A 72,089-nucleotide genomic window follows, 5' to 3' on the forward strand; every position below is an offset into this window, starting at 1 on the left:
TTATTCCCACAGGTGTCATCAAAGGAAAGCTGTATCCCTGTTGCTAAGTGACAACTCACAATATTTAGCACTGGGACAGCTTGAAATGAGAACTGGAAACTCTTGCTAACATGATTTATTAGTTTCATAAATGATCGTTGATGTCCTAGACTGGAAATAAAATTAAGGAATAAAAATGCAAATATCTGTAAAGGAAGCCTGGATAGTTTCCAGAATACAAGCCAAGGAGTAACTAGAATTTCCTCCAGGTTTCTGGAAATCATGTCATGCAGTAGATCTGAGATTGCCTGATGGGTGAGTGTTCGCATCTTAATGTTGGAAGATGAGCGTTTTGATGTCATAACGTGGCCTGGATGGGGGCCAAAGGAGTGGCCTCTCAACTTGGAGCAGGTTTTCACCTTCTCAATCCTCTTTGATCATCGCTGTAGTTTTGCCAGACCCTGCAGCCCTCTGTCATTTCTCATTCAACTGAGTTCTCTTGAAACTTAATAGATTTCCCTGAACATAGTCCTATTTAATATTTACTCAGACAACATTCATATCTGAAGAGAACAGTGGAAAACAAATACTGGGTAATCTTTAGAACCAAGCAGCCGTTGGATGGGTGGACCCAAAACTGTTCTCACATTAGCCAAAGTCGGTGAAATGAATGCCGGTTCTCACTTTTATCTGCTTAAATTATGACCATTCATCTAAAGCAGATACAGTGACTGAAGGACCACTTAAAGCAAACAGAGTGACTGGTGGACCCTGGGACAATGCACACGTTTGCCAATGGTGCTTTATAATTCTAGAATGATTTCTAGAAGCTCTCAGAATTTCATGGGGATCCAAATTTTAGAACTCTAGAGTCAGTCATTCATATTCCTTTAAAGTCATGTCTAATTTTTCTGTTTGTTTCAGCCCATTGTGATCACTTTCCTTAGCAAACTGGATGTGAAGTAGCTTATAAAAATCAGTTTCACAAAGGATATTCCAAAGAATGAGCCAGTGGCATTTGGGCTACAGTAATGAATAGAAGACAGCAATTCAAATGGGAAAAAAAATACTAACCTATTCACAGTCCACCTGTTGGCCTATATTGACAGACTGCAGAGGACATTAATAAACAGAACATATAAAGGAAGAAATGCTGAGACGGACCCCAGCACCCCTGGCATAGGTGGCACAGTCCAGCAGATGCTCAGATGCCCTGCCGGCTCCAGACTCTACTCGCTCTCCCAGCTGCTGGCAGTGCTGGCAGCTAATGGCTCTCAGCTGAGCCCCCTCCAGAACTGCTCTTGGTGAGGAGACCCAAAGTCACAATCTCCAATGGCTGTGCGATGTTCCAGCCCTTGCCTCTGGGACAGACCACCTGAAGGGCCATCCCAGCGCCCTTAGGGATCCGCTGAGGTCTTTGCTGAAACTGAATGGAGGCCTGATTTCTCCTTTTGCCCACGTCTGATTCTTTTGCCTCCCCTCCTGAAGCACTGATCCCAAGAGCACCCCAATGAACTTCCTGCTCTCAAATCTCCTCCTTCTGAGTCTGTTTCCCAGAGAACCTGACCTACAACACACACACGCCTTAAGCTATTCAGAGATCATCCACCAACTTGCTTTAAGTCGGGAAAGTGTTTCTGAAGGCACTCTTTTGAAACAGAAACCTCATTTTGGCTTGTAATTTTGAGGCACATGTTAACAAAAAGATTACAGGACAGTTCACATCCTATGATTATAAAGTTTCAAAAATATAAAAATACATGCATTCATAATAATAATGATTTGAGAACATAGTCAATGAACCAATACTTTTTGAGGACTTACTTTTGGCCAGGCATTAAATTCAGCATTACACCAAAAACACGAAATCGGCGATTATCTCTGGGTAGTGGAATTAGAAGTGATTTTTATTCCGTCATCTTCTTTGTAGCATATTTCACAAGTTTTGTTTTGTAATTAGATACAAAGTTTTAAAAATTATCTTACATATCAACCTTACATAAATACATTTTCATTTCATCAAAGATTTCAATAAACGTTTGCTGTAATTTTTATATTACAAAGTAACCTCCAAATCTTCTTTCTACTCTCTGAAAAGCCCAAGACCTACAAAAATAAAATGTGTCAATCCAACAGAAATTGTATTAAATTTCAAAATTTGGGATATGCTGAGTTGTCATTAATTCTCTAGTACCGAGATAAATAGCCTGAGTGTTTTCTGAATCATCTGCATTTTGAAGCTGAGAAAAAGGGACTTTTAGGTACTTCCCTGATGACCTCAGATTACATGACAAAAGGAACGTAAAATTTTCCCAGCATTGAGTCTTTAATAAAGACACTATGATCATCAAGAAAGACAGAGCCTGGGCTTGAGAGTTTGGACCAAACCCTAAACACCCTGATATTCTTTATCAGTCCAATCTGTAATTTGCCATCCAAAGATTATATTCGTTATTTTTCTTTCACATGTTAATTTGGAATACGTTCTTAACTGACTACATTTGGTCTTCAACTCAGAAAATTCAGTATCATGTCACTCTAAGGCTAAACAAGTGAAGGTGATGTAAGGTAAATAAAATGTAGGCAAAATATTTTAGATATATATCATTAGTAACAGTTATATTAATAATTTATATATGATTGCTATAATACACAATACTCTAATATACATTATATATTATCTGAATAATGTTGTGTGTTATTAATAATAGAGAATGTATTACTAATTCCCCCCACATATATTTGTTTTGCTTTTTGGGGGGCTCAAATAAGTATATTTTATTACATCTCTCTGGCAAAACTTTTGACTGAATTCAAACAAGGGTACCTAAAGGTTAATTGAAATGCAGGCATATTTTTCTGTAACCTTTTCCAGTTGCTTCTGAGTTTCTGCCAAGCCAAAATAAAGAGTGAGATGTAAAGATAAGTCGACACCTTTCACATTATGTCTGGCCATTCCGGTGACTATGCCAAGTCACATTCAGAGTGTTACCATCTGATTTGTAGAACATTGTGTAACGAAGGAGATGGAAGCGGGAAGTCAGCAGAGTTGGTTCCCTTAAACAAGGTTTCTGATTTTCTCTGGTCTTGGAACAAACAAGAGTGTCGCAAGGACTTTGGGGAATTAGCAATGCTCCCCATCTTCAAGCACATCACTGAGTGTTCGTCAGAGAATTGCTAAAGCTAGGCTGCCCGTATTAGGGAGGGTGGGAATCTATGTAGCTTTGAAGAAGACTAATTCCCCATCCACTCTCAACTCACTTGAGATGCAAATAATTTAGGGACTAGGTGAAAATTAATGGGGAAAAGGATCCTTGAAAGTTTACTGGGTTTGCAGCCTCACAGCACCAAGCTTCCATATTCTACTGGTTTCCTAAGTTTCAAGGGCTGCAAGACATTTAAAGGGGGCAAAACCGTGAGCTGAGATGCAACAACCCAGAGAGGAAGAGAAAGGGGAGGACCTGCCTGCCCCCTGCCCCAGTGGCCCAAGATAAATGAATTCATTCTCCCATTTATCACCAACAATTACTAATTGAGCCCTGCTGTTGCCAGGAAGATGGAAATTAATGCGGACTATTTAAATGAAATAGTGACTGTTTACAAAGCGTTCACTCTGTGCTGGGTGTTCCACTGAGCACGTTCATTTCATGACCTCCTTTGACACCATGCTAAGTGTAGTAAATCCTATTTTTAGCACTATTTCACAGCTGAAGGCACTGAGCCTGGGACGGATCATATCCCGCAGTCAGAAACAGGGGTGGCTGGACTTTAAAGTCAGATGGTCCAAGTCGTGAGCCCACAATTTTTAGCTACTGTTCCTACCCTGAAGAGGGTAAGTGTGTAATAGAGGTACAGACATGTACGTAGATAGTTTCTATTTACTCCCTCATCCATGCAGACATTCAGTGAGCATTTATTGAACATCTACTGTATGCAGGCATTGTGCTAGGCTGCGGAGACAAAATCCAGGGAAGGGCTAGGACCCCAGAGTTGGAGGGACCGACAACCAAGTCTCTCCCCTCTGGGTCCCCACCCAGCTCCCTTCACAGCGCTGCACTTGCCTTATTCTCTAGCAGACCCACAGCAGCTTGAACCTCAGGACGTGTCTGTCTCATTTCTGTATCCACAGCCCCCAAGAACCGTGTCCCACATGCAGACATTGCCCAGTAAGCACTGAGGGATAGAATGTAGGAAGAACCTGAAAAAGACCCAAGTGTAGGAAAAAGACTCCCTGCTTCATTAAGCCACTGCCTTGCCTGACCCCAGGAAGGAGCCGGCCACATAGGGATGACTCTGTCCCCCCATAGAGTGCTTAGGGGGGTCCAAGTAGGAGCTCGGGGTTCTGCAGTCAGTTCCCTTGATGCTGGAATCTATCAAATGTAGACCTTACCTTTATCAAACAGTAGCATTAATGTCTAGAATCATGATAGAACGGGGTGAAGAGATCAATTTTGGAGTCAGACAGACCTGAGTTTGAATGCCAGCTCTGTCCCTAGTTGTGTTTTGTATAAATCATCAAACTTCCCAGAGCTTCAGCTTCCTCATCTGTAAAATGGGGACAGTAATCTACTTCATTGGATCATGGTGAAAATGAAATGATATGACAGCTAGTTTTATGCATCAACTTAGCTGGGCCACCACGTCCAGAGTTTTAGTCAGACATTCTTTTTTTTTAATTCTTATTTCTTATTAAAGTATAGTCAGTTTATAATGTTAGTTTTGTTTGCTCAGCAAAAAGATTCAGTTATACACATACATACATATATGTATTTTTTTCAGATTCTTTTCCATTACAGCTCATTACAAGAAATTGAATATAGTTCCCTGTGCTATACAATAGGTCCTCGTGTTTATCTGTTTTATATATAGTAATGTGTATCTATTAATCCCAAACTCCTAATCTATCCCCTCCCCGTCTTCTCCCCTGGTAACCACAGTTTGTTTTCTATGTCTGTGAGTCTATTTCCAGGGTCAAACACTATTCTTGATGGTTCTGAGAGGGTATTTGTGGGGTTTTGTTTTTTCTAGTAGATGAGATTAACTTTTAAATCAGTGGACTTTGAGGAAAGCAGATTACCCTTTATAATGTGGGTGAGCCTCATTGAATCAGTTGAAGGCCTGAGTGAAATGAAGACTGACCTCCCCTGAATGAGAAGGAATTCTGTCAGCAGATGACCTTCAAACTTAAACTGCACCATTAGCTGCCCTGGGTCTCCAGCCTGTTGTCCCACTCTGCAAATTCTGGACTTGCTAGCCTTCACAATCACATAAGCCAGTTCCTTAAAATAAATCTCAATCTTGCTCTCTCTCATTTGATATTCTTTCTCTCTCTCTCTTTGATATTCTCTTTCTCTGGGGAATCCCAGCTAATACAAATAGCATGATTCATGACAAGTCCCTGACATACAGCAGGTGTTCAATGGATATTAGCTTCATTCTCCCTTCCCCAGAGACCTTCAGCCTCTTCATTCTACAGGTAAGAAGATGGCAGCCCAAACAGGTCCACTTGTCCAGTAACCTAATGTAACCTCGGAAAGTTCTGAGAAGATGAACCAGGTAATCAGCTTTGAGCATCACCATTTAAGGCATGGACCAACTGCTCCACACCTGAAGGAAGTACTTTATTTTCTACGAAGAATCCCCTTGAAGGGACTTCAGAGTTCATCTGACCCCAAAAGTTACAAAATGTTGCCCTGAGGGCCGCATACTGGTTTGTTTGTTTTTCTCACGTAAGTTTTTATTATTATTATTATTATTATTATTATTATTATTATATAATTAAAGATTTGTAAAATATCACATAAGTCTGGATTCCTGGCTTCTGTTGAGAAGTTGGATAAGCAGGTGACCTCAAGCCTGCACTTCTGCCCCCCAACATGGGGCTGGAGGTGGGCAGTCACTGCCACCATAGATTGGACACAGGTCACAGGGGCATTTTACCATTTGTGTTACCTGTCAACCCCTGCAGACACTGGAGTCTGTGACTCCTTGTGTCCTCCAGCTCCTTCAGTTTAGAAAAGAGGAAACAGAGACCCAGAGAGGACTGGTGTACTTGCACAAAGTCATGTAACAGGGATTGGCAGAGCTGAGTCTAAAACCCTGAGTTCTTACCTCCCAGGCCCCTTAGAATATGCTTTATGGCAGATGAGCACAAATACTTTTGTTGACCAATTAGGTGATTCCAAATGTATTCCCCCATAAGGTTGATTTATTTCAGTGGTCAGATCAGGTTTAGTGTCACAAGTGAATGTAGTGCTTTAAGATGGGGCCAAAATAAACGTGTCTTACTTATCTCTGTGATTATAAGCATAATTTGTTGTCAGACCACACCTAACTCTACCATTACTTTGGGCAAGTTTCTCATCTTTTTAATAACAATTGGACATGTTGCAAAGTGCAATGTTGAGGATTAAATGAAATATGTCATATGAGGTGCTCAGTACAGGGTCTGGAATATAGTAAGCATTTAACAAGTGTTGAATTAGGACCTCAGAGAAATTAGAATAAATATGGCAAAATACAATACAAATACAATACAAAGTAACCAATACAAAGTACCAATACAGCTAAATGACTTTGGGCCTGCAAATATGTATGAGTTCACAGTGATCCCACCAATTGCAATCCAGCACCACAGTGTTTTTTTCTTCTACTTTATATCTTCATTCTTCGTACTCATTTGATTTAACTTACAAAACAGAAAATACGTCAATACAAACCTACTGACCAAAGTTCAAGATGTATTTGTGGCTTCTTTGCCCTCAGAATATACTCCAATAAAAGTGCACGTCCCGATACTACATTCAGACAAGACTGAAGTTAATTCCTTGTGTTTGAGTGGTTGAGTTGTCAAGAAGATACACAGTTGGGTTAATTTGCTGCTGTTTGTATTGATTATAGGATCTGCTTTACTTCGTTGTTTACGATCGAATTTTGTTTTTAAATATGCTACACTTAAATTTCAACCAATAGGCACAATGTTATTGGAATTAAAGTAAGGAAAGAGACGGAGTGTCTTGTCTTCTAAAAGCTTAGAGGTGGGAGAGGAAACAGACATGTGAACAGACCATTACCACAAACTGTGTTTTGAGGCTGTGGATGGAGAGCTGAGGGGAAGTAGGTGGGTTTTGGCGGCATGACTGATAGATGACAGTTACTTAAGAAAGCTTACGGAATGATGAATGAATGAAGGTGCCATTTTATTCGTTCCCTCTAGACGATGAGTAATCAAGGCGAGAACTCAACCTGATTGATCTCTGTATCCCAGGGAGGGCCAGCGTGGGGCCCCAGCTATGCTTTTCAACCATTCCAGGGCCCTGCATTCAGCCCTAATTAATTCCAAGATTCCAAACTTCCAAAATTAAGTTCAAGAACGCCACATGCTCCAGCTGTTGGAGCAGCTGTCTCAGTTCCCAGCCACGCTGTTCCAGCACTTCCCTGCTCTTTGTCAAACTCATCACTTGCTGTCACCCCCCATCCCCATTCTGTGGCCAGGAAACCATGTTCCCAATGTAAAGTGGGAGGTGGAGGTGAGGGTGGGAAAATACTATTTATTAAAAAAGAAGAGGAAGAAAATCATGGATACTTGACGACAGTCAGCAACCTCCACCCCTCCCGTTTGTGGGTTCTCAGGCTTTGCGATGTGAAAGGGAGACATGGAGTGAGGAAAGCCTTGACTCCTAAGCTGCTGCCGACAACTCAGCACCTGCCCTCTGTGACTCCCAGGAGAGGGACTCCATGTCATCACTTGTCACGTGAAGGAGATGAGTCTCTGCTCTGCAGCCAGAATGTTCAGCGATCCTTTCATGAACGTCTCTTCCATAATAATACATTATTACAGAAATGTCTGTCTTTTTAGCTTTACTGGGAACGTATTTGACATGTTAATGGTCACAGGTGACACTTCAAAAACAGCACGTCCTTATAATAACCCCATCTGCCAGCACGGATTTAACGACTCATGCACCTGTTCTAGACAGCTGACTCAGGACGGACGCCTAACAGACTTCTCAGAGCTTCCGTCCTCCCAGCTGTAGGCGACGCAGGCCGTCCCTGGAGAATCTTGTGGTTTCTATGGTCTCGGGGACCAGACAAAGTCAGAGGCTCCCAGCAACTAAGAGGGACCTGAGAGCTCCAAAGGAGCTCTTCTCCTGTGATCAACGTGGATCTGATTATTCCGGCCTTTCTGGGAAACTCCCTGGAAGGCGACTCCATGGGACTGAGCTGGGGGATTTCACAAAGGGAGATTTGTTCTTGCTCTGAAGGCTCCAGTTAACTTCAAGAACCCTGTTTCTTCCCAGTCTTGCCCTTTTCCCATGTTCTTTCCATTCCCTGATTACCCTGGGAGGGAACTTGTCCTTCCAGCACTTTTGTCTTCTGCTTTTATCCCACCGGGGAGAGCTGCCCACCCTTCCTGCCAGCAGAGTAGGGGGTGGTCAGGAGAGCAGGGCTTGGACTGGCAGCAGCAGCAGAAGTTGTTGAACCCGGGGTGGCCCTGAAAAGTGAAAACTACACATGTTGATTTGTAGATTGGGCGGCAGTGGTTCTGTTGGTCCCACTTGTCGAGATCCAGGTCCAGGTGGGAGCCAGCTCTTAGGGGAGAGTCTGAGGAGGATCCCTGGCCCAGTCCTCTCAGGTGGCCTGTGCCACCCATCTAGACCATTCAAGGTTCATCTAGGATGAGAGAGAGTGTGGCGGACCCGCTGGTTGCACGAAGGCCACTCCCTAGCCTCTTCTCATTGGCCCCAGTGTCTCAGGTCTCAGCTTCTAAACCAGGTAGATTTGTCAAGCAATTTCCTCCAGAATAAAAACAGGTTCCAACATTTTTTTTTAATTTAAAAAACTAACCTTGATAGTGCTGTACGTGTTAGACACCGCTCTGAGAATTGTACCTCTGTCATTTTGCTTAATTCTCAACCAACCAAAGAGGTGAGCTCAGCCACCACCTCCGTTTTACAGGAAGAGAAACTGAGCTCTGTTCAAAGCATTTTACAGAATGAGGTCCTGGACATCAGATGGAGCTGTGAGATCATGAATGTGAGGCTGGGGGGACAAGGAGGCAGGTGCCTGGCTCCACGTGCCTCCACCATGTGCCATCCACTTTGGTTTTTCTACTCCCAGAAACAACAGTAGTCATGTTTGGGAGCGACAAAGTGACAGCTCAGTTTCCTTAGGGCAAGGATGGCTTCTCTACCTGACTGGTCTGTGGAGAGATTTAGGGTATTGTTCTTGATTAAATGGCTCCCAAATTGTTTTCCTGCCCCCCTCTCCCCAGAGAACCTAGAAGCCTCTGATTGATATTCCCTAGAAAATGTATTTCCAGCCAGAGTTGTATCAGCTGTTGCAGCTGAGATCACTGGCTGATACACATGTGACTGTTGTCAAGTACAACATGTGTTAGTTTCCTGCAGGTCTGCACAGTGCATCAAGATTTTAAGTGTTGTTTCACATTTATGTTTCTTATTAAGACTCACACATTTCACTATGTCATCACATAGACTCCTGGGAGGTCTCAAGTGAGTTTTCTTGACAGAACAAAGGTGTGTCATCATGTGTTTCTCAAAGCTGGGATTCTTCCTAGAAAGCAAACAGCGCTATTCCTTCTTTAACATCTCCAAGGACAAAGAGAAATGGGTGAGGGTTTTCAGGTCTTCAACAGACTGTGAGTTCAGACTCCTCTGGGCATCTATTTCCACCTCCCCCACCCACAAGTCACACCCAGGTTGATGACCCATCCTCTCTCTGCTGCCCAGCTCACTTGACCTTGGGGTGGGGTAGATGAGAAGACGTATTGCCTTTGGAAGTGCATCTCCAGGCTTGTTTAAGTCTTCCCCCAACCCCATAGATAACTGTTGAAGGTTCTGTGTTTTTTTTCCTCCAGCTTTACTGAGATATAATTGACAAATAAATATACACTTAACATGTACAATGTGATGTTTTGGTATATGTAAATATTGTGAAATTATTATCACCGTTACGTCCATTAGCACATTCATCATCTCACAGTTACCTTTGTGTGTGTGTGTCTGTGGTGAGGACACTTAAGATCTGCTATCTTAGCAGATTCCAAGTACACAATCCAGTATTATTAATTATACTCACTACACTGTACATTAGGTCCCCAGAACTTATCCATCTTATAACTAAGAGTTTACAACATCCTTTGACCAGTATCTCCCCATTCTCCCCACCCCCCAAGCCCTGGTAACCACCATTCTACTTTCTGTTACTATGAGTTTGACTCTTTCAGATTCTACACACAAGTGAGATCAAGCAACATTTGCAGGCACAATTGTTTTTAAAATAATGATTCCACAAAGTCTTTTATTAATCATTTATTATTTGTGTAATTCACTTATATCTGTTACAAATAGATTCCAAACTGAAGATTCACAGATGTTAATGAACCAGTTCACTGGATCACTTGTCTCTTAATCCCACAGTTTTCACTACCTTGTGCTGTTTGCACTTTGATCAGAGGATAAAGTGGCAAAGTGAACGTATGTGAATCAAGTTCAAGGAGAAATGCTCTGTCAGGGACCAGTTCAAGCCCTTCTATGCATTTACGTGTATGAGCTGAGGGCCAGCTAACCACTGCCTCTCGGGTAGCACCCAGCTACTGAGTCCCTGATAGACTGATAAAAATATGTATATTAAAATGATGACTAAGGTAATAAAAATAAATTAACTGCTTAAATATTTTTAAAACATGGTGGGAAAATGTTAGATTAACACTGCATTTATAAAATACCCTTTAAAGATGTATCATACTCTAGGCTGACTTTAACATTTTACTTCATACAATTTTAATTTGCCATACATAACTTTTAACCATGTATGTAACTACTTGCCTTTTAAAAACCCACAAAAACAGAGTCATTCTGTGCAGTGCAGCTTCTACCTGAGATACTCAAGTCACAGTCCTGGGAGCCAGTTTAAGGGGGAACGGGATTCCAGGAAGTGAATCAACGTGGCCCCAGCTGCAGCCCCTCTATTGGGGAATGTGTGGACGTGGGTGGAGCTCGTCTCCAACAAAGCTGTCACGCCGAAGAAAGAATGTGTTTTGCCAAAATATTTTGTATATTCTTGGCTTTGTCTGTCAGGCACATAAGAGACACTGATGTGGCACCAAACAGGTCAAACATGCAAACAGTGAGGCAGAGCTAAAGAAAGACCCATTGGGGATTAAAAGACTCCGCTTTTTATAACAAAAAGTATGTGTGGGGGGGTATGCGTGTGTTCTTTCAAGTATTCGGCCTGTGATTTCAAAACTGTATTTGAGTGTGTGCTTCACATATTATAAAGTCATGAACCATTGCAGAAGGAAAGTACTGAGCCGTGGGAGTTCAGAAAGGAAAGTCAGGCTCTGAGTCATTCCCGTGCCCTTTAGGTAAGTACGATGGTGAGGGAAAATTGGGATGGTAAGAGGATTTGTCTAGCCCAAACAAGAATGAAGTGGGGAGACTGACATCAGCAGATTTGCGAGTAAGATATGAGATTTATGAGCAACCAATAATTTAGTAGAGGTGTCACTTATGAGAGGATTGAGGAACATCCGTTTATGGATGCAGGCCAGGAAGTCCTTAGGGCTAGAGATGCATGGTCAATGGCAAAGGTACAAGATTGAACTACAGAGAGAGCGGAGGCAGGGATGAAGCATCACGGCAATGAGGGTACCAGGTGGTGCCAGGAGAAAACAGCACCTCAGGCCCTGGCCACCTCCAGGGCTGCCCACAGCTCTCTGCAGTGTGGGGTGAAAACCTGGGACCGACATCCTCTTTGGTCTCCATCAGCTGTAACCCCTAACTCTCAAATGAATCTTGCTGGGGGAAGAGTCTCACAAATTAATTTTAACTCTGTCCATTTCATCTTTGAAAGGGGACATAAAGAACAAAATTTTTCTGACCCGGGGAAGCCACTTCAAGGGGTGTCCTGGTGAACAAGGAAAGGACATTAGAGGGTCCAGAAATCAGCACGGGAGCCCAACAATGAGGCAGAGCCTTGAGAGGAAAACAGCCAGGCCACCCAGTGGATTAGCAGGGACCTGTTTCTGAAGACAATCTGCAGATGGAGTTTACTGAAATTTGGGGCAAGCCTGATACTTAATCAGAACTGGTCCCAAGCATCCATCCTCACGTCCAGACAAGACTGCATCCCATGAGGATGTGCCTAAGTGAAGAATCTGCAGATGGACTGCAGTGGCTGCAGCTGCAAGGGCCCCAGAAGGACACTGGATTGTCAGCCAGGGGCCGGCAGGAAGGTGGCAACACTGGTTGAGTGACTGCTTACATTTGAGACACTGTGCTAGACTGTCAGTTTCTGTCATCTTCTGTAGTTCTCACCACACTTTGATAAGGGTAAGTTCATAATCCATATTTAAGTGACAGAGAAGCTAAAGTTCAGAGAGGTTAGACATTTCATTCAGGATCACAGAGTGATGCCAAACTATGAATCTAGAAATGTCTAACTCCAAAATGTGTGCTGTTTTCAACAAACCTAGTGGGTTCCCTGAAGGAATCTCAAATTAGTTTATTAGTTCTTCATTCAATGCATCTATTTTTTGTTAAGACTAGAAAATCTCCAGATGCTTAAAAATTAAGCAACATTCCAAATAACCATTAAATTAGAAAACATTTTAACTAAATGATAATGAAAACAGGCATATCAAAATCTAAGAGGTGCAGCTAAAGTAGCACTCAGAGAAAAATTTACAGTACTAAAACATACGTATGAGAAAAGAAGATGAGCTGAAAATCAACGATCTAAGCTTCCACCTTAAGAAGCTGAATAAAAAAACCCAAAGAAATGAGAAGGAATCTCTAGATCTCTAAAAAGAGAGAAAAGCAAAACCCAAATAAACAGAAAATCAACAAAGCTACAGGTTGGTTTTTTGCATGAGTAAAAAAAGTGACCATCAAGACTAATCAAGAAAAATTCAAAGGCAGAAAGAGAAAGAAAAATACCATATGAGATCGCTCATATGTGGAATCTAAAAACAAAAACAAACAAACAAACAAAAACAAAGCATAAATACAGGACAGAAATAGACTCATGGACAGAGAATAAAGACTTGTGGTTACGGGTCGGGGGGTAGAGGGTGGGAAGGGATAGACTGGGATTTCAAAATTGTAGAATAGATAAACAAGATTACACTGTATAGCACAGGGAAATATACACAAAATGTTATGATAAATCACAGAGAAAAAAATGTGACAATGAGTGTGTATATGTCCATGAATGACTGAAAAATTGTGCTGAACACTGGAATTTGACACAACACTGTAAAATGATTATGAATCAATAAAAAATGTAAAAAAAAAAAAGAAAAATTCAAAGGAGAAACAAACAAATCCAAGGGAGAAACAAATTGCTAGTATCAGGAACGAATACGTATTTTAATTGCCTACCACGTATATAAGATGAGGAGAAGGAAGAGCAAGAGGAGGGAAAAATATATCGGTTTTGAAGCCATCCAAGGATAATCATATTTCAGATCCTATTGTATTTGATTAAATCCGACATGTATTTATTGGAAGAGAACATAAGGCACCATCAGTTTGGTGTTCTAGGTCTAGAAAGAGAGAGCACATGAATTTTGGAGTCGGATAAAGCTGAGTTCAAATTCATTCTCTACCTTGAACTAAATGTATGACTCCAGGGAAATTATTAACAAATGGGAGGTGAAAATGTCTACCTCATAGTGCTGTTGGAAAGGCTGGCATTAAAGCACCAAGTACATGGGTAGCTTATATCCCACAGAACACTTCTCCCAATGTGACCCATAACCATGGCATTCATAGTTTATCTGTAGGAAAGGTACAGAAATATATCCTGAGACAAGATCATTCATTTAGAAATGTAACCTTTTCTGAAAAGTCTAGGCATTTACTTTTCTTGACCTGCCAATAAGAGAGGTTCAGTGTGGTCATTCTTCAGTAGAATGGATGTTACCAACATATCAACAGCATGAAAGCATCATATGAAAACTAAAATAAAATAACTTACTATAAAATTTCCATTCTATTTTTTTAAAACAATTATTTTTTTCTTGACTATTAGGAGATCAAAATAAGAACTACACCAATTACGTAAGTTAGTTCACGACTTTGGAGGAAAAGGCTTCCATCTGCAGTGTAGATACTATGACAGAGGATCCTCCCCAATCCTCTGGTTTCCACCAGCGTGGCCCCTGAGTCACGCATGTTGACATCTACTGCCAGGGCTCCACCGTGTTCACTGGCTCACATCCTGAGTGAGCAAGATGAATCCTCAGGATTTCTCACACACTGAAGAAACTTGACAGGTCTACGATGAGAAAACAAAAAAGGAGATTAAGAGGCAATACAATACACCTATGGTCAATTCACCAAGGACAGATGCCCCTTCGTTAACAACAAAAGCATGCGTGAAGTGTTAGCATCCACACAAGTTTCTCTCCTGCAGTGACAACATCGCGGAGAAAGGTGAAGTCCAAGAGTGAATGACTGGGGGAGGAGAGTATAGCTCAAGTGGTAGAGCACATGCCTAGCATGTACAAGGTCCTGGGTTCAATCCCCAGCACCTCCTCTAAAAATAAGTAAACCTAATTACCTGTCTCCCCTCGTCAAAAAAAGAGTGAACGAAAGGATGGCCCAATTGAATTTCATTTCACTTGGGAAGCCAAAGAATTATCAGAGAAGGGATGCTTGAATACATGGAGATGAAAACAGATGTCTGGCTCAGACATCACAGATATGTGTTATTAATGTCAGCTGAGGGTCAAGAAACAGCAGGAGCAGCACCCTGAAATGAGGAAGTGTTAGGTCAAAGTGTTAGGTCAAAGGGTCTGGCAGCACAGGGGGGTTCATAGACCCCCTGGGGGAAGGGGTTATAGACCCACTGGGGGAACGCTGGCAGCTGGCAGCCATCAGCAAGGGGACCACACAACCTTTGCACAGAACAATTCCTAGACAAGAATTAGCAGGTGAATGACTCTCATTTTCATAAAAATTAAATAACAAAGCAGCACAGTCCAATGGCATATGGAAGAGGTGGGTGGAGAGTGGGGAAGTGGTTCCTTAAATTGCAGCTGAACCTGATTTTGCTAAATGTGAGTCAAGAAAGAGATCCATAGAAGGCAGCTACCAGACCCCCTGGGCTTCTGGGATCTAGCCAACTGCCATGACCAGCTGGTCACAGTGGCTCTAAGTATAGTCACTCCATCCTCACCAATATGGTAGCCTGGAGCTCCCACATGAATACATTGGGGAGGGGAGGGGGAGAAGGGTGGGTAGTATCTGCTTTCTTAAGGAAATAATGCTATGAAAAAGGAATTTTTGTAAGGTTATTTAGGATTTTTGAAGCCACCTTTACTTTATAGTAAATGAAGAGAATATGAATATGTTTCTTGATTTGTCACTTATTGGGAATTCAATTTCAGAAAAGAGGCAGCAATTATGCTGTTAAAAGAATCTCTCTCCATTAATATGTAAATATTCACATTCAGTGTTTCAATAAAATGGACACACTTTTGATATGCTGGATAACACACTGATGGATAGAGACAGTGTATTTTTTTAAATTAACTTTATACTTTTAATCAAGCTTTTGGGTATGATTCCCAGTAAACAAATACAAAAATTGCATGTACAGTTACTAATTTACAGAAATAATGAATTTAAAACCAAGGTAGTTCACAATGAAAATTTTAAATACGACTTAAAATACTGAGTTTTTAGCCACTGCCCTAATGATGCTTCCTACGGCTTACATCCTCTTTACTACAACTTTTAAAAAATGCTGTTACCATTATTCATCGATATACCATCGGGTAGGAATAACAATTGAAGGTGTTAAACACACCTTGAATGGAATGACTCTAAAATTCCAAGGGAGATTTTTCTTTGCAAACTTTGACCTTTAATTATGTAGTACTTTGCTTAAAGCAGTCTATTTTATGCTATTACAATTTGTATTTAAATTATATATGAAATAAGAGACCTGTATTTTGAAGTAACATAAAAGGAGAAATGCATCCTCTAGGGTTTTTTTTAATATGCCACTAGGGGGCACTAGCCAGAAAGCATTCTGACCATTTGCTATTTTTAAAGTAACCCCCCCAAAAAATGCTGTGCTGTTCTGTTCACTCCACTGATTAAAACACGTGTTAAGAAATTCTGTGTACATTTTACAAGACTGATGTATGAAAAAGAAAGACTTTAAAGGTGTACACCCAAATGTTAATCGTGTTTGTCTCCGAGTGGCAGGACTTACTAAAGGGGAAGAGCTGAATCAGTAGATGGTCTAATCCATATAAACGTAATCACACTTCTGTTTGCTTATTAAACAACCATAGCGAAACAGCTGGACGAAAATTGGCTAAACTGGAAGGTATGTCTGGGATGGATTTATTTAAATTACAGTCTATGTCTGTATCTGTGACATTCACTCTGGGCTCCCCTGGACACAAGCAGCTTCTAGCAAAGCCACGAAACTCTTAGATGCAACAAGGGACTCTGTGGGCCTGGCAATTCAAAGAGGCATGCTAAATATATTATGGCCTCATGGTTGTGGAAGACCAACGGTGATTGCAGATATGATCCCCAAGTTTAAGGTCGCATGAGCTGATGCTCTGAATGACAGGCGCTGCCTTACAAATCATTTCCTTCCTAGATGGGCCAGTCCGCAAGTCCAGGTGGTAGGGATGTGTAATTATCCCTCCCAGGTGGAGACTTGAGGGAGTTTACCAGGACCGTGCAGTTTGGGGCCATTTGTGAAAAAATAAAGGGGGGAATGTTTAATGTAAGAAAAAAGATCAAAGAGTCTTGGAGATAAGACTCATCTCCATCCCCCAGTCTTCTCCTAGGTTTTAGTATTCTGTTTTTCCCAACACAAAATGTCTCTAAATAACTTAGACTGGTCAGCTGTCTGCCATGTTTCTTTTATAGTCGTTCCTTTGTTCTGTCTGTTTTCCCACTGAACCGCTGTAGAAGGCTTGTGTTATTTTCTGGCAGTTTCCAGAGAGAAGCCAGCTGACTGACGGGGAATTCAGGTCATTCGGGAGACAAAGCCCTCAGTGACTATTCCTTGAATCTGTCCTTCTGTCGTTCTGACATGGTCAGTGGGAAAGGCTGGTGACAGAAAGGAGGTGGGAAGAGGGTCCTAGCGTTCCAGCTTCTAGATTCTTTGCAACACTTTTTCTCTCTGCGTCTGTCTTGTAGCTATCCTATATGGGAGAATTTCCAAAGATGCTTTTAGCAAGGAGCCCTGCCTATATTAAGTAATTGGCCACAACTATAAAAATAGTGGAGGGAGGTCCCAGTTTTGATAACAGAGTTGCAGGTGACTTTAAAAATATATACCTATCTGTAATGTAAACTTTGCTCTAATAAACATGTATTACTGATAAAACCTTTTAAAAGATTTTATAGATTTTAATTTTTTAAAGATAAAGCTTAGTTAACTGCCATTTGGCAACTTACCAAGTGCTAGGTATCTACCCTGAGACCCAACTAAGGAAACTTCACATGCAAAATTATGCCAGGTCACAAGGATTTTATAAATCCTTTGCATTTGGCAAAATCAGCTTCTGCTCCCCTGAAAGCTAGGATCCCAGCTCAGGCCTCTCACATGGGAAACTGGGAAAGATGCCTCCAAGCCTGGGTCAGCTTTAGAGGCAAATCACTGCTTGAGTGGTGTGGGGCAGGAAGAGGAAAGAGGGTGGAGAAAGGTGGCCAACTGAAGGCCACTGGCTGGAAACGCCTTCTGGGCAGGGCTGGGCTGGGGAGGAACAGAGGTCACCATGGCTCACCATCCCAGGTCACCATCAGGGTGCCTGCGGGTGGCAAGGTGGTCATTTATTCTTCAAGGAGTAGTTAATTACCTGTAGTTATCCTGGCAGGTGAATTTTATATTTCTTTTACTCATAATCGATTTCAGGTCCATTATGGAGGAACCCGAGCATGAGTCACTGGGAAAGAAAGAAGAAGTGTTAAAATAACAAGATCTCACAAACATTCCCTGTCTCTTAGTTTCTTCTAGGTAGCAGGCCCCGGGCAAGGTCGTGGAGTAAAGAGGTGAAGCAGAGGTAGCTTCTAAGAGCTCACAGGTCAGCAGGGGAGCAAAAGGTATAACTAGGTAGATGCCTACTATGGAGACAAAATTAAGAGACTGTTGCAATGGGGTGAGTGTAGAGTGAGGCCCCATTCATTTCCTGAGCCAGGCTTTTCTCAGTGAATTCCTGTGACTGGATTCTTTCATGGATTGATTCCTAAAACGACCTTGAGAATATATGGTACAATATATATGGTACAAGATAGTAATACACACCTGGGGCTTTTTCCAATGTCGTGCATCACCCAGGCCTGCAGTGTATGAACCTTCTCTGGATGCAAATTATGGACTTCCACGCTTCCAAACGTGCTAAGATAGAAGAGACCAAGAACACCATTAACCCTATTCAGGCATCCACAGCCTTCAATACGAAACTGTGCTAACCCTTGCAAATAGGATGCAAAGAAATAAGTACCTGTCTTTACTAAAGGCGTTACTGAGGGATCCATTGAGCACCACTTGGACCATACCACAGGCATTTTCTGCAAACTTAAAAAAAAAACAAAAACAAAAACACCATTCTTTAGCATGCAAACTTAATTGCCATGCACCGGGAGTTCCATTCAAAACAGCTCTTCGCATCGGCTAGCGGGTTAAGGAGGAACAGACCAGTCTGTGTGGTTCTAGCTCAGTCATGCCAGGTTTGTGTGATTTTCATCCCAAGCCATTGGAGGGATCATGCCTCCCAGAAGAGTTCTGGAAGCAGTTGCTCCAATCTGCGTCTGAACAATGAAGTTCAACGTCATGGTTGCCAAATTGGTGATTCAGAAGTCAGAAGTCCAGATCAGTAAGAGCAACATCACGGCTGGGGGAGGAGGATGAAAGCACTTTCTTGGTACCATGCACTGTAGACACTGCACATTTCACCCAGTGGGAGCAGAGTGGACACTTCAGGAGTAAAACAAATAGGACACCAAGAAAAAAGAAACTGGAGAGAAGATGACACTGAAAGCTACACTAGCATAAGGAGAGATGGAGAATGAATGAGTGAGTGAGTGAATATTTCTGAGCAGCGGTTTCATTTCTTCATGCAACAGACATTCAGCTGGAATCTTCACGAGTCACCAGGGAAAACAAAATGTGCAAAACTAAGCCATCTACGTGTTTCTTCCAGAGGCCCAGCCAGACGGCTGGGACTAGGTCAGATAGCCTTCTCACATCCGCCAGCTATATCGCATTGTGAAGACCAGCTTCACGAGGGCACTGAGAGCCCTGTGAGAGCTGTGAGCCTGGCTGTCCCACTGCCCACCCCAGCCCTGAGCCCCGTAGCCCGTACACAGCACAGCGTGGGAGCCCAGTGAAAACCTGTGGAGCGAGAAGAGGGAAGGAGGGAGGGAGGGAAAGAGGAAGTAGGAAGTCCAAATATGCTATGATGGAGATGGGGGAAGACCCAGAAAAGGCATCATGGAGGACCACGAAAGCCAAGTCCAGAAGGATGACCAGGATTCCACCTGGCAGAGGCTGAGGCAGCTGCAGACAGAAGGGCCTAGGAGCGTGAGAGAAGAGTGTCATCCTGGGGCAACGTTCAGTAGATGCTGGAGTTGGGTAGATACGTCAGTTCTTGGAGGGCCATGAATGCTTTGCCAAGGAATCTGGCCTTTCCTCTGCAGGAGATAAAGCACCACTGAACAATCTGAAAGAGAACTGTGACAATTCAATGAGGTGTCCGTCTTTCTACCAGGGGTGATGAGCAGAGGAGAGAGGTCCAATGATTATCCATCACAAGTGCTGAGTCAGCGGAGTGCCTAGCAAGTCCAAACACTGACCCTGCAGTACAGAATTCTCACCAGCCCCACACAGTAAGTATGGGGTCGATTTGCCCCAAAGTGTCGTCACCTGGAAGTGAGAAAGTGAGACGAGGATTCAAACCACCAAGCAGCACTGCCTGAAAAGAAAGGATCTAGCAGGACGAAAGAAGCCCACTTACGTACATCTATGAGCATCTGGTCAAGATAAAGGAGTGGTCCCAGGGGGCTCACAGAGGAAGGGCGCCTGCCATCCCCTTCGCTGGACTCCCAGCCCCAAGGACAGTGTGGAGAACACAAGTAGGTGCTTGACACGTGTAAAATGTGACTTGGCTTTAAAAGCTTTCAGCAACAGCACTGCCACAAAATGTATCAGAGAGGGATAACATAAATCAAAACTCTTCTCCAGCAAAGCCAGCAAAAAAAACAACAAATCTGGAGTGCCTCTAATTTTCACAGCACATAGTAGGTACTCAACAAATATTTGTTCACATAGCAGGTACTCCACAAATATTTGTTGAATGCATTCTGAGTTGGCTGATGGATGGCGGGATCTTGTTTAAGCTTTGCAGCAACCCTACAGGACAGGCATCATTTTTATCTCTATTTGACAGATAAGGAATCTGAAGGGCAGAAGAGTTAAAAGAATCTGTTCAAGTTTAAGCAGTTTCCTTCTTTCAAACCTCAGGCTATCTCCTTCTCTCAACCATCCCAGGGTTTGCTTGAATCTCCTTAAGGTAGCTTAGACTTTCAGCTCTGCTACTTACCAGTCCATTGACCTTGAATGAATCACTTAACCTCTTACCTGGAACAAGGGGATCTGTACCTTCTCACAGCATCAATGGTGAGGACTGAATGAGACGACACAGGTCAGGCACCTGGCCCAGGACTTTTCATAAATATGCACTTAACAAATGTGAGTCTTCACCCACCCTAGCTCCTCAGATGTCTAAATTTACTTTTGGAGAAATCTGAGTAGTATAGTTTTATTTTCTCCTCTTTTTTCTATTCATTTCTTTTTTTCTTTCTCTCCCCTTTTTTCCTAGTCTACTTGCAAGCAAGCAACTCAGAAGACAAATAAATGTGCACAGGGAGAAGGTATAGCTCAGTGGTACAGCGTGTGCTCAGCAGGCATGAGGTCCTGGGTTCAATCCTCAATTCCTCCATTAAAATAAATAGATAAATACGCACAAAGGCAGCTAGAATCAGAAGTAGATAGAGGGGAGGTCAGGGAGAATTTCCCAGCCTGGATTCTGGATCTGGAGTCGGACAGTTTGGGATAAGCACCCAGGTCTGCCCCTTACTGGGCACATTTAGTAGCATCCTTATTTACCTGCACCTCCACCTGTCATCTGTAAAATGGATGTGATGCTCATGGGACCTATGTCATAGGATTCTGGTGAGACTGAAGGATTTTAATCCACGTTAAAGACCTGAGGAATTGCACCTGGCACACAGTAAATGGTCTGCAAATGTAGATTATTAAGACTGCTCCAGGAATCTAAAGTCGGCCAATCCTCACAGCAGAGGATTAAACCAAGCCAGAGATGCCTGGCAGCCAACACCAAAAAATGGGTAAGAGCAGGAGTCTTTAATGGGAGCCCAGGGACCTTCAATAGATGCCCGAAATTTTTATGTGAAAATCTTCTGGCGTGTGCTTACGAACATTTTTCTCAGGAAAGAATTCTAAACTTTGTTTCTAAGAGGACCTGTGATCCCAAACGAATTAAAACCAATCACTGACTGGATGACCTCTTAAGCTCTTTGGTCTCCAGGATTCTAGAATTTCACTTGTGGTACTTACCGTTTTGGACAGCACCTTCCAGAATACAGACACAGAGTTGTTCTTGCAGTCTTTCCTCCAGTCTGGACAAGATTGATAGTTTATTTCTGAAAGACATAGTTACAGAGAAATAATTAAAGTGGAAAAGAAAGGGTCTAATTCATCTCTGTTCTTTCCCAGCTATTGGATCACAGTGGAGCCACTTTCCAATGGCAGCACTGCCAAGATGGAGGATGGAGAATGGACACATCTCAGCCCAATTTAACTAAGTGCCCCTGAATCCCTTCCAAGTCCTTACCTTACCCTCCAAATCCCAGACAGGAACACGGTGACCAATGTTGAGTCATCATTCTGGGAAACTGCAGCTAAAGCTCATCTGGCAGAGACGAGCCGCAACATTACTCCCTCTCCCAAGGAGCATTGGAGATAAAACTGGGCCCACAGGGGCCCCTCTTGTCAATCTCCCCTCTGCTCCCTGCCAACCCCCTCTTCTTGACAGCCTTCCTCCCACTTCCCTCAGTCCCCACACCCTTAGGCTCAGACGCCCTCAAAGTCTTTCTGCATTCTCTCCGTCCTGATAGGCCCAGCTGTCGGGGAGGAACCACACACACAAGGCGTGAATATATAGTGTCTGTGTTATTTCTCCCAAGGATTTCTGCCTTAGTGCACAGACATTTATTTTGATTTTTTTTGGTGTATAATTGAAAAATAAAATTGTAAGATATTTAAAGTGTACAATGTAATAATTTGATATCACACACCTTATGAAAAGATTCTCCCTGATCAGGTTAATGAACACATCCATCACCTCATATTCTTTTTTTTTTTTTTTTGGATGGTAACATTTAAGTCCTACTCTCATGGCAAATATCAGTTATGCAATACAGCGTCAGCAAATATAGTCACCAGGCTGTACATTAGATCCTTGGATCACATCCATCTTATAACTGAAAGTTGGAACCAACTTCTCCCTCCACCTTCCAGCCCCTGGAAACCACTTATGTCCTCTCTCGTTTCTGAGTTTGGCATTTTTTTTTCAGATTACACATATAAGTGACACCATGCAGTTAGGATGGGTGAGTCTCAATCCAGTAAGACTGATGTCCTTATAAGAAGGAGAAGATTGGTCACAGAGACAGACGTGCACAAAGAGAAAATGACAGAGACACACAGAAGGAAGACAGCCATGTGATGATGGAGGCAGAGGTTGGAGTGATGTATCCACAAGCCAACAGGCAAAGGCTTCTTTTCTAGAGCATTCAGAGACCATGGCCCAGACAACACCATGATCTATGACTTCCGGCCTCCAGAGCTGTGAGAAAATAAATTTCTATTGTTTTATGCTACCGAGTATGTGACACTTCATTACAGTAACCACAGGAAACCAGTATAACCACAGATGTGGGCTTGACGGCCAATGACAGGAAAGAAAGTTCTACATCAGAAACCCTTCCTGGGATGAGGAAGCAATTCTGGGAGTTTTAATAATAACTGAATGCTGTAAAACCAAAATTGCACAAATTTTTAAAATTTCCATGTACGGAGATAAATAATTACTGTGGAGTCCAAAGATAAATTTGAATCATCTCCCCACAGAGGCAAAAATGTTGACAATAATGAAATGAATACACATTTTGTAAGGAGTTACAAAGTGCTCCCGTTCATAGGTTTTCATGAACATAAAGCTTTTTCATCTTAACAGCCACATCCAGAGAGCAGTCTCTGAGTTTATCACCACCCCTCTCCCCAGAAGGGTGTCTGCCTTGCCACCTGCCCTATTCACACATACCATTAAATGAAATTTTAAAATCAGAGGGAAAAAGAAAAGGGGGGAAATTTTTCATTAAAGAAAGAGAAATTAAGTACATAAAAAAGCAGAGTAAGAAGTTTAAAAAGAGAGATTAGAAGGCTATAACAGAAATTAAGACTTTAGTAATAAAACAAAGAAACAAGGCAAAACTAAGGTAGAAAAAATTGACAGAAAACGTTTAAGCCAGACTATAGAACGGTTAAAACATGAAAATTAGGAACCTGAAAGACAGCGAATAAAATAAGGAGGTCAGTTTTTAACGATTTTTTTTAATCAGTAAAAACTGAGGCCAAAAAGGAAGTAGACAAAATGAAACAACCTATACAAAATTCAATTAAAAAGAAAGAAAAATAAAGAACTCTAAAAGATAAATAGATAACAAATAGATCTTTAAAAGTTTATATATCTCCATTTTATTCTAAGAAAGACTTGAGGTGAGAAACTGAAAAATAAAGCCAAAAGAGAAAATTTTACAGAAAACACATTTAAAAGCTAAAAGAATTAAATGAATGACCAAGAAAAGCTAACTTGTGAAAAGGGAAATTAAAAAAAGGAAAGTAAAAAATATGGCAAACAAAACTATAAAGTTTAACCAAGAAGAAAATGAATAAATGGAGAGATATATTCCTATACCATATGTCTGGGTGGAAAGAGTCCAGATTAAAGATTAAATGAAAAACTACAAAAATAAAAATGCTAGGTGAAAATACAGAAGACTTTTCAATCTTGAGTGAAGAAAATCTAAGCCAAATATGAAACCAGCAGCCAGACAGGAAGGGGTCAACAGATTAACTGCATTTCTGTGTGGCCAAAGACAGAATATAAACAGTATTAAAAAGAAAAATGGAAACTGAGAAAGATAGATTTGCCACCTCTGTGGCAGAAAACAGGCAGGATGGCATGTGGTTAAGAACACACGATCTCGAGCCAGTAATCCTGGGTTTGCAACCAGCTGTGTCACTTACTAGCTGGCAAGTTACATAACAGCCCTGTGCCTCAGACTTCTGGCCTGTAAAATGGGATTATCATAGGACCTCCTGGGGCTGTGAAGGGTTAAACAAGTGAAAATTCATACAGCATGTGCAGCAATGGCTGGGACTTCGTAAGTACCCAATAAGCATTAACTACTATTGTTACTTTATATAGAACTTCTATAAATAAGAAAACAACAGACAACCCAATAAAAAAGGATTAATACACAAACTGCCAGTTTACAATGGAAATAGAAATATCGATCATTAAATATACAAGTATGCTCACCTTACAATAAAAAAATGCATAATAAGCCAAAGTATTATTTCTTTCTCAGGTTGGCAAGACATTATAAAGTATTAATGGCCAGCGTTGGTGAGGGTGTGGGCAAATGAGATCATATATTTTGAGAGTATGAATTGTTACCACCTTTTGAATAACAACTTATCAGTTTCCACCATAATTTATTCCACACTGAAATTTCATCTGTAGACATTTATCTTTCAGACATACTTCCACAAGCTTGCGGGTGTATATGTGCACAGAAGCACTCCTTGTAACAGTGGTTGGAACAACCTAAATGTCCATCAGTAAGAGATTGGTCAAATAAATTATGATGTGTCCACAGAGGAAATACAATGAGGCTTTTTAAAAAAAAGGATGGCTGTATGAATACCTATTAAGTGAATAAGTCAAGTTGCAAAACAGTATGTGTACCTTTCAGACAGACTGTCCCCGACTTAAAGATGCTTCGACTTAGGATCTTTCAGCTTTACGATGGTGTGAAAGCGATACACGTTCAGTAAAAGTGGTGTTTAGAATTTTGAATTTTGATCTCTCCCTGGGCTAGTGATACGTGCTGTGACACCCTCTTACCACGCTAAGCAGCGGCAGGGAGTCACAGCTCCCGGTCAGACACGCCATCACCAAGGTAAATAACCCATACGCTTACAACCACTCGGTACCCAGACAACAATTCTGTTTTTCACTTTCAGTATAGTATTCCGTAAATTACATGAGATATTCAACATTTTATTATAAAATAGGCTTTGTGTTAGGTCATTTTGCGCAGCTGTAGGCTAATGCATGTGTTCTGAGTTTGAGGTGGGCTGGGCTAAGCTATGATGTTCAGTGGGTTAGGTTTATTAAATGCATTTTTGGCTTATAATATTTTCAACTTACAATGGGTTTATTGGGGCTTAACCCCCTCATAAATCGAGGAAGATCTGTACATGCTTATATGAGCAAGAGGAAATGTAAGATACGGATCAAATTGTTGACAACAGTCACCCTTTGGGAAGTAGCCTGGAAATTGAGGAGGGAGGGGAAAAGGCATTTTTTACGGTTCGCTTTTATGCATTTCTGTATATGCAAGTATTTTTCAACTGAGTGCATCATTTTTGTAATTGGAAATAATGCAAACCTGGGTCGAAGACACTACAACAATAAAATTTTAAATAAAGTCAAAAACAAAAATAAGAATAAAACAATGTAAAGTAAAAAGATCCACCATATAAATAAAAAGAGAAAGAAAAAAAAGAGTGAAATGAGCTCAATAGGGTTTTCTGAGTAGAAAACACCTTCCCAAGGTGAGGTGTTTTGGGTCTTTCTGGGCAAGGTAAGACCATCTTTGAACAAGAGCAAAGCCACACACTGGCTGAGACGCAGAGAGGCTCAGCGCGTGGCCGCTGCGTCTGTTCTGTGGAACGAGAACTTTGGCCTGATTTGCAGCCACATGAATGGACCTGGAGATCATCATTCTAAAGAAGTAAGCCAGAAAGAGAAAAAAAGATACCATATGATATCACTTATATGTGGAAGCTTAAAAAAAATGATACAAATGAACTTATTTGCAAAACAGAGACAGACTCACAGGCATAGAAAACAAACTTCCGGTTACCAGGGGAGAAAGAGGGTGAGGAGGGATAAATCGGGAGTTTGGGATTTGCAGATACTAACTACTATCTATAAAATGAACACCGTGGTCCTACTGTACAGCACAGGGAACTATAGTCTATATCTTGCAGGAACTTACGGTGAAAAAGAATATGAAAACGAATATATGCGTGCTCATGTAAGACTGAAGTATTACACTGTACACCAGAAATTGACACAACATTACAAACTGACTATATGTCAATAAAAATACATATATACTGAAAAAAAGAACTTTGGCCTTATTCCCTCCGAGGCCTCAACCTGCTCCAGAATTCCTTGGTCCTGGATGAGGTGCATATAGAAAGCAGAACCCCAACAGTTCAGATGCAGGCTGCTCCTGCACTCAGAAGGGAGGGGGCCAGGGAGCTTGGCACCCCCAAACCCTGGGGTCCATTTTTCTAGAAAACAGGAGTCAGTCTGAAAAGCGCTACTGTACATCAATAAGGATACAGGTGCCATCAGTTTGGGTACCTGCGGCTCCTTCCTCCGGATGGATCTTCTAGGATCCCTGGCAGAGCTCAGGGCCGCTGCGCCCTGCACGCCCCCTGCGCCCTGCACGCCCCTTGGCATCCCCAGAGGGCACGGATCCTCACCAGAAGAGCCTGAGTCCCCGCACCAGGTGAGGCCGTCGGCCACGTAACCCAGCAGCGTGTTCTCCAGCGTGAACATCTCCTGCCGGACCCATGTGTACTGATGCGCCAGCTCCTTTGTTCTGCTCCAAAAGACCGTCTGAGAGAGAATGAACACCATCTATTGTTGAGATCATCTGTCATCTAGTATCCATTTACTAAGTCAAAAAAAAATCAAATCCACATCTTTTTAAACAATGGAAAACGTAAGAGTAAATCACCTACAGTAAGGGTAAGTGTTGTTGAGTGAATTACTGCTTTGTGTGTGTGTGTGCGCGTGCACGCGTTCTCTAGGTCACAATGTAAAACGAATGTATTATTCAGGATGGCAGGGGAAAAAGTCTGAAAGCCCCTGATCAAAATCCTACAATAAATCTAAGCTCAAACACATCTAGGGGAGGCATTAGGAAGTTCCAAACTTCCTAAAGTTATCTGCCAAAGAATTTTGTCTATGTGCTACTTTCTGGGAAGTGCTTTTGATTCTTAAAGAGCTCCATAATCCCAGCTTTCCCCTCAAAACTCCCCCATCGCCATACAAAACAGGAATCGAACACATACAGTGAGTTTTTTCAGGGTCCCTTGTAACGGCATAGAAAGTCAAATTTCAGAACAATCTTCTGTCTCATGGATCTATTCACTCCTCATAGGAGGCAGTGGAGGCTACGGTTAAAAGCCTGGGTCCTGGAGTCACGCTGACTTAAGAAATGGCATCACTGCTTACTAGCCGTCTGACCTTGGGCAACCACAGAGTTGCTAAGCCTCACTTTCCCCATCTGTGAAATGGTATCGATAATCATTGCAAGGAACTCCTGAGATGCTGAGATGAAATGAGACAATGCAAATAAAGTGCATGTCTGTGTCACGGTCACTTATTCGACCAGTGTCCCTGGGTGATGCTTTGCCCAGCGGCTCCTCTGTGAGACCTTGTGCTCAGCGCACCAGCCACAGCTCCAGCTCAGTAGCTCCAGCTCTAACGACGGGAGGAGACGCTGTCATTTGTGGCTGGCCCAAGGGCTTCGTAAAGATGATTTGAGGCACATTGAATTTTCACCTCAAATGCTGACTTTAGAAAACATGTACTCTGTTACAGACCTTCTCCAGTATAACTAATGTATTAGAACCCAGGACTCTCTGGCTCTAAATCTTGAGCCATTTACATTTCAGCTGGTCACTTTCCAGACGATCAAACGTGAGAAATTGTGAAGGAAAAGCCCAGCTGGGCTAACAAGCTAAGTCACAAATCTAAGTGCAACAAGTGTCGGATTACTGATCTGAGTTCTGCTGGGCTAACTCATAAATCTGAAGTTTAGTGTCAGTCTATTGGGCTAACGAGCTAAGTCACAAATCTAAGTGTAATAAGTGTCGGTTTACTGATATAAGTTCTGCCAGGCTAATTTGTGAATCTAAAGTTATTGTCAGTTTACTGGGCTAACAAGCTAACTCATAAATCCAAGCTCAACAAGTGTCAGTAACGTGATCTGTTCCAAATTGATAAGCTCCAGTGTACTGATTCCTTGCTTTTTGTTGTTTGAACCTCATTGGCTAATAGCCCATACTTGTAATTAACCCTATAAAACCTCATGTGCACGTCTTGGAGGTGCTCAGAGCTTCGGAGCAGAAGCCCCTCTGAGCCCGCCTGCGTAATACATCTGAGTACTCCAACCCTCCGAGTGGTGCTTGTTCCTTGGCTGGCCTGTCATTTCCGTAACAAAATCACTGGTCACCTAAACTCTCCAAGCCTCGGTTTTTTCACTGGTGAAATGAGGATGCTGATAGCTGACCTGCCTGTTCCACGGGTTGACTGTGAAAACCTAACAGGAGAGTCCTTTGTAAGCAAAAAAGGCACTTAGCAAAGGCAAAATGGCATCGTTGTCACCATCACCATCATCATCACCACCAGAGACCAGGGAGGGTTTTGCAGTTATATAAGGTGGGTTATTTTTGTTTGGGTTGGATTGGGTTTTGTCTGATTTTTGGTCGACTCGCCTTCCCTCTTTCCATGTCCCCAATTCTCTCTCTTACCTCCCGTCTGCAGATGTCCTAAATCCTGATGACATCTGGTCTCCCCATGGCCTCAGCCTGACCTCGACTCCTGCCAACCATGCCTACATCCTAATACCCAAATTTTCCTCCTTCTTCATTCTGGTCAAAATTCAGTCCCATGACCTCTTCCCTCTGGCTTTTATCTTCAGTTTTAAATCCATAATTTGACCCAGTTACCTTGTCACAAGGCACAGTTTGACTCGTCAGCTCCATCAGTGGGTGGTAGTCTTCCTCTGTCACCTCGCAGGGGTCCTTAAAAATAAATGCATTCCTGAAGGTCTCCTCGATCTTTTTGCAATCTCTATCTCTGAGAGATAAAACATGGGAAGTAAAAATGAGTAATTTGGTTTCAAACGTATGTTTAGAACATAACTATCCAAAAAGAATCTCATTGAAGAAGCACCCACTGTGTGCCAAGTAGTTCATACACATCATCTCATCCAGTGCGTGCAGCATTTTTATGAGATGAGCATCACCCTCCCTGCCCTACAAGGTCCTTGCCCTCACGGGGCTCACACTCTGGTTAGAGAGGCAGACAGTATACAGACTAGCAAATACATTAACAAAGTAAGTACGGATTATGATGAGAATGCAGGAAATCAGTGGGGAATATTGAAGCAATGACCACTTTAGGGAGGCTGGTCAGGAGAGGGCTCCCGGAGACTAAACATTGACAGGGTGTGCTTTTCAGAGAGAGGGCTGCAAGTGCAAAGGCCCTGAGGCAGAAAAGAGCTTGCTGATTTTGAGGAAGTGAAAGAAGAACGGGGAGGGTGGGGGGTGGGCAGTGGTGAGAAATCAAGTCAGGAAAATAACTGATAGGCAGATCCCTCAGGTCTTTCAGACCAAGGAAACAATTTCAGATTTTGCCCTAATTACCATGGGAAACCAGTGGATGGTTTTAAGCATGAATGTGGCCTCAGCTTTTTTGTGGTTTTGAAGAATCACTCTGAAAAACTCTGTGCTAGCCCCAAAGATGGAGAAAAGTCTCTGAAGCAGAAATTTCAGATCTATGTCCCTTTCCAATAGCTCCTGGCAGTGAGAAGGCAGGCAGGCCAAGCAGAAGAGACTGAGGAGAGGGAGGGGAGCCAGGGCAGATTGCAGCCAGAACTTCCTTTGTGTTTGTGTTAACAAGTGCACATGAGCCCATCACTTCTAGGGGAAAGGAGGTGGGCTTCCACTGGGAGAGCTCAGGTAGCATCAATACCGGGACAAACTCCAGCCTTTGGACCCAGCACCCTAGGACAGCATCCTAAGGATGGGTCAGGCAGCCTGACTTGGGGGCGTGAACACAAGCCCCGAGTTTTCTATCCCTCTGAGCCCTACCCCAGCAGTGCACATGCAAAGCAGTTTTCCAGAGGGTCTTCTGGAAGCCCTCCTGACTCAGAAGGGCCAAGTCGAGTGGATTATTCCTCCTGATAAGCCAAGAAATCACAGACTATCAGTGAGGTCACAGGCCCTCACAAGGAAACCACCCTGTGCACCTGCTGTTTTTGGGACAGGAAACAAGGGAAAGCCATTTTGTTGAGGACAAGGAGGGAGGCCCTTGGGTTAGGCTGCCTATCTCAACACTGGCTCCGCCTCTTATACTGTGCATCCCTGAGAAAACCACTCAACCTCTCCCTGCCTCTCTTTCCTCATCCAGAAAGTATCTGCTGAACTCAGATGTCCTGGGATTAAATAAAGCACATGTTAAATGCTTTCAGAACAGTGCTCTGCACAGAATAAGGGTCCAGTCAATATCAGCATTATATTTCCTTCCTTTCTTTTTGTGCCCCTTGCTCAGACCTTCCTGGCTGTGAGCAGACATCCCCAGCCAGCAGAGGCAGTCGTGGCCTGTGGCTCATGGGTTAACCTTGAACATGGCTTATCCTCACAGGGTCCTGAAGGACACATATGGTCGATACATCCCACACCTGGGGTGGTGGGAACACACAGGTGCTCGGGGTCGGGTCTAGGGCACATACACAGGCTAGAGGATAGCAGCCCGCTTGTCCCCTTGTCCAAAAGCAACATGTGTTTCTCCTTGCTCTCAGTTTTGTATGGGCACCCATCCTCACTTTAGTAAAAATCAGCTTAGAAAATGTAACAGTTTCAATGTAAAACAGCCGCAGGACAAAATTCCAGACCAGTCACCCACTTGCTTGGTGAGCTGAAGTAATAACAGCAACAGTGACAGGCAGCATTTATCAAGGGCTGCGTATATGTGTCACGTACACATTTCATTTAACCTCATACAACTTCTATGAACAAGTATATCAGGATTTGATCTGAGTTAATAAGACCTATAACTGCAGATAGAATTTTATTTTTCTCTCACATATGAATCTAGAGGTCAGTACCTGGAACTGGCAAGACATTTCACATTGTTGGAGACCCATCTGCTCAGTCCAAAATAGCTGCTCCAGTTCCAGCCATCATGACTACATTCCAGCCAGTAGGAAAGGTTAGAGAAAAGAAAGGGGATGAGAAAGGAGAAGGAAGAGGAAGGAAAAGTAGCAGCAGCAGTGGACACCTGCCAGCTGCCTTGTAAGAACAGGTACTAGAAAATGTTTATTATTTGCTCTTGTCTTAATTGCCAAAATGTAGTCATAGGGGCACACTTCGCTACAGAGGAAGATGAGAAATGCAGCCTTTAATCTTGATGGCCATTCCACTTCTAAAAGCATGATTTTACTATAAGAAGATATTACCTCACACCTGTTGGAATGGCTATCAACAAAAAGAACACAAATAACAATGTGGGTGAAGATGTGGAGAAAAGGGAACCCTCATACACTGTTGGAGGGGATGTAAATTGGTGCAGCCACTGTGGAAAACAGTGTGGAGTTTTACTCAAAAAACTAAAACTAGAACTACCATATGACCCAGCAATTTCACTCCTGGTATATTTCCAAAAAAGGAAAAAACACAAAAATTCTAATTCGAAAAGATACATGCACCCTAATGTTCATAACAGCATTGCTTATAATTGCCAAGATATGGAAACAACTTAAGTGTTCATTGACTGATGAATGGATAAAGAAGATGTGGTATGTATATTCAATGGAATACTACTCAGCCATAAAAAAGAACAAAATTTGGCCATTTGCAGCAACATGGATGGACTTGGAGGGCATTGTGCTAAGTGAAATAAGTCAGAGAGAGAAAGACAAATACTGTATGATATCACTTATATGTGGAATCTAAAAAATACATCACATTAGTGAATGTAACAAAAAGAAGCAGACTCACAGATAAAGAGAACAAACTAGTGGTCCCAGTGGGGAAGTGGGGAAAGGGCAATACTGGGGTGAGGAAGGGGGAAGTGAAAACTATTGGGTGCAAGATAGGCTCAGGGATGTATTGTTCAGCACAGGGAATATAGCAAAAATTTTGTAATTACTGTAAATGGAAAGTAACCTTTAAAAATAGTATACTTTTTTTATTCGTTAAAAACAAAAAAATTCAAAAATAAAATAAAAGCACAGTTTTAATTCTAGAGACGGGGCCAGGCTGCAGGCTCTGTCAGAGGTAGATATCACCATTGCCCCATTTTAGCCACAAAGAGGAAACTTTAAGGCTGTGAATTTAACCAAGGTGCCTAAGGTCGCATGATGAGTAAGTGGTGAAGCGGGACTGGACCCCAGGTCGGTGACAGCCTGGTGGCCAGATGCTCACAGCACTGCTACACACCGCCCCATCCTCCTGTCTTCACCTGTAAGATGGAGATAGTAACACTTCATGCCCTGGCAGCTTTCCAGGATTAAATGAGATAACATGTGACATGCCCCTGGCCCCCGGGAGGGGAGGCCTCTTTCATGGAGGCCCCTCTGCTTCCCCAACCTGCACAGGACACTTCAACTGTATCCCAGCTCACCTGTAAAACTGGGCCGAGAAACCACTGTCCCCCTGGAGCCACCCATACATTACAGACTTAAGGGAAAACCGTCATTGCATTATGAGCTTCAAAACCCATCAACATTTATGGGCCACCGTTATGGGACATTTAGAAGAAAGGTGTTTATCGGCTATTTCACTTTAGGAGATCATGTAATTAAATTCCATTAATGTAATGCATTACTCAGGGCTTTCCTGTTGTCAGCCCACCTCCCTCGTGCAGTCTTAGGCCTCTGTCCTCAGCAGCAAAGGGTGGAGAAGGAGAGACGTCTTCCTGAGATGAAGGACAAGGGAATGCCCCACCACGAAAGATCTGGCTGTTAAGAGAAATAGCCATGCCGTATACCCACCACGTACCGGATGCTTTCATCACCAAAAACCAGAGTCTCGTGGAGAACTCACAAACCTCCAAAATTTTTTATGCTTTGTAGGTATGTGAAGGATAAATACTGCCAACCGTATCAGTAAACAAAGAATGCTAAAGCCATCAAGTCCTCAGCGGCTGCCGCCACCCCCTAGTGAGGACAAGCCTGCAGCCCAGCCTCTGCAGCCACTCACCATGGTGCCCTCTGAGGGGACTCAGAATAAGAAAGGACAGGACACTGGCCCTAGATAGCTGGGTGTTTGTCAAAGGAATGAATTCAGTGAGCCCAAATGTTTGCTCCCTCCCAGACATAGAAAAGCGCTAAATTCTCTAACTTGAGATGCCTGGCTCTCTTTAGTTAACAAGTAAGCTTTTAATGTTCCAACTACCTGGTCTCTGTTGTAAAGCTCCTATATATATCCTGGCTCCTCTTGGGAGCAGTCCCTCAGAGCCATCTGAGAGGCTGTCATCCCGGCTCGAGTCCTCCCGCCAAATAAAACATAACACTCGACTTTTAGGCTGCGCATTCATTTCAGTCAACAGGTATGCAGACCTCCTTCAAGAAACATTACCTTAAGGGTTCAAGAGATCCAGGTTAAAAATGTAACAGACTTCCTTGTTGAGGTGGAGCAGAGTTTAGAATGTCAGAGTTGAAACAGACTTTGGACGAGTTTATAACTCAACCATCTTCCTTTTCTCTTCAGAGACCAGAGCCCCACAAGCAAGAGGAAATGGAGAGAGGTGATGAGAAGGCTGGGACGGGCTTTAGGAAGCTACTTTTCATCCTTAAAATCAAAAGTGAACATTTCGCCCTGGATGTGCAAGGAAGCATTTTAAGGGTGCGTATATATATTTATATATATATAAAGAATTGGGGCCACGTGTACAGATACGTCTGCAGTACTTATTCACACACGTCCTGGCAGAAATGGGCCTCAAGTTCACCAGTGTGGCTCTAAAAAGGTGAGCCCTTAATTTAGTTATTTGCAAAAATCCACAAGCCTCATTATTGCCCCCGTGGATAGAGCACGGTTCCATCAACTCAAATGGTACCCGAGAAAAAGCCGTTTTGAGTAAGCTGGCTGGGCTCGAGGAAACAGAGGGCCTCGGGGATCCCTGCATCCAGCGGAGAAGGAAGCGAATCTCTCTGACTGAGAAGCAGTGAGGGACGGTAAGCGCCATTTCTGGGAGCTCAGGATCTTCTCTTCAACGGCTCCTCCGTTCCAGAGTCAGAGGGCTTAGCTGTGATGCCCCAGGGCACCTGCTGCTCAAGGTCATGCTGTGAAGGGGGTCCTTAGCCCAGAGGCTGCTCTGGGAGCTCAGTCCGTGCCTCTGGTCCCCGCTCAGGGCTGCTCACCCAGAAGGGCTGTCGGATGTCTCAGGTCCTGAGCTCCGGCCACACTCGAGGGTCACCTGCGGAGCTTGGGGAAATGCACAGAGCCAGGCTGCAGACCAACCAAGGCAGGGTGTGGGGAGGGGAAGAGCAGAACCTGAAGTTTTCCAAGGTCTCCCCCACTCTGTCCTCCCCCAGCCCCTGGAAACAGCCCTCTGTCTTCTGTCTCAATGAACCTGAAGCCGGTGCCACCTTCTGTAAGTGGACTCAGACAGGATTCTTCTTGCGTGACTGGCGTGTTTCAGTGAGCAGCGTCCTTCCAGCCGGTCCATGCTGTGACACGTGTCAGAATTCCTTTCTCAGGCTGAGTAACGTTTCACTGTCAGTTACTCACCACTCTTTGTTTTTCTGTTCACCCGTCTGGGACACTTGGCTCGCTTCTTCCACCCTTTCTTTCATTCTGCAAATACTTACCAGGGGCTAACAGCAAGCCCCACGCAGGCACGGGGCTGAAAAAGTTAACTCACACCGTGTCTATCCTCAGGGCACTCATGTTTTGGTAAAGGGTGGACAAAGACCAAAACAAATTACAATTAGAGCCCTGGTGACTGGCCCGAAGCACTCAAATTTGCAAACACAATCAAAAGGAGACGGTTTTCGAATTTTATACTCCAGAGGATAGAAACAGGACTTAAAATACGAAGAAGAAACTTGATTAAACGTGAATCAGCACCCTCACTTTGGGAACGATTTTTCTGTTTTCTGCCCCAGTTGTCATGACACACACCCAGTCAATCTATGTTTATAACCACCGTGGGTTTCTCATTGACCACCTTCTGCCCTCACTTCCTTTGGTGGGCTCCAGAGTGATTAGAGACGTGTAGCCAACAAAAAGGGATGTTTCTTAGGGCGTCTGGGCTCAGCAGAATATACAGCAGCCTTTGAACAAGGCTTTTATGTAGAGCTCGGAATAGCTTGGGGAGGGGGTTATTTTACGTTAAGTGAAAAAAAGTAGGCCTGAACTTAGAGAAATAGGAAAAGGACATGCATCAGACTTGACACTGGAATTGTCTCTGGGAAGAGAAATCAAGGGGAAGCTCCACTTCCACCCTGTATCTTCCTGTTGGTTTATGATAAGAATGGATGCCTGTGTTCTCCATTATCCAAACCTCTAGAAAAGGAGATGTTACATTTTTTAAATTGAAGCTACGGTATGAGCACAACCAATTTTTAAAAACAGAATAAAAATACCCACAGTAATCACACCATGTGTTAAAAATAGTTGTGCCTGGTTTGTGGGAGTAGAAAGGTTGCTCTGTGACCTTCTCTTTCTTATATTTTGAATTTTTCTATACTAAGCATATATTACCATGGGAGTCATGGCAGAATTTTCAGTTTCTTTTCAAGTTGCTTGAGCAATTAGACGAAGGGCTGAGACTCTGGGAAGGTCTTAAGACATGAGAAGAGCTCATGTCCAAACCCCCATGGTCGACACCTGTTATTTTTGTGCCCCATCCCCCCATCTCTGGGCTACAAAGTGTCATTTCTCATCCCTCATCCAGCTAAAGACGACACCTTGTAACCAGGCAAGACTTAGGGCTGGTGGCACAAACCCACGTCTCAAGGCCTAACGACATGAAATATGGGGTGGGGTGGGGGCTACGGCCAGGCACCTCTTCCAATGCATCTTGCTCTCCAGTTTAAAGACTGCCTTGCACCCTTAAGCAAAACTGGATTGTCAGATCACACCCTCACGTATCATAGATTGTACCCCGAATCAAACTTTGTGAACAGTGTCAAGGAGACAGGTAATTGAGAGACTCAGACAAAGCAAGGACCGGACACCACATCCTGTAACCCCCTGGGATCCAGCCTGTCTTCCTCCCTGGCCCAGAATAATAGATAAATGTACTGAGTGAGGTTTTGCGAGGTTCCTTATTCAGCCAGAAGGGATGAAGAGATGAAACATCTCCGTTTTTGCCTCCAGAGAGCTCTCCAGCCTACATGATCCCCCAGGGACCCGTGCCTCTCAGATTCTGAATGTATTTTCTATAAGGGATCCTTTATCCAAGGACATCCGACTGAGGGCGTTCAAGAGAGAAGGCTCTTCATTCTAGTAAGCATCACTAGGCTCTCTGCCTGGAGGCCCAGCTGACAAGGGGATTAGAACAGCTCACTCACTCGCCTTCCTTTCTTCCCCTCGGGAGCACCCCTCACCTCCAATTAAGTAAGGCCAGCTGCTCTAGCTGCCCCCTGCCTGGGACCCAGAGTGCGCAGGGTTGTATGCGGAGATGCTGGCGGTGAAAAGGAACATGGAGCCGGCCTGGCACTCACAGGAGGCCCTGTGTTCTCCTCTGGACCGCAAGTCCAGGGCACCAACATCAGATAAGGCCCCCAGGTGATCGTGATAGACTTCGATGTGAGCAGACAAAGGCAATGTCCAAACCACACACACACACACATACACACACACACATACATACACACATACAGACACACACACAGATACACACATACATACACATACACACATACACACACACACACACACACACATACACACATACATACACATACACACATACACACACACACACACATATACACACATACATACACACACACATACACACACACACACACACACACGGACCAAACATCCGTTTATAGCAGCTTATCTGAGGGACAGCTGCTTCTTTGTCAATTACGGCTTCAGCTTTGCTTTATTCTTCCAGCCTGATGGGGAAGATTTATGAAGATTCTTTATCACAAAATTACTCCCGTCCACTCTGCTTCCTGGCAGCATCCAGGCAAAGCCAGCCTCCTTGAATCGTGTCCAAAATCTTGTAAAACAAACCCAAATCCTACAAATCTTTTCTGACATCGTGGAACAGAGCCCCCCTTGCCCTCCTGGGTCCCTGTGAAGAGAGATCAGCCTTCTTGCAAACTGTGATAAATCCACCTTGTTCAACCAGAGCACTGGGTGGTCCTGGGGGACCAGGAGAGGGGTGGGGGGCCAGGGGTAAGTGACAGCAACCAGCAAGCTGAATCTGAACAATCAAGAGGCTTGTGAAAATCCTCATGCCTCCACTAGTGTTTATGGCTGACAAGCTTCCGCAAGACCTGACTTGTCAATGAGCAAGTGTCTGTGTTGAGCTGGAGTCTCAGTTGGCTAGCGGTTTCCTGTTTGCCTCTTTAATTAGTGACGGTGACCTGGGAGTTCAACGCACACAAGCCAGGCACAACTGTCAAGATTCAGGGTCAAAGGATGTCCACCCCCTTCCTACCACTCTGCTCCTTCCAACAGACCCATGACGCACCCCCACGGGTCACTCCCTCCTATTCACTTCTCATCCCTGCTCCCTACCTCCGACAGGCACAGGCAGGTGGTCCCCAGAACCCAGAGGCAGGAGGACATGCCAGGAGGAGGAAGGAGAGGGCACAGACAGCACAGGATACTCCCCACGGGCCAGGCCCCGTGCTAAGGGCTCATCTCGTGCCCACCCTGTTTAACTGTCACACCTGCCCCACGGGGAGGGCGCCACCACCGCCGTGCCTTAGAGCTGCCGGAGCTCAGAGCTTAGGAACGTGCCCAAAGCCAAACAATCAGCAAGTGGCAGAGCTGCCTATGGGCCCAGCCCTTCTCTTTTAGTTAGACGATGCTGCCTCCCACAGGAAATTTTAAATCATGGCCCTAACTACCCCCAGGACAAAGCTGGTCCTAAGAGAACGAGGGCCTGAGACCCCAGAGGAGTTGTTTCCCTGCAGGTCTCGCACGTAGTCGAAGACCAGATGTTGAAGGACTAGGAAGTGAGTGGAGTAAGAGGGAATGGGGCAGAAGGGGTTAAAGTTCTTGGTTAAAAAAAGTCTGATGCTATGTGAACAAAAAGAAAGGTATATTTGGTGGATAAATCGATTTTGTGTGTTGTCAGCCTACTTGAGGCTTCATAACTCTACCGTCACCTCTCTTGAAACCTACATCCTTCCTGCAAATGATTACATTTCAAAGTCCGCGTCAATAAAGCAACATTACTTTCATAACGCGTTGCTCCCCAGGGAAAGGGCTCACATCCCAAATCCTCTTCCCTGAAAGCACTTAAATCCCGAGGGGTAAATACACTCATTCTATGAATTTTCCTGCTGTCAAGTCCTGCAGGGCACCTCATTTTGGCCCCAAGAAAAACGTGGTGGTGAGCTCAGCTATGAATTCTCAAATTTGAAGCCGACAGAAGCCTGCATTGAAGGTGAAGACTGCCACCTAGTGGGAGAAGAGAGGATCGGCGCGATTCCCTGAGAGGAGAATTTTTCTAAGCGGGGTCCTAAAATCAGAAGACTCTTCAGGCTGAAGGTAAGTTCAGAAATCATTAGTTCATTAATCTAGCAAATATTTACTGAGCATCTACTATGTGCTCGGCACGTTTATGAACATGTAAGATACACCAGTGAACAAAATAGAAAAGAGAGAAGAACCGTTTTAGAAGAAGTCAGTGACCAACCAGTATCAGATGCTCTTCACGGGTCAAGGAATAAGAACTAACCATCTGAATTATCCCCAGGGAAGTCATGTCAAGAGCTGGTTTAACTTCCAAACACTATGGGGTCAGAGGGAGGGGTGTTTGCCTATGTTTTTGTTATTGATTCTTAGGGTTTGGTAATTTTTTTTTTTGGTCTTTATGTCAGATAATATGTTTTGTGAATTTATTTGGGGGGAAGATTTTGGGAAATAAACACTGTCTCTATTTAACTATAAGTGTGTCATTAAGAAAGTAGTTTCCCCAAATTTATCCTTCCATGCCCTCTCCTTTCATCCTCACTTCAAAACTAAGCATGCTTTCTCTTAGAATAGTAAGTCATTTCCTTACTAATTGTCTTTTGGGATGAAAGTTTTCCTGCAACTGCAAAGTAAAACACATAGCAAAATAAATTTAATATTGAAGTTTGACTCATTCTGCAGCAGTCATTTGTAATCCCTTAGATCAAATTCTTGTACTCATTAAAATCTGTTTATCATTATTATAATAACTACATGTTATAAATACAAATGTATAAAATATGTTTATATTAATAAAATACAACTTTACCTATTTTATATTTCCATTCTTTTGTTCAATAAATACAGAATGCTTGCTATGTGCCAGGCAGAGCTCCAGGTACGCTCTGAGGATTCAGCAGTTATCAAGACATACACACAGCCCCTGACCTCCAATGCTTTCAGTCTGAAGGGAATCATTGTTATTAAGTAAGAGATAGCAATAATGTGGATCGTGTGGTTGCTAAGGGAATGTAGCACATTGGGACTAACTCTCGCTTAATGTTGGATCTTTTTAAAATTCCACTTAAGTAAAAATGTTAAGTGACTTCATCTTGATGACTATGTGACCCCTGGCTACCTCTGACCTCAAATTGTTCTCCTTTGTCTGCTGGGACCCCAAACTGTCCTTCTTTCCTTTTCTCAAATGCATCAAGCTTATTTCTGTCTAAAGTTTGTAGATATAATACCAACATTCAAAACATAAAACATTCCTATACACTTGCCACACACAATTAGAAAACATTTAAAATATGTATGTATCCTACATACTCTATATTGTACTATATTCTATACATTAAATACTGCATATTATATACTGTGTATTGAAACTATATTATGCATTATGCATTGCATCAAAGTAGGATACATATAAATATCCTGCACATACATATGTATATATCCTACTTTGATATAATGGCAATAAAACTATAGGAATGCAAAAATAGGAAATATTGAGCTATAAATTTAACAAAATATAGGCAAGCCTTGTACTCTGAAAATAAAACATTGCTGAGAAAAAAAATTTAAATGCCTCAAGAAACAGAGAAACATACCATAGTCATGGGTGGGAAAGCTCAATATTAAGATGGTAAATATCACTAAGATGTATCTCTAGAATTAACAAATCACAAATCAAAATTTCAGCATGCTTTGTCAAAAATATTAACAAGTTGATTCTAAAATTTATGTGGAAGTACAAGCCAGCCAAAGTAATCAAAGGAATAAAAGCTGGAGGGCATCAATTATTTGACTTCAAGACTTACTAAAGAGCTTCAGTTATCTAGACAAAGTGCGGTGGTAAAATAATAGATATAAGTCAAGGAAATAGAACAGAGAATTTAGAAAAAAACCCATATAAACATGGTGCTGTAGACTGAATGTTCGTGGCCCTCCAAAAGTCGTATGTTGAAACCTGTTTCCCAAGGTGATGGTATCAGGCGGTGGGGCTTTGGGGGTGGTTAGGTTATGAAGGTGGAGCCCTCATGAAAGGGATTAGCACCCTTATAAAAGAGACCCAGAGAGCTCCCACCTCCCTTCCCCAGTGTGAGGACACAGTTGTCTATGAACTAGGGGAAGTGGGTTCTCACCAAAGCTGAATCTTGGATTTCCAGCCTCTAAAACTGTGAGAAATAAATTTCTGTTGTTCACTAGCCACCCTAATTCTGTTACAGCAGCTGGCATTGACTAAGACATGGTCAACTGATCTTCAGGAAGGGAGCTAAAGAGAGTCAATGGGGAAAGGAAAGCTTTTTCAATAAATGATGTATAGCAAATATGTTTTCATATGTGAAAAAAAATGAAATTGACCCTTACTTCACTCCACACACAAAATGAACTAGAAATGGATCAGAGACCTAAAGCACAAGTTATATAAGAAAAAACACCAGCCACCCGCCCCGACGCGCTCAACAATCCAGTGCCTCATCTCCTCCGTAGCTCTGGGTTCTGAGATCTCAGCTGGACATTTGTTTTCTCCTTAGCTGTATTTTTTTTGTGATGCTCAATGGACTTTAAATAAAAAAATAAAAACAACCCAAAAAGTTAAAAAAATAAAAGAGAGAGAAAGGGAAAAAATTAGACCTTACAAAGATTGAAAAAAAACTGCTCTATAAAAGTCTGCATTAAAGAATGTGAAAAGGCAAGTCACGAAATGAAAGTGTTTTCAGAGACATCTCACAAAGAACTTATATCCAGAGTACCTAAACTGCCTACAAGCCAACAATCAGTACAAAACCCTAACTTTTAAGATTGGCAAAAGATACGAATAAATATTTCAATAACCTATGAGACGATGTTCAACATCATGAGTCATGTGGGAAATGCAAATTAAAGTCACCATTATAAAGCCACCACAGACCGATTAGAATGTCCAGCTTGTAAAAGCCTGAAGGTAAGTTCAGAAGGTAAGCTGACATCCAGTAGGGTGTCTCTACTTTCTTGTAGACATTGCTTTACATATTTTAGAAGTTTATCTAAACAGAATCATATACTACGTACTCTTTTGTCTGTGACTTCTTTCATGGCTTTGGTGTGATGTCTTTAGAATTCACTCACGCTGACTCTAAGAGTGCTAGCAAGGACATATAACAACTAGAATATTCACACCCTGAGAGTGAGCACATAAACCTGTACTATTACCTGGTAGAACAGTCTAGTAGTCTCTTAAGTAGCTAAACCACCCGGCTCAGCTGTCTCATTTCTGGACATTTACCCAAGAAGAAGCAAACCACGTGTCCACACAGTAACCTGTGTACTAATTGTCACAGGGGCTTTATTCAAAACACCCAAAGGTGAAGACAAGCTAAGCGCCCATCAACAGGCGAGTGGATAAGCAGATTGTGGTAGGTACCACGGTGGACTGTTACTCCGCAATGCAAGGGAAGAAACTGTTAACACCTGCCACAGCGTGGGTGAATTCTAAAGACATCACATCAAAGCCATGAAAGAAGTCACAGACAAAAGCGTATGCAGTATATGATTCTGTTCAGATAAACTTCTAAGATATGTAAACTAATGTCTAATAAGAAAGCAGAGATACCCTACTGGATGTCAAGACGTTAATAATGTAAAGAATGTGGAAATGATACAGAGACATCATGAAACAGATTAGAGCCCGGAAATGAACTAATGCACTTGATACACAGCAGGAGTGGCATTACAAAGCCTGTGATAAAAGATGGAGTATTTGATAAATAGGATTCATATAACTGACTATTTGTCTGTAGGAAAAAAATGAAATTAAGTTCCTACCTTAACAACACACACAAAGGAATATTCCAAATGGATAAACAATAAGAAAAATCAAAAGTTTTAAAATTTTAGATAATATGTGACATTTTTGTGACCTCTGGTAAAAAATAAGTTCTTAAACAAGATACAAAAGGCATAGCCATAAAAGAAAATATAAATAAGATTACACTGAAATCTTCAGTAAGACACGGGACCCAAAAAATAAAGGCAAGAGTCAAAACACAGATTGGAAGAATGTATTTGCAATCCATATAACTGACAAAAAATTGGAATCCTGAATGTGTAAAAAGGAAAGACAATTCAATATAGAAACAGGCAAAAGGCAAAAATTAGCATTTCACAGAAGAAACCAGAATGACCAGTAGACACATACAAGTACGATCAATTGTGTTAGTCATCAGGGAAACAAACATTAAAGCCACAAAGAGACAGCTAAAATTGTTTGACAATCCAAGTGACGGTGAGGCTGTCCAGTAACAAGTAAGTCCACACTGCTTTTGTGAAAGGAAATTGATGCCACAAATTTGGAGACAAGTTTAGCCGTATTAATGTGGCAGGCACTGTTGCTTCCCAACCCAAATAGATTCCCTATCCTTCTTTCCTCTTGGCAAAGCATGTCTTCTATCATAATGATTCCAAGTATCAAGTACTCACTCTGCAAGCTTCCTTTACAGTTTGGGGAGCCGTGCAAATGAAATTCAAGGAGGAAGCACAGAGGTAGTTGAGGGAGGGCTTCTGAGAAGGATGTTATTCCCCACTAAAGAGATTTGCAATGAGGGCACTCTTGCCCATCCACTTGCTCTCTGTTCCTGGGTATTATGCTATAATGTCTGGAATGGCAGCAGCCATTTTGTGACAAGAAGCTCAAGGATGAAAGCCACCCCAGGGAGATGAAGGAGTGAAAAGCCTTGGGCCATTGGTGAGCTGCTGAACCTACCCGAGGACCACCCCACTTCTGGATGTCTTGTTATGTGTGTCTATAAAAATCTCTTGTTATAAACTACTTTCAGTTGAGTATTATTTTACTTGCAGCCAAAAGCATCTTAATCGGTACACCCAGTGTCATGGGCTAAATTGTGTCCCCCAAAAGATGTTAAAGTCCTAACTGCCAGTCCCTCAGAATGTGAACTTATTTGGAAATAAGATCTTTGCAGATGATCGAGGTAAGGTGTGGGTAAGGGTGGCCCTTAATCCAATGTGACCAGAGTCCTTAGAAAAGGGGGACATGTGCACACAGAGACAGACAACACACACAGAGGGAAGAAAACCTGAAGACACAAGGAGAGGGTCATCTGCAAGGTAAGGTACGCCTGAGGCTTCTAGATACTAGGATTGGGGCATGGAACAGGGTCCTCCTCACGGCCCCTGGAAAGAACCCACCCTTCTGACACCTTGAGTTCAGACTTCCGGCGTCCAGAACCATGAGACAACACATTCCTGTCGGTTAAGCTGCCCAGCTGCTGGTACTTTGTTATGGCAGCCTTGACAAACTAGCACCCTCAGCGGAGGTGAAGACGGCATGCTCTGTGACTCAGTAATGCTCCCTCTAGCTAGACATCTTAGAATAGCTCATACGTGCTAGCAGACATGTGTTTTAGCATTGTTTAGGTCATTTTTTTAGCAAAAAAAAAACAGAATAAGGGAATCTATTAATCAATGTAGGATATGGTCATTCAGTAAGATACTACAGAGCAGTTAAAATTAATGAACTAGTGCTCATATGTCAACACAGATACATCCTTTAAATAATTTAATTAAAATCACCAAAACATATCGTTAAGTGGAAAAAGCAATGTTTATTCTACAAAGCAAAAACACAAAATAAATACAAATTAAAGTTAAAATGCAGAAACATTTTCCCTTAACAGATTGACAAAAATTAGAAAGTTTGAAAACATCCTATGCAGTGAACACGTGAGGAAATCAATTCCCATTGCCTCACGAGAATTGTCTTATACGGAGAAATTTGGCTATTTTCAAAACGGAAAATGGTATGTTTTTTGACTTAGTGATGCCACTCCTAGGATTCTACCTTACACATCCAAAGATTTTATTGCAACAGTGTTTGCAATATATTGCAAAAGGTTTAAAACAACCTAAACGTCCATCAATACAAGTCTAGAATATGGTGATAAAGTGGAATCCTATTAGAATGAGACAGAACTACATTGATAATGAAGATACAGGGTTTTGTGAAAAAGAAGGTGAGACACAGAAGAGAAGATGTGTGGAGAACAAAAGAATATATGAATGTATGCTTACATATTCAGAGAACATTTCTAGAAAGATACAGGTATTTGCCTCTGAGAAGGAAGACAAGAAAATGCAAGGAAAAGGTGTTTCGATTTTATCTCTAATTTGTTATTTCTTTTAAAACTAGGGGAAAAGATCTGAAGCAAACATGACAAAAATTGTATTGTCTGTTAGTTCTGCAGGATGAGTAAATGGACACTGTAATATTGTTCCATGGATATTTCAATGCATTGAACATTTTCATAATTTAACGTGTTTAAGTTTTAAAAAGAAAATAATTGGGAGGAGATACGGACTAGGAATAAGGAATATTGAAGAAGGAAAAGGAAGTGCCTTGGGTGGAAAGGATGAAGGAAACTAGACATGACGAAAACAGAATTACAGTTTTCCGATGTGAACTGACACAGTCATACGCTTGGTTTCCAAAACGCCTTTCAAAATTTTACTAAGAAATATTAAATAAACATGAAATCAGATCCCCAAAATGTGACCAATTGTCTTTGGTCTATGTCTCACACAGTCCTTAGCAGTTTTCTTTTTTTTTTTTTAGGGGGGAGGTAATTAAGCTTATTTATTTAATTATTTGAATGGGGGTACTGGGGATTGAACCCAGGACCTCATGCCTGCTAACTGCACACTCTACCACTGAGCTATCCCCTCCTCCCCAGCCCTCTACAGTTTTAAATCTCTTCCACTGAAACTGTATGTTTTCAGTCTTTTTTGAGTCTTAAATAATTCCCAGGGAGATTTAATTACTGCCAACTTGGACACTGCTCTAGATAAGTTAATTCACAAATAAAGTCTTACTCCTAGAAGCCAAGGTAATGAGGGAGGCAATTTTATTATGAATTTCACAATATTTGAACTACGAGGAACCAAAGACAGAAATAACTTTATAATGTTTGTTTGACAGTCGTAAGAGAAAATAAACATTTGAACTGTATCAAGGCAAATACAGATCATGGCCAAGTGAACGCAGTGTGGGAATTGTTAACACCCCTTCAAATGAAGCTTTACTAATTGCTTCAAAGTATCCAGACACTAAAGGTGTAGATAGTTTTCTGCTATGTGGCTGTACCATGTTTGATACATTCAGGCAGGAAGCAGAGAACTGAACTTAGCAATTTTTTGAATGTCACATTGTAGAAGAAATGTGAATTGTGTCTCTAAAACTGCTTAGCTGAGGCCACCCACTGAAGGAAGTCTATATCTTCCTTCTGGGACCCTCCTTTTTTTTTAATTGTGGTATTCCCTACTATTTAGAATTCCACTCTTGAGGATTAAGTGATTTTGTATTCTTCTCTATATTAAAATTTTTTTCTGAGTGTTCTACAATGGGCATGTTTTACTTTCATAATTAGAAAAAACTGAGTCATTGGACGGAAGTGAGAATGTCATTCTCATGCTTGGTTTATTCTAGTTTCTGACCTCCATGATCACTTTCTTTTTTGTCTTTAAAAACAAGGTTCCCATCACCCCTTCCTTCCAGAGCAGGTATTTACTGGTGACATTTTCTTGAAAAACAGGATCCCCTAATCTCCACTCAGATCAACTAGAAAAACTCGTGAATATAATTACTTCTTCCCTTTCAAGACTGTAGCCTTTGAAACACACGCATATGCACACGCAACACACACACACACACACAAACACGAAAGTAATTCTTGATTTCATCTATCGTTCAGTTTCCTGTTTTGTTCTCACCATCTTGCGTCTGTCCTTTCCACCACAGTTCATTTTGACAAAACAGAACAAAACAGAACAAAACAAAACTTTGTCCTGGTAGTTTTCTGACCCGATCTAGGTCCAAGGCAAGACATAGACCTTTAATGACAAGGAAAACTATCCTTTAATGGCAAGAAAGATGCCCGGCCACTTCTAAATTCATTGATTGCAAAAAAAAAAACAAAAAACCTTTTAACTGACCCCTGTTTTAACTACACTATCCATTTCTCTGTACAAGTTTTCTGTCCTTTACACAATCAATAGGCTACTCTTCAGTAGAATTTTCATTTTTACTCACTTGGGTGTTTATGTACCTACTCTTAAATATGTTTATGCTTCTTGTTTTTGCTTTAATTATATGCTTTAATTAAATTGTTCATAAATAAATTGGATAAGTGGAAAAGGAAAAAAATATTTTTTCCTATGAAAACTAAGTTGAATTTTTGGTAAAAATGACCAAGGTGAGTCACTTTAAAAATGTTGTTGAACTTGACATTGGCAGGCTGATTGTCAAAGATCGTAGGAGACTGGAGAAATCCAGAAGCATTCTCTACTTCGATGACTTCTCAGTCCACTTTAAAGAACCTGCCTCTCAAAGCATCCCCAATTTCTTCCATCCTGGATCCTTCCTTATCCACCCAACCACCATGCCATTTCTGTTCTCCTTGCCAGCAGACCCCTGGCAAGAGTAGTCCATGTCCAGTCTCCAATTCCTCTCTTCCCATTTTTTTCTTAAATCTATTCCAGACAGGCTTTCTCCATAACCACTCCTCTAAAATTGATCTTGTCAAAGTCATCAATCCATCGGTCAGCTTTTGGTTTTCATCGCACTGAACCAGTCAGAATCACTTGAATAAGATGATAACAGTTCTTCCTTATGAAACAGCTGCTCTTGAATTTCTGTGCACCACTGATTTGGACATTTATATCTTTTGCCCAGATGTCTCTCAGATCCTCTATACTCATGTAACCCAGCTTCCTATTCAACACTTGCCCTTGAATAACAATGGACGTTGCGAAACTAACACGTACAAAGCCAAACTGGTGGTTCCTTTCCCAACTTGCTTCACCCCAGCCTTTCCCATTTTAATCAATGGAAATTCATTTTTCTGGTAACTCAGCCCAGAAATCTTGGAGTTATTGTTGTTTCTTCTTTTTTCTAATATCCCCATAGAAAAGTCCATAGCAAATCATACCGAATCTACTTCCAAAATGCATCCAGAATGTGTCCCCTTCTCACCACTGTCCATCACTATCCAGGTCACAATCTCCTCAGACCCTAACTACCACAAGAATCTCTATATGGTCTCCACGCCCCTCTCTTAGCCCCACTACCATCCACTCTCCACCCAGCAGCCAGTGTGATCCCTTTAATAAGATGTCAGATACTGGTACACGCTCTATACATTACTGTTTATCACTAGTGGGATGTATCCTACATCCAAAAACCAAAAGAACCAGAAAGACATGTAGACATCTTGTTAGCAATAATAATAACAGACATAAATATACATAATTACATATGAAAGGAAATACATTAATTTTACTAATGTTATTAGGAACCAAGATTTTTAGTGTCAGAGAAAATAGATCTAAACATAAAATTTAAAAATATTAGATTAAAAACCTTGTGCCCTTTACTTTACATTGGAATTATCAATATGGACTCATGATTTCTCTTTCTCTAAAAGGAAGGTTCTATTCTAGAACTGTCTACTAAAAAAGTCGAAGAGTTATGACAACCCAGTGGCAATTAGCACTCTAATATAGTCTCTAAATTTCGTTTTCACTGAAAGTAAGTAGGATTCCCTGCAGAAATGGCCAGTCCTTGCTCTAAGGCAGGACATTCACAAGATGAGCCTGGGACATCTTATTGTGACAAAAAGAAATGAAGCTCTCAGAAACATATCAAAATGTCACAGAGCCAACTTAAAGGGCCTCCCACTAGCCAGAGGGAGCAATTTAAACAAAAACAGAAGAGTGACATAAAGAATTGATACACGCTAAATATATAAAACCCATGAGTTCATAATGATATTTTAAAAAGAAACTCGTAAGTCATCTCTAGAAGTTGATGGGGCATTAACCAACTCATTATTCTGTAAATTGATAAGTAAAGGAAAAGAGTTAAGCATTTATTCTTTCTTTTATGGACTCCATTTCAGGGCAACCAAATGGTGGATGAGAGAGAGCCTTCTGTTTAGAAGAATCAGAGTAGTGGGTGCAGAAGAAGTCTTAGAATTAGAAAATATTCATTCACAGCCTCTACAGAAATAACTAATCTTGGCAACAATCATCAAATTCTCCTGAACTAATTAAGTGAAAAGTTGTTGTGGAACTTCATTATGAATGAATTAAGCCCTTAATAGCCAATCCGGTTAATCTCCCTAAACGTGGGACAGTGTGACATTATGTGTCTCCTAATGTGGCACCCAAGGAATGCCACAGCACTTCTGCCCACCCCCAAATCTAACCTGACTGTGACCCAGCTCTCAGTTTGCAGGTAATACAGGGAACAGAAGAGCATGTAAAATAAAACCAGGCACCAAATCCAGCAGGTGGGAGATTCTATGAGACAAATTACCCAGTCTCTTCAACAAATAAACAGGGTTTTAAAAATGGGAGAGGAAAAATGGTTATGAATTAAAGGATATTTAATATATCCTCTAAAATACTTAAAGGGTACTTAAGATAGTTGAATGTAAAGGACAGATCTTTATTGGAACAAATCAATTATAAAACTATATTTTAAAGAAAATCATGGAAAATTGAACCCAGGGTGGATATTGGATAATATTGAAGAACTATTCTTAATTTTGTTAGGTAAGAGAATATTACCATTATGTTTTTTTAAAGGTTTTTTTTCATTAGAGATTCATACTGAAGTATTTACAGACAAAATGATATAAAGTCTAGAATTTGCTTTAAAGTACTTTGGGGGAAAAAAAAACATGAGGAGATAGATTAAATAAGGATAGCAGAATGTTGCTAATTCTTGACATTGGGTAATGGGCAAATGAAGCTTGATTATTGGTGTCTCTAGTTTTACATATTTTTGACAATTTGCTAACAAAAAGTTCCAGCCATACTGGTGTCCTTGCTGCCTCAGTGCCTTTGCACATTCTTTCTTTTGCCTAGAATGCTCTTCTGCAGACATTTTAGTTTTTGCTCTCCCACTTTCTTCAGGTCTCTGCTAAAATGTCACCTTTCAGTGAAACCTTCTTTATTTCATTATCACACTTAAAATTCTAAACAGCCCCCCATCCCAACACACTTTCTAGCACTTTCTGCCACTGTCAAACTACATATTGTCCCACTTTCTTTATTATCTGCACCCCACCTCCCACTAGAATACCAGTTGCATCTCAGAAAGAATGTAGTTTGCTTTGTCCACGGCTATATCCCCAGGATCTAAAAGAGTTTGTGGGACATAATAGAAACTCGATAAATACTTATTGAATAAGTGTGTTACAAAAATGTATACAATTTAGAAATATAACAAAAAGGTGGGCACATGCCATTTGAATGTCACATTGGGTCGTTGCTTGACAAGTTTACCCCCAGGATTGAATCAATTACCCAGCAGAACATATCTTTGTCTCTGCTACTGGCTATCAAGCCCTGTGAAGTTATATGATAACTTGTAGATCTTGTCTGTTAGAGACGCTAATATTTTCTGTCTGATAGAAAAGATATCCCCAAAGGTATGGCTTTTCATTACCTTGTCGTCTGGTTTTATATCTAAGCTACCAATTTAATTCTAATATTCCTTTTAAAGTACTTTATAACTAATCAGTGCTTCCAAATGTTCTCTGAAAAGACTTTTATCATTTCACAGGTCCTCTCATAAATGAATAAATAAATCTTTGATGTGTGTTGATTCTGTATGTTATAAAAGTCATGCTCTTCACTTTTTGAAATTTCTGCTTTGACAGATGAATTCAAATTGTGATGAGGTGTGCCAATGTCGGCTGTTATTTCTGGCTTTTTGCTGTTGGAGGCTCTGATTCTGCCTTTCAGAGCCAAACAGCACACACCTGATTCCCTTGCAATGAGACAAGGGCGCAACCAGTGGAGGACATCTGGTCACCTACACTTCCCCCATCAGGTTTCCCCAAGCTGGGCAGCCTCAGGCCCTTGAACTTCTTCATCCAGCCCCTCATCCTGCTGCCCCTACTCCAGGACCCCCTCTTATTTGTTACTTACTCGTGAACTTCAGCATCCAGGACTGAAAGTGAACGGAAAGATGCTGGAATATCTCCAGGAAGTATTTTTACATTTTATAATTACCTACTTCAGCTGACAAGCAACATGATTCTGACACAGAAGCACAAAGAGATATCATCTCTTGGGGCAACTCCACCCAGCTGGTAACATCTGTGATGCTTGCTGAGGCTCGACCCAGGTTCACCCACTGTGCTGCGACCAGTCAGCAATGTCCTGCATGGCCCTGGGATTCAGGGTGCAGAGTGTGCACTGCCTCCTTCCTGACCCAGCTGTAAGAGGTAACGGTTCAAGAGGTGACATAAACCACAAAGAACGGATCTGACAACCAGAAGGGCATGTGAAACTCCACTGCTTCACCTGCGGAGATTCATAGTATTTCCTGCAGCACAAGCTTGAGGACGTTGCCTCACTAAAAGGAGACCCATGACCTCACATTGCAGCCTCATGACTCACATTTGAGACAAAAAAATACCAGCTGCCTCCACCTGGATACTGCAGAAATGCTAACACTGCTGGAATAGGTTGCTCCAGGCCCTGAGATTGCTCGGAACACACTCTTTTGGAAACCATATGATGGGATAGCTGCACGCTACACAGTCAGTTCACAAGCCAGCTCTACCACTTACCGGCTCTGACCTTGGGAAAATCACTCCATGTTTCAGTCTTCTTGTCATTCTGATGAGTCTGATGATTCCACGGAGAGAAAGAGATGAGTTTCAATCCCCGCTTAGGTTTATTTATTTATTTTTAGAGGAGGTACTGGGGATTGAACCCAGGATCTTGAAAATGCTAAGCATGTACTCTACCACTTGAGCTATGTCCTCCCCGCTCCGTGGGCTAATTATGACCAACACAGTCACACAGGGCACAGGGCCCAGAAAGGTCCCACACTCACAGAGTTTAATGCTTTGCAGTTGCTGTCTGGGTATTCTTAATAATTTTATCTTTGTTTTTGCATTTTAGGAGAGAAGGCCAATGGGACACCAGAGGGTGCCCCAGGGCTTTGAATCCTTGGCTTACAAACAGTACCCCTTCCAGCAGCTTCCCAGCCTCCCTGGGGCAGGTTCTCACCCATGATGACCTTGACAGCAGGAGAGCTGGGGCCAGGGTACCTCCTTTGTGTGCCACATTGTGGGGTGCAGCCCCGGGCACCTGTGAGGGGTCTGCTGTCTCCCTGTAAATATCCCCATGCTCAGGGGGCCTCAACCTCAAATAGAAAGTAAAAACCCTCTGGCAGATAGAGAGAAAGACCACAGAAGAAAGCTTTCTCTTGCTTTTGCAACAACAAACAAGTCATCTTTATTTTGCATGGGGACCCCACAAATTACGTTGCCAGCTGTAACTAACTGTTGGATATCAATTATCTAACTCTCCCAGGCTCCATTTCCCCATCTATACAATGTACATTCTAAGACTTTCCTAACAGGATTCTGGTAACATTTAAAAAGAACCAACTATATACATTTCCTAGTACATTGTAGACAACACATAAACACTGGTTCCCAGCCTTTCTCCCTTCAAATTTTCTAAACGGACTTTTGGCAGCTGTTTTCCAAGGGTTCTCCCTCCAAGGAGGAAAGGCAGAAGCAGAGAGACCGTAAGTGCTCACTGTGATAAGGAACCAAAGTTTTCTCCGGGGTGAAACACTGTCACTTCCTTCAGCTGTTAATAACAATACCAGAACATGGGATGTGGGCTGGACCACAGCTGCTAACACCACCGACTTTTCTAAGATGACATTTGAAGCAAAGCATGAAGCCAGAGAGCCCAGAAGTAGCATCTCTCCCTCCCTCCTCCTGTCTCTGCCCTCTCTCCCTCAGCCAGCTGATACACTCCCCGGTGACCAACTAGGTTCTCTTCCCAGAGCTACATTCTCCCAGATGTCCTGGGAGCACCCCAGCCCCAGAGGCTCCAAACCCAGTTTATTTGCATATGTACTCCACTCCACCCTTCCTTCCACAAATAACTCAGCTCCAGGGGCTGACTTCCTTCTTTGTAACCATAGCAGGACCCAAGCCCCATGTCTCGGAGCCCTGTTTCACCTTCCCTGTTTCACCTTCTGCATTCATTCAGGTGAATCTGAGACCCTCTGGCCACTGGCCTCTGTCTTAGAAGCTCAGAATGAAAGGTTGAAGGAAGCCTGCCAATCATAAAGAATGCACAGGTGAACATGAGGCCATGTGATGCTCTATTGAAGACTAGTAGAAAGTGAATTCTGCAGGGATAAGAGATTTTGGCAAAGAAAAGCCAAGAAAAAAGAACACGTGAAGAAGATAAAGAAATACTGAGAAGCTCTTCTACAAAAGAAGAAATAACAATTTATAAGCTCAAAATAGAAGTTGATGGACTTGGGAGTGATGGGTTTGAAAACTTCAGTGGGGAAGATACTTATTATGGCTTTGTTCACTTCTGTTATTTGTAATATGCTGGCTTATGTACAGTTTATTTCAAATTCAACTATATTTTTGCTTATTCTTTTAGGTCCTTGAGGTGCATCATGCAACAGAAGTTCCCAGATTCAATGAGCTTAAATTCCAAGAGGCCTGTGTCAGAGCTCTGCCATTTTTAAATCTAGTCAATAAAAGACAATAAAATGGAAAGCAGAGTAGATGTTACAGAAGAATAAAAAAGAAGAGAAAAAAATGACAACTTTAAAGCTGACATAAATATACATGAAAAGTCAAGTTGTCCATATAATTTTTCACTCCTCCCATAGAGGGAAGGTGTTGTTCCACTACTTCTTGAATCTGGGCTGAATTGGTGACTGTTTTAACCAATGTGGAAGTGATGCTATGCCAGCTATGGGTCTAAAGCTTTAAGGAGGACTTCCAGGCTCCACTTTGAAGACTTGAGGAATGCTAAATAAAATCCAGCTGCACCACAGAGAGGTCATATGGAGGAGCCCCAAGGAGAAGAGAGGCCCTGAGATGATTTAGAGAGAAAGAGGCTTCCACCCCACTGGAACTCAGGTGCCATGGCGCCATCAGGTGAATGTGACATTTTGGATGCTCCAGTCAAGTCGGTCCCCCAGGTGACTACAGCCCCAGCTGACATCCCATGAAGCAGACCACCTAGATCCCAGACAACCCACAGAATCATGAAAGATAATAAATGATTGTTGTTTTAGATCACTGCATTTTAGGGTATTTTATTTTGCAGCAATAGATAACCAAAACAGCAAGTGGTACCTGGAAGCGAGGTGCTGCGTAACAAAAACCTAAAATGAATGTACAGTGGTTCATTTTCTATGTCAACTTGGCTAGGCCAGGGTACCCAGATATTAAGTCAAATGCAGCTGGATGTTGCCTTTAAATGGATGGACTCTGAGTAAAGCAGATGACCCTCCACAATGTAGTGGGCCTCATTCAGTCAGCTGAAGGCCTTAAGAAAAAGCCTGACCTCCCCCAAGGAAAAGGGAATTCTGCCAGCAGATGGCCTTCAGACTGGGGCCGCAGCACCACCTCTTCCCTGGGCCTCTAGCCTGCCTGCCTACTTTGCAGATTTTGCCATGTCAGCCTCAACAATCATGTGAGCCAATTCCTTAAACACGTATCTTTCCCCTACTCCCCTCTCTCACCCTGACCATTACAATGTGGCCTTGACATTGGGGACTGGGTGGCAGCTAAAATTAGAAAGGTCTTAATGAGACTGCAGAGGCTGGATGGACGTGGAGGGAATTGTTACTGGAGGTTAGGGAAAGGAGACCCATGTTATATAGTGATGGAAAGCTGGGTAACACTGCCACCTGTCATCATGGAACCGATAGAAACAGACCTGGTGGACTTAAGATTGCGGCCAAGGGGATTTCCACATAGAATGTTGGAAGTGCCAATTCATTTCTTTTACCTGCATATGATAAGGTCTGCAGAGAAAGAGAGAAATGAACCAAAAAAGAACTGTTCACTTCTAAGCGGAATCAAGAGCAAACCTTTCCAAGTCAAGATTTGCGAGGTCTGAAAATAAAACTGCTTTTCATTTCCAGTCTTTCTTAGTAAAAGAATATCAAAGTAAGAAGTGGCCTCAAGGCAATGATCACATCCCAGGTGCTGCCAGCAAAGCACGTTCACAGGGTCAGAGCTTCAGAGGTGTGACTGCAAGGCGTGGAGACATCACGAAGGAGAAACTCAACACTTCCAGTGACCTGAGGGGTCCAGCCTTTCAGCTGACCCCTCCACGGTGCCTTTCATGTGATGTCTGATCTATTTTGGGTATTCCAGCCTAGGGGAGACCCCAAATGACCGCAGCCCTAGCCAACAACACAAGGAACAGAAGGACCACCCACCAAGCTCAGTCAATCCACAGTTATGGAAAACAATAAAATGGCTTGTGTTTCAAGCCACTAAGTTTTGGCGTGGTTTATTATATAGTGATAGGTAAACAAAATACCAATTATAGATAATTTGAAACTGAAGAATAATAAGGAAGGAAACCTATAATAAACTTACTGAGGCAAGTGGAATAATAATAATCAGTGGTTAATAATCCCATTAACCCAACAGGGCCGTATTCTACTTTTTTCCTTTATATTAAATCTTACGTAGATACAATTGTTACATGTGTAATTTTTATGCTGGTTTTGCTTGGTATTATATGTCACATTTTTATACACTAATACATAGTTTTAATAAAGTCATGCAAAGGTAAGAAGAACTGGATCAAAGTAGAAATACCAGGTTGAATAGTTGGCATAAATGACCACTGTGACCCAATGTAAATGACCAAGACAGGAGAGAACAGTCTAGCAAGGGATGGATGTGAAAGGAAGGTCACAAGAAATGACTTCAGTCAGAATTCATCAGGGAAAAGAGGGCTGATGTCAAGAGGGTATGATTACAAGGGAAATAGTCAACATGCCAGGCTTCCAACAACGTAGAAGGAGGAATTTATTAATCAAAGAGTCAAGACCTTGAAGTTAAAGTCTCTTGGGGGACAACAGAAATTAGAAGGGCTACAAGAATAACAGACAGAGAGAAAGAAAACACTATATATATATATATATATATGTAGTCTACAATATATAAAAAATTCCCACGAAAAGAAATAAATAAGCAACTCAGCAGAAATTAGCAAGGATTTGAAACTGGAAATTCACAGGAAAAAATACAAATGACCAATAAACATAGACAATATGTTAAGAATCACTGCTAATCAGGGAACAGTTAGCTGTCATTTTTCTCATACCTAAGACGAGTTCATACTATTCAGCAACAAAGAGATTGTGAGGAAGCATATCCTCGGGGAGACGGTGATGGGAATCTAAAATGGTAGTTATTTTGGAGGGCACTTAGAAATACTTACCAAAATCTAAAATATGCCTAATACTCCCTTTGACCTAATAATTCCACCCCTGGAAATCTGTCCTACGGAAACACTCCCATATGTACATGAAAAGATATATACAAAGATGGTTATTGCAGAATGTTTCTCTCAACCAGCATGGAAGCTTCAAGAGGATGGGAACTTTGTCATTTACTCCTGGATTGTCAGAGCTATGTCATGGCTGGAACCTAGAAGATGCTCAGCAAATACTTATTGAACAAATGAATGATAACTGAAAATTGAAAACTAATTTTCTGTCAGTAGGAAACGATTATATCCACCCTGTGGAATACTATGTACTGACATCAAAAGATCTCCAAGACCAAGTGTTTAGTTAAAAAAAAATAAAGAATTACAGTTAAAAAAAACCATATATTTCATTGGGGAATTGATTTACTGGATTGGGATTTAAATAAATCTAACATTGAGCATCAATTTTGATGTTGACTTTAGTCTCTGTTTATTATTGTTGAAAGATGTCTGTGGTATTGCACTTCCCCCCAAAAATAGCATTTCGAGCATTTACGGTATATCAGTATAGATTCCTCTTAAACCTCACCATTTCCCCATGTGGTAGGTACTACCACCCACTTCAGAGCTGAGAACACTGCAGCACAAAGAAAGTAAGCAATCTGCTCAAAGTTACACTGCGACAGAGCCAAGGTCTAAACCCCAGTCATGTGACTCCAGAGGTTGCGCTCTTAAACCACTCGGTTAGGATAAAGTGACCGTGCATTCTGATTAAGCCCAGCATAATTATGAATAGCATTCCCTTTCGTTTCAAAAAATTCCAGACATGGTCAATAAATTATGGTTCCTCTACCTACAGGAAGCAGAGTGTAGCATAGATTTCAGCCTCTGGAGCAAAATTTTGGACAATTTATTCAAACTCTCATCTTCAGTTTGCTCATATGTAACATGGAGACAGAAATAGTAACTGCCTCGGATAGTTGTTAAAGGACTAAAAGATTTGATGTTTCTAAGGTGCCTGGGACACAGTAAGTACCATATTAATTATTAACCTGCTTAAATAAAGTGTATGTGTACATGTATTGTGAGATATCTGAAAAAATGTTAAAAATAGTAATAGACAGTATCCCCATTAATACTTTTGAATATATGTGCATACACATATTTTGAATACATATACGCACACATGTTTTTAATACTGTGTGTTTTCCATACTGTGTGCTGAACACCAAGCAGCCATCCCGACAAACATTAAAACACCACGTGGTTTCTAGGGCGCATCCTGCTTGCTACGTGGATGTGAACTTCCCGAAGAGGACTGAACCACAACAGCGATTTAAAGACTGTTAAATAAAGCGAAAATTAAAAGATCTCTTTTATTACCATTTCAGATTGGACATCACTTGATTTAACCGATACTTTAAATGTAATCTGTAGGAACGCCCACTTTCTCTCTCAATTAACTAAGTATTTGTAAGCAAGACACTTAAGAGACCACGGCAATCTTTGGACTTGAGCGATTTGTAAGACGTCCAGTATCTGCGTTAGAACCACCCTCTGAGCGCACGCAGGAGGCGGGGCTGGGGAAGAGGGCAGCGGAGGGCGTCTCTCGGCTCATTCCCCGGGAAGTGCGGGCGTTCGGAGGCAGAATTTTGAGATCTCAAGCACTCAGCTTAAAATCGCGGCTGCCCTGCTCACCTTGGCCGCCCGAGAAACAACTTTTTACTTCCCAGCTTACTCTATTTCATGTGAAGTTTCAAAAAAAAAAAAAAAAGAGTTCTTCGAGTGAAACCAAGCCCCGGGAATGGAAATCAAGGAAGCAGTTCACTTTGGGGAGAGGTTAGTAGCTGGTCGGGCAAGATTCCAGGCACCGATATGGATGGCGTTTCCAGGGTCTGTACAGATTCATCCCGCGGATTCACTTTACTGTGTGTTCTATCTTAATGTGAAACTATTTTCAGTGATCTGGCCCGTGAGACTCCGCTCTGGCTCCGCAAGCCACTTAACCAGGTGTCATCTGGGCACTTCCGCACTTCTGGGTCAGAGACGGCGAACAGAAACCCCATGCAAAGTGGGAAACGCCAGCAACAGCCCGGGCTCCCGGGTATTTTTCGTCCTTGTGGCGGGGCTGTGGGCGCAGAGGTGAACTGCGGCCCCGAGTGGGCCGGGCTCGGGACCTCTCTGCCAAGTGTCCACCAACTGAGCCGACGCTGCCAAGGAGCAGCGCGCTCCCGGCGGGCACGCAGGGTGCCACCGCCCGCAGCTCTAGCGAGGGGCGCGCGGAATCGCGAGCCCCGACTCCTTACTCAGCACTGCCCCGCGGGCTCTCAGCTGACTCGGAACAGTAGATGCTTTATTTCTGCCATCCCGACGGCTGCTGGGCGCGCGGTGTCCAGCTGTGCCCAGCCCTGCCCAGCCGTGCGCAGTAACCACCGTGCGCGGTGCCCAGCGGAGCGCCACAGACGCCAACTCACCTGAACTCCGGCTGCACCAATTGAGTGTAGATGTAGCATCGCCCCAGGAAGATATCCTGAAAATGAGCAGTGCTGCCGGTTCCGTTCCACTCCCTGTGCTTGAGCGGCTGGTGCCACAGCCGAACTCCCGCCACCACCGCAATGATCACCCCCACCAGGAGACAGAGAAAGACGCAGAGACAGATCTGGGCTCTCCTGGAGATTCCGCAGCAGGACTTCCCTTCGGACACCGGGCTGAATCTGTGGTTGGCCATGGGGTCCAAGGCGGGTCCCCCGGACGAAGCTGGAGAAGAGGTTGGTGGAGCCTGGGGAGGCAGGCAGGAGAGAGTTAGTTGGGTTCTGAAACTGCACTTCCCCTTTATCTGTCATTTGCCTTTTCTCCGTTTCCTTTCCCACCCCAACCCCACCCCCTTCAAAGTTCGTGGCCGCTGGACCAATAAGGATTTAAAGGTCTTAAAAGCCTTCAGCAACTACTACAGCCTAGACTCCTGAGCAGAGTGACCCAGACCCTTCATCTTCAGGGAGAAACCGCTACCTTGACCTTACTTGGCAGACACTCGAGTAACAGACAGCATAGCCTTATACTCACCGGCAGGCTCACTTTATCAAGCTGCGCTTATAAGCAGCTATCACACACACCTGCTTCCTGGAAAGTGTGAAGCCAGCTGTCTGCCTCTGTACCTATGTACAAGCAACACTTCCTGCCCGCAAAAGAATGTTCTACCTCTACTTAAACCGTTGTTGTATTAACTTTAAAGGCTCCACTTAAGCCTTGCCTCTTCTCTCCCATGGCATCAGCGTAAGCTCTGGGTCCAAACTGAGCTCTGCTGCCCATTGGCTGGGTAAGTCGCTTGAACTCTCTGTGCTTCAGACAGAAAGTGGGGACAATAGCAGGACTCACTTCATGGGGTTGTTATGAGAATTAGTTGAGTTTATACATATGAAGCGTTTAGCAGAATGCCTGGCATGTGGAAAGCACTCAGTAAATGTTAGCTGTGACTGCCTGCTCCCTGAGGTGTGGAGGGCATGACGTGTGCTTGGAAAAGTGGCATGTAGCACTCACAGTAGTGGTTCAATAAAACCAGTGGCTTTTCTCAGACATCCCTGCATCTCCTCTCTTAGGGTTCCTCAGCACCAAGAGCATCTGTGACATTTCAGCAGAGAGCGAACGACACAACTTCCTGGGGCAAACGTTTTCCACACAGAGGGAATGGCAGGTGCAAATACCCTGAAGTAGAAAACCCCTTGGCATGTTTGAGGAGCAGCAAAGAGGCCATTGGAGCTGTAATGCAGGACTGAAGGAAGCAGAAGTTCAGAGGGCAGCAGGAGACCAGGTCACCTATGGCGCAGAAGGTCAAAATAAGGACTTTTTGGACTGTGAATTTTATTTTTAACCTATTCAAGGTCACTAAGTGACTTGAACAGGCACAGCATTTTAAAGGCTCAATCTGGCTTCTGTATGGAGAATAAATTGTAGGGAAGTAAGGACAGAAAGATGGATATGAAAAAAAGATATATGTATCCTTTATCCATTGTATGTGTATGTGTATATATATATAACACATACACATATAATGTATAACTGAATCACTGTGCTGTCTCCAGAAACTAACACAATATTGTAAATAAACTATACTTTGAGAAAGAAAGAAGGAAAGAGAGAAAGAGAGGAAAGAAAGAGAGGAAAGAAAGAAAGAAAGAAAGAAAGAAAGAAAGAAAGAAAGAAAGAAAGAAAGAAAGAAAGAAAGAAAGAAAGAAAGAAAGAAAGAAAGGAAGGAAGGAAGGAAGGAAGGAAGGAAGAAAGAAAGAAAGAGAAAGAAAGAAAGAGAAAGAAAGAAAACCAGTAATGGTGACTTTAACCAGGAGAGTAGTAAAAAGCATCAAAGAAAAAAGGAAGCTGGATTCTAGGTACAGTTTGAAAGTAGAAGCAATAAGATTTGCTGATGAGTTGGATGTGGAGTTTACCAGAAAGAGAAGAGTCTAAGATGACTCAAGGAATTGTGGTCTGAGTTGCTCACTGGAGAAAAGACAGCACTGCCATTTATAGCAATGGGAGAAACCAGGGTGAAATAGATTTGGTCTGGGGGGAAAAGGCTTGAAGCAAGAATCTGGTCTTGGAGGTGTTAGGTTTGAAATGCCTGTTGGATGCCTAAGCGGAGACGTCAAGTAGCTAATTGGATATAAGCATCTAGAATTCAGGCAAGGAATCAGCACTGAAGCCTTACATATGGGAGCCTTTAGCTTGCAGATAGTTTTTAAAGCCAAGAGGATAAATAGACCATGTCAAAAGTGTGCGCAGAGATGGAAGGAAAGAGTCCCAGAGCCTCGACAGTGGGGCATGCCTGTATGGAGCTCAGAAAGATGACCAGAGCCCAGCAAAGAGAACTGGGCAGAGCGACCCCTGACACCAGAGGGAGGATCACTTGGGAGTTATTGGTGCTACCAGCAAGAGCCGTTTTCCAGGAATGTCGAGGACAAAGCCGGATGTGAGTAGGCTGAGGAGCATATGTGAGAAAGCAAGGTGGCATCAGTAAGTTGGATGACTTTTTTTTTTTTTTGATGAGTTGATCTGTAAAAAGGAACAGAGGACACTGTATTGAGAAGAGACCTGTATCAGTCTGTTTGTACGATGATGGGATAACCAAGCAGACAGACAACAATTGATAACGTGGGAGACAGGGAAATGCTGCAGCGAAAAGCTCGCGTGTAGGTGGAAGGAATCCCGGGCACAGGCGGGTGGGGGTGGGAGCTCCTCCCTTTGAGGAAGGAAGGTGGAGGACGGGGCTTTAGGGGCCAGAGGGTTAGTGGATTTGCTGACAGCGTCGCATGGACTGCTTCTTCTGACTGCTCTCAGTGAAAGGAGGAGGTCACTTGCTGGGAGTGGGTGGGCACAGGGCAGCTCCGGAGACTGGGAGGGAGGATGGGGCAGGGGCCCAGAGGCTCCCAGGGTGACGTCAAAGGCTCAGGAATCAAAAGAGGCCAGTCAGCGAGGGTGTGTCCTTTCGTCGGTTCACTCCCCACTGTTTGGAACAAAAGCGGGAATGCAGGAAGGGAGTTGGATCTGATGGAACTGTGGTTTGCAGGGGGGCATTTCTTTACTAGGGCTACCAGAGCAAAGCCATGAAGTCTACTGTGGCTTAAACTTCAACAAATTTATTGTACCACAGTCTGGAAGCTAGAAGTCTGAGATGAAGGTGTTGGTGGGTTGATTTCCTCTGAGGACTCTGGCCCTGGGGGGTGCTGGCTGTCTTCTCTCCCGCTGTGTCCTCACAGGGTCTTCCCTTTGTGTTTCCCGTGTCCATGTTCAAACATCCTCTTCTCACAAAAATGTCAGTCATGTTGGGTTAGAGCCCACCCCAATGACCTTGTTCTAACTTAACTACCTCTTTAAAGCCTCATCTCCAAATCCAGTCACCTTCGGAAGTACTGGGGGTTAGGACTTCAACATATGAATTTGGGGGACACCATCTAGCCCATAACACCGAGTAAGCACAATGGAGGGAGAGAAAAGCAAAGAAGTTGAAAGCTTGCACAAAGGATTGTAATCATGGGCCGCAGCACCTGAGGCCCACAGGAACTGAAGGGAGGGCGAAGGGAAGTGTGAGACGGTAAAAAGCTGAGAGACCCATGGCTGGGAGGTCCTGGTGGGGCCAGAATTGATGGAGGAGGGAACAGCTCTACTTGCAGACCACTCCATCCAAAACTCATCTGCTCCTCTTCCTCCTTCCAGCCATCTCCTTTTGTGGTCTTTTGAATTTCAGTTCAAAGAACCCACTTTCCCCTATTCCCTACCCCCCCACCCCTGTTGCTCAAGCTAGGAACTTCCAATTCTTCTTTGACCCTTCCCTCTTCCTCACCCTACACATCCCTCTGGAAATTATTCATTAAATATTCGCCTTATTCATCTCCACCATGAGCTTAGGCCAAGAGAAAGTCCACGTTCTCTCTCACCTAGGTAGAGCTGCCCCACCATCCTCCCCAAATGCGCTCCCCCATACCTCCTCCAACCATTCTCTCCACCACAGCCAGGGTGGTGGCTTTCTTTTAAGCCACCCTTTGTGAAGATGTGGCTTTTGAAACCTAACTCTGATTATTTCACCTTCTTCTTTTCTAGACAAAGCAAGTGGGCACATAAGCCAAGAGCCTCCATGGGGACCTCGCTCCTCAACGCCCAAGACACTCCAGTCCTGGGAGCCCTCTCTCCGTCCCCAGCAGCACAAGCTCTTGCCTGACGCTGGGCCTTCACAGATGCTCTGTCCTTCCCACCCTCACCCTGCTTCCTACTGATCTCCTTCAATGAGCTTCCTCAGGAAGCCTTTCTGACCCCATGTGGCTCTCAAACTGAGTTAGGTCTCCCAGTTGTACACTCTCCTAGCAGAACGACATGGGTGAGTGGATCTCCTGGGGCAATACAGAGCCCAAAGGCTCTGGTCTGGACCGCCCAGCCCAGGAACACATCCTCTGAGAATTTCTTCAAGATGTCTTCTTCAACTAGATCAGGCATTTGCTCAGAGCTAGGTCTACAGGAATTAGAGTTTATTCTGTCAGTATCTTGAGACTCAAGTTGGCATCTGCAAGTGCTGGTTGATCAAATCAATGCATGAATTATGGACCAGAGTCTTATTTCTGGCACCCAGTGTTCCATTTCCAAACTGCATTCATAAGGTTGTTCTCACAATCCCAGATCTACACGGAGTAATATGGTTATTGGATGAGAAATGCTGGTTTTGCCTGTGGATTCATTTCCCTGATCTCTGACCTTGCTGTGTTCCCTGCCTTCCTCCACCCACTTCTCCTGGGTGTGGACTTTCTTTTGTAGTGAATATTGTCCAAGATCTAAAATCAGTTACTGCCACCTGTTCTTTGTTGAACTGAACCTTCAGTGGTATCATAACATTTAAGACCTGCTAAAAACAACCCCCTTTAAAATGGTATTTGTTTTCAAAAATAAATGAGATAAGTACACATGGAATAAAAGTCAAACAAAACAAAGGAAATATGTAGAAAATCATTCTTTCTCCTGTCCTGGGCTTCCCTCTTACTGCAGTAATGAACAAGCAGTATTCATTTAGGTACGTCCAGACAGAGACAGGCTTTCATTTTTTCATGAAAATACAGCATATTGCATGCCCGCTCGTGCACCTGGCTTTTCTTAGTGATGTGTTTGGAAGACATTCCCTGTCAGCACCTATTGCTCAACGTAATTCTTCTAAATGACCCCTCATATTCCACTGTATAGGATACCACGTTGTATTCAACTAGGCCCACATCAGCGGACACTCAGGCTTTCCAATCCTTTCTGACTGCATTAAATATTGGGGTTCTGGTGTCAGCATATTTTTTCACATGTCCAAGTATATACACGCCTAGAAGGAGATTTTTCTGGATCAAATGGCACAACCATTTAAAAGTTTGCAAGATAAATTGCCAGTCAACGAGAGGAAGAGGTTGTACCAATTGGCACTCACACCCACACACCCACACACCCACACAGTTACAGTTTCAGATTACTTGGGGAACACTTCAGCATTTAATTTCTTCCTGTTAAGTGCAGCAAACACTCGAGAAAATAATCTCTAAAAGGACCTTAGAGTCCTGTGCCCCTGCTAAGTCACAGGGTTTGTGAACCCTCTCACTTTCTAGTCGGTCTTTCTGCAGTTAATTTTCTAGTCCATCTTTCTGCAGTTAAGTGTTCAGCTGTGAAGGTCGAGCATCCTGGTATGCCCTTGGTGAAGAAGATAACAAATGCACAGAAAGTAAGCACCCTCCCTGCACACCGTCTGGGTATCCTATGATTTAGGGCAAATTACCTTTTTGAATTTCAGTTTTCTCATCTGTAAAATGGACACAATATAATGCCTACTCATCAGGTTAAAGTGGGGATTGATTTTATAATGGAAAATAATTTGAAAAAAATTATATGTATACACCTGAACCACTTTGCTGTACACTTGAAACTGACACAATATTGTTTGTCAATTATACTTCAATGAGGGAAAAAAGCCCAACCCCTCCACCCTCAAAAAAAAAAATTGAAAAAAGATCTCAATGTACTTCCCAGGGTGGAAATTTAATTGCCCATATTCTTAACCATAGTTATAACAATAGAAATCAAGATCAAAAGGAAAAAAAAAAAAAGGAAGACAAGCTTTCTGGTCGAGCATCCCTGAGTGGGCTCTGCCACTTGGGCAACTAACAAAATTTCTCTAAAGGAAAGTTCCTCTCCTGTAGAGTGAACTTAAAAATATCTGTTGGCATCACTGACTTCTTTTGAGCAGTGAATCAGGTAATGAACGCACAAAGAGGCTTTAGCTAAGCGTCTGGCGCCAGCAAGTATTCAACAAACAGACACTGATACTGGGACAGCTGCGTGCGGGCAGGAGGAGCGCGGTGAGTCAGAGCAGATTTTAGGGAGACTTTGAAAAGACAGTGACACCAGATGAGGCTGTGGAAGGGCAAGCGAGGTTCACAAAAAGAGAAGAAAGACGTTTAGACAGAACTGGAGGGTGAACTGAGCGTGGGTGTCAGGACGGCTGGCGCAGAAGAGTGTCGACCTCCGGGCCGCACAACTGGCTAAGTGCGGCTCCTGGAATGCGAGTTTCAAGCTGTCTTTCCTTGGTCAACTTCATTAGTCATTTTTAAATCATTCACGTAAAAATTGGAAATAGAGAAAAGAAGAAACTTGCCTCCACTTGCATGTCAAAATGCTAACCCAGCTACCATTAGCATTTTGGTATCTCTCCTTCCAGCCTTATTTTTTTAAATCTCTGACCGTTTTAAAAGTAGTGGTAATCTATAATATTATACACACACATATATATATATATATATATATATATATATATATATATATATATATATATATTAATTTCTGCTCTTTCCACTTCATTGTCCATACATGGCCCCTTCCAGGCTGTATTTCTTCTCCCAAAACATAGAGTCCAGGCTCAGATCCCAACTCTCCACCCCTTGGTAGCTCTTTAAGCTCTGCATCTTGTCCTGTGATCTCCCTGTGCTCGGCCTGGCTGTAAGAACCTGAGGGTGTGAAGCAAAGAGCAGCCAACTTCCCAGGAAGAGCCTCTAGAAATGGGGCTTTCTCCTCTCCTCATTCCTCTCACCAGCAGGCCAGCTCCGTGAACGCTCCTGCCCCTCTTAGTCCTGCCCCAGAACAGTGCCTAGTATGGCCCTGGCACTCAGGTAATGCCTGCAGAATGGATAGTTCCCTCTCTCACAGTTCAGCCCTGGTGACAACAACTGATCACCTGCCGAGGATGGAGAAACAAGTTGGTCCAAGGTCTCCACCAGATTGACCAGCTAAAGCCCATCCATCGGCGAGCATCTGTTGTTCATCGACTGGGTGGTAAAGCGCAGTGTTGAAGGGAGGGGAGGGGAGAGGCTACCATCAACCACATAGTTCTCTCTTTCCCTCCTCCAGCAATAGCTGCTAACATCAGTTCGTGTCACGTACGTTGTGTACAACCCCCCTGTTATGCTGCCTTCGTGGAAGCATGTTATTCTTCCCATATTACAAATGAGAAATCAGAGGCTTAGAAAGGTAAGCCATGACTTAGACAACCTCATCTCAAGCCTGTCTACCTCTGTGTCATTAGGCAACAGATAGTGGCAACAGATAGTTAATATCACTATGCGCTGGCCCAGAGTTGACAGATTCAGCCTGTCCTTGCAGAGGATCTGTGGTCCAGAGGGGGAACTTCTGGAATCACGTTCTTGGGCGTGTGCCCGTGGCAGCCGGAGCGCCCCCGGGAAGCTCAGGGTGGACCTGTTTTCCTAGAAAGGCGTTTGTTTCCCTAACGGGTTTTGTACCTCCTCCAATCAGAAGAAGGCTGATTGATGCTGAATACCAAACACAACAGAAAAGCACACTCATTGGTGTCAGACACACCACAGCCTCTCATCTGGGCTGTTGTTTCCTTCTAGCAGGCTTGTGAAAAGGAACACTGCATGACCTCTCCTCCCGCATCCTGAAACTGAGCACGGCCACCTCATTCACTCTTTCTTGTGCACTTTCAGTGAACTCGGCAGAATGCCTTGAAATGTGTTTAATTCACCTGGCTGTCTGCACTTCCTGGTAGCGTGCACTGGCTTGCTTGTTGTAATAAGTCAGCTTCTCAGACACTTCCTCGGTGAGGGCTAACCTCAGCCTGACAGACTCAGTAGCATCTCAGTTCTCACCCTCCACCTCCTGCACATAGTTAGTTGTGTGATCTCCTTAATCTGTCAGGTGACAGCGTCCACACCTTATGTCGAGAATCTCTTGCAAGCGTTTTCATGCTTAGTGTGAGTTTCCAAGGGCACCTTGTACTTCCTGATTGGTTTTTTTGGGGGGGAGTCAGTTTTCTCATTCTTCTTTGCCCTGCACTAGACTTTAATATGAAGCAGTCTTTTTCTTGGCTAGCAGCCAAACTGTGTGTTGATGAATGTCACACTTTAACGCAAATCTTTTTTCTTTCATTCGTTTACTCTTCCATTCATGCATGAAACCTTCACTGAGCATACTGAGCACTCGCTGTGTTCCATGAACTGTTTCATTTATTTTAACTTTTTCCAGTTTTATTGAGAAATAATTGACCTATATCACTATGTAAGTTTAAGGCCCCATGCACTGCTTTAGGCACTAGGTATAGCGCAGTTTAAAACATGTAATCCCTGTGGAGTTTCTATTCTAATGGAGGGCAGACAGAACAGACAAGATATGTCAGTAAACTACAGCCTATGTGGGGTAGCGATGAAGGCTGAGAGACAAAATGAGCAGGGAAGGGGATGAGCTGGGGAAGGAAGGGTTGCAACATTGGAGTGAGGGACAGGGAAGGTCTCCCTGAGAAGGTGGAATTTGAATAAAGGTCTGTAAAAGGTGAGGGAACCACATGGCTTCTGGGGAAGCAGGCTTCCCCGAGAAGGAAGAGAAGATCAACCACTGAACACCGGGTATGCTGAAAGAAGAGCAAAGGTCGACTAAGGAGTGCCTGGTGCAGAAAGAGCAAGATGGGAGGAAGTAGGGGAAGAGGCTAGAGGTGTGATGGCACGTGTGAGGGCGCGGAGAGGGGCCACTCACAGCGCAGAAGAGTGACGTCTTCTGACTTTATTGTATCAGGCTCACTCTGGCTGCTTGTGGAGAGCAAACTAAAGTGGGGCGAGGGCAGAGGCAGGGAGACCGTTCCAGAGGATGTCAGTGCCGTACTCCGGGCAAGAGGAGATGGTGGCTTGAAACAGGTTGACATCAGCTTCTGTTGGTTGATTTCTCGATGTATTTTGAAGGTAGAACTGACAGCATTTGTGTCTGGGGTAAAGAGACAAAGAAAGAGGTCGAAGATCACTTCAAGGATTTTGGTTTGAGCAACTGGAAGGATGGAGATATCATTAACTGAGTTGAGGAAGACAATGGAAGGAGGATTCATTTGGCACATGTTAAATTTAGATGTCCGTTACACACCCAAGTGAAAATGTCGAGGAGATGAACATCACGCCAGGCTTTGCAAATATTGACCTGTTCAACCCCCGTAACAACCCCATGAGGTAGGGTGGCTCTCGGCCTCGTTTACAAGGGAGGACTGAGACCCAGGAAGAGTAAGTGACTTACCCGGTGTCACCAAGTCAGCGGGTAGCAGAACTGGGCAACTGGGATTCAAGCCCAGGCCATGGGTCCCAGAATGCGTGCTCCTCCGTGTTCTGCTGTCTCTCAGCTGAGAAAACACACACACACACACACACACACACACTCCACTTCATTCCAGTCGCTTAAGAAAATCTTCACCATTAAGCTCTAGTCACCGTGGCCAGGGGCTCGCACACTTAGGTTATGTTAGGTCTGAGTCTCCTGCTGCCTGAACTGGGGAGTGGAGCCCCATGCGGGTGAGAGGAGAGCCAGGGAAGTTCCCCACAGGAAAATCGGATTTCGTCACTAGGAGAAGGGGGAATAGATGCTGAATTTCAAAAACAATAGAACAGCACACTCACTGACTTCCAGTGGAGCCCACTCATAGCAACTTGAGTAAAGTTTATACACTAGTCCTTCCGCATACGCATTTCAAACCACCCTGAACAGCCCCAAAATCCAAGCCAAATTTTTCTCAACACGTTTTCTTACAAGATGTTTGCTTGATTCCCGGAGACACTTGTACCTTCCTTTCTTAGGTTCCAACACAAAGAAAGCTAAAGGTCAAATATCTCAGCTGGGAGGAGAAACACAGCCTTGAATGTCGCAGAGGCAGCCGTGCTGTGATGTTCTCTCAACCTAGCATTTTTCAGAGCAGCTAAAAACAAATCAAACAAACCCAAAACTCAAAAGAAAGCCCCAGACAGAATTCATAGAAAGGAAGGGTATTGAATATCATTCACTGACTCTTTAATTTTGTTTTTCTTTTCTTTCTTTCTTTTTTTTTTTGAGTAAACAAGTGTTTAGAGCAGTTTTAGAGTCATAGCAGATTTGAGCAGAAAGTGATGAGCGCCCATATGCCCCTCCCCCACCCACACCCACAGCGCCCCCCCCCACCGTCACCCTCCTCCATCAGAGGCGCATCTGTTGCAATCGATAAGCCTATGTGGACACATCGTAATCACCCAGAGCCCACAGTTCACGGTAGGACTGATCCTTGGTGTATATTGAACAGGTTTTGACAAACATATAATGACACGTAACCACCATTATAGTCTCAGAATAAATTCGTGGCCCTAAAAATCCTCTGAGCTCCTATCCAACACCTCTCTCCTCCTGACCTGTGGCAACCACTAATCTCCTTACTGTCTTCATAGTTTCCTCTTCTTCAGGATGCCTCATGGTTGGAATCATATAACACAGAGCCTTTTCAAATTGGCTTCTTTCACTTAGTAACCTGCATTGAAGGTTTCTCCACATCTTTTCATGGCTTGGTAGCTTTTTTTTTTTTTTTAAGTACTGAATAGTACAATGGAATACTACTCAGCCATAGAAAAGAATAAAGTGATGCCATTTGCAGCAACATGGATGGAGCTAGAGAATGTCATTCTGTGTGAAGTAAGCCAGAAAGAGAAAGAAAAATACCATATAATATCACTCATATGTGGAATCTTAAAAAAAAAAAGACAAATGAACGTATTTACAAAACAGAAACAGACTCACAGACATATAAAATAAACTTACAGTTCCAGGGGGAAGAGGGTGGGAAGGGATAAATTGGGAGTTCAAGCTTTCCATATACTAACTACTATACATAAAATAGATAAACAACAAGGACCTACTGTATAGCACAGGGAACTACATTCAATACTTCAAAGTAACTTATGGTGAAAAAGAATATGAAAGCAAATATATGTATGTTCCTATATGACTGAAACATTGTGCTGTACACCAAAAATTGACACAACATTGTAAACTGGCTATATTTCAACAAAAACATTTAAGAAAAAAAACCAATCCACTTCAAAAAAAAAAAAAAACACTGAATAATATTCTATTGTCTGGATGGACCACAGTTTATTTTTCTGGTCACCTACTGAAGGACATCTTGGTTGTATTGTTTTGTTTTCTGAGATTAAATTTATTTCAACCTAATAAATTATAAAAGCCTTCTTATTTTACTAAGTAATTAGTAGTCAAAGCAAAATTCAAATTTTTATTTTAGAAAGATATCTCTTCTTGAAAAGTAACAGCTCTAAAAATAATTTTTTCAGGTTATGAAAGCAATTTGTGCTCATCTGTAATTTTGAATATTAAGAAGACTACAAAGAAGAAAATAAAATTGCTCATAACTTTACTCAGAAATAAATATCATTAGCATTAATAACTTGGTGTTATATACACATATACATATGATTTTCCCAATATTTATATCCCAGGATTTTAACTTAGCATTTAGATATTTTACCCTCTTTAAATATTCTTCATAAATAGTATTTCTAATCATGCATAGTCTTCCATAGAATTGTCATACCACAGTTTATTTGAGCATTATCCAAATATTTCCAGTCTTGTGCTATGCTATGATAGCATATGAATACAAAAATCCTCTGGGCACATCACTTACAATTTTCTTACAATAATTTCTGGGATTAGAATTAAAATATTATTCTTCATGTTAGAAGAAAAAGGACAAAAATCAGAAGAACCTGGGAATTAAAACATATTCTAAACCAGTAATCATTAAAATTTGATGGAAGAAGTTTTCACATTTTGAGGTTTGGGGGGGATGTCATTCTGCTTTATACACGATTTAACTCAAACTTTATGCTTACTAGAATGGCCTGTTATGTGGCCTAGTAAACATATATTGCACATTTGCTTTAACCATTAAAGAAAGAATGCATTTAAAAATAAAAACGGAGTAACTGTGCCTCAGGCATCCAAAATAGAGCCTGGTGGCCACTGTGAATGTGGTTTCAGACGCGTTCCTGCATCACTGAGTGTGGGAGCCCATGATTGGTTTAATAAATTTAACAGACCCCAGCCGCTTGTGACGTTTAGGAAGAACAAATGTGCTTTGCTGGTAGGTGCCCGTGCATCCACACTCCTGTCTCCTTGCTATAAAGAGCAGAGACAACGCCTTGCGAGCGTAGTTGAGGTTCTAGCTTAGGGCTGCTTCTGCAATGGCAAAGCCATTGCGCGTCCTTTGCTATAAACGCAGGACACGGCTTGTTTTAAGCATAGGTCCATAGTTCAGGGTTTACTTTGCTCGTTGCAAAGCGACAACCCAGGCCCTCAGCTATAAATGCTGGACGTGCTTTCTGCTGTTTATATAGTCTATAACCCCCAAGACAAGGAACTGGTGGCCTGGCGGTCTGTTTTGTAATCAACATCGTGTGTCTGAAGAACTTACTTTGTTCCCCTCTCCCCATGACTACCCTGAAGATAAATTAAGCCTTTGTACTCATTGTGGAATTTATGATCTCTACCGGATCCTGTTTTTCCTTAAGCTCCTGCGCTCCATGACACAACTGTTTGTGATCTTTTCTTTGATTGTGCACAGTAAATACGGGTGTGTTTGAGAGGATCGAGGAGTTGGTTTCCGCCTCGCTCTCACTCTCTTGACTTTCCATAGTCTCGAGTAATTCATTCCATCTCGGGGGGACTTCTGCTGGATAGAACCCACGACTGGTGACCCCCAGCGTGATCCACTGCACGGCAACGGAACCGGCACGCTTCAGCTGGAGACAGAAACTGCATCCGGATCCCCATAAATTTCATCCCGATTGACGGATAGTTGCCAACGTGCCTAGAATTCAGCGAAACCCTTATTTTTCTTTCATTTTCTTACTATGGGTCAACAACTAACTAAGGAACAAATGATCTACCTCCGCACATTGCAGCAGCTGCTGAAAGCGGTTCTCTGCTCTAGGTCAGAAGAACAACTTACTAAATTGTTACAAATGGTACAGGAGATTTGTCCCTGGTTTCCAGACCATGGAACAATCGATTTGGAACTCTGGGAACGGGTTGGCAAGAATTGAAAATGTAGGCATCAGCAAGGGGAGAAAATCCCCGCTTCCATTTGGTACGCACTGCTT

General features: G+C 42.8%; 1 protein-coding gene across 1 annotated transcript; it reads right to left on the reverse strand.

Moving 5' to 3' along the window:
- Positions 1 to 14,182: 14,182 nt before the first annotated feature.
- On the reverse strand, positions 14,183 to 58,846 carry CD38 (CD38 molecule). The gene is made up of 8 exons (XM_006208126.4): positions 58,593 to 58,846; positions 29,167 to 29,296; positions 26,911 to 27,046; positions 21,619 to 21,704; positions 18,485 to 18,558; positions 18,286 to 18,378; positions 17,840 to 17,926; positions 14,183 to 14,283 (listed from the first exon to the last, which is right to left on the reverse strand). Exons 1-8 carry the CDS (start codon positions 58,844 to 58,846, stop codon positions 14,220 to 14,222), a joined length of 924 nt encoding a protein of 307 aa, XP_006208188.1. The 3' UTR covers positions 14,183 to 14,219.
- Positions 58,847 to 72,089: the final 13,243 nt, after the last annotated feature.

This window comes from Vicugna pacos, chromosome 2 (assembly GCF_048564905.1).
Source record: "Vicugna pacos chromosome 2, VicPac4, whole genome shotgun sequence".
NCBI classification, from domain to species: domain Eukaryota; kingdom Metazoa; phylum Chordata; class Mammalia; order Artiodactyla; family Camelidae; genus Vicugna; species Vicugna pacos.

Bases quoted from the DNA above. Each gene is read 5' to 3' on its own strand.
- CD38 (XM_006208126.4), bottom strand. From the start codon at position 58,846: ATGGCCAACCACAGATTCAGCCCGGTGTCCGAAGGGAAGTCCTGCTGC. The intron at 29,297-58,592 runs GTGAGTTGGCGT...TTTATCTCTCAG, and splicing joins TTGGTGCAGCCGGAGTTCAG to AGATAGAGATTGCAAAAAGA. The intron at 17,927-18,285 runs GTGTGTATTACT...TTTCTTTCCCAG, and splicing joins GACATTGGAAAAAGCCCCAG to TGACTCATGCTCGGGTTCCT.